We start from the raw sequence: 72,089 nt of genomic DNA on the forward strand, positions 1-72,089 counted from the left end.
ATCAAAGATTCAAGTTTCAAACTCATACGTGGCCCTTATAAGTGCTTTATCTAGTTCTGCTCTAAACATCAGGTTAGCTTGCTTAAACATGCATGAAACCAGTACAGATGGATAGATTGGATTTTTCTGATCATTTTTCATATATAAAACTTTGCATTTGGAGTTACAGATTAATTTCTATGATTTATTAAAGTTTGGGGTATTTTCTAGAATTTCCTGTGTAATAATAATTCCAGTAAATAAATTACTGCGTCAGCATTACGTCAGGATGACGTCAGCGGTCAACGGAGCAGTCCAGGTCAACCCTGACTAGTGGGTCCCGTGTGTCAGTGTAATTAGTTTAACTAAATATCAATTAAAACTAATCCTGATTAGTTAACAGGGCTGGGCCCCACCTGTCATTGACCCAGGGGGGTCAAACTGGGCCCACCCGTGGTCAAATGAGGGGTCAGCAGGGTCAACTCTCCGGCGTTTAGCCGCCGGCGAGGCCGAACGCGGCGGCGACAGTGCTTTTGTGTGTTCCGGTGACTAAATGAGCGGCGGAGGGCATCTACGGGTAGCTGGGAGCAAGCCGCAGCTCTTGGTGGTGGTGGTTGAGCTCGGGGTGGCCGGAAACGTCGCCGGCGACGACTTTGGCGATCGCCGGAGTTCGGGTGAGGTCGAACTCGATGCTAGGGGGCATGGCGAGGCGCGTGGAGCGATGCTACGGGTTCCTGCGGTTGCGGTGAGAGCAATGGACACGGTGGTGTGGCCGGTGGTTGGCCGGAGACACGTCAGCGACGAGCTCGGCGGTGGTGCGTGCGGTGAAGCTTCGTGCGCTCGCTGTGGTGCACGAGAACGAGAGAGGAAAGGGGGGAGAGTTAGCTGGGCTCACGGCGATCTCGAGGAACCAGTCGGCGCGGTCGGGGACGAGCTGGTGCGGCGGCGACGGCTAAGGGGATCTCCGGTGACGGCGGAGTCGGCGAGGTCGGTGCAGTGGCTTCGGGGCACGCGAGCGCTCGGGGCTCGACTAGCTCGAAGGAGAGGAGGGCGGCGGAGCTCCTGGACACGGTGGCGCGGCATGGGGACGACGGAGAGCGCGACTACGTCGACGGAGCGGCTACGGTGGCGTCGGCCATGGCGTGGGAGAGCGAGGGAGAGGAGCTGGGGGTGAATGGGTGTGTCCACGGGGTGCGGGGCTCGACGTGGAGCTCTTCCAGGCCAGCAGCGAGGCGAGGGGGTGAAGCAGGGCGGTGGGCAGCTGCGTGGCGCGCGCTGGCGTCGCCGTCGAGCACCTGCCTGCCTGCCTGGCAAAGGCAAGCAGCTCGCTGGAGCGGCTGCTGGGCTGGGCCGGTAGGTGGGCTTGCCAGGCGGGCTGCCAGGTTAGTTCACTCACTCTCTCTCTCTCCTATTTATCTTTTTTAATTATTCTGTAACTTTGTGGACTTACTAAAAATACCTAAACATCTCCAAAATTCCCCAAACTGTTCATGGCCACTAGCTGGAATATATACAGCATGGAACATTTTAGTTTGGGATTATTTGAGCATTTAAAATAATTTATATAATTTAAATGCCCAAACTCAAATACTTATGATTTAATTCAAGAACCTTAGGATGACCTAGAAAATTGAGCTCCACTTTTGGCAGAGGTTCTGAACCAAGACAAAAATGATGGACATTTAGAAGGGCATTTCAGGTTCATTGAAAATATTTTTAGTAAACCCTAGTTGGTTTCAGAGGGGGCTCGGGGTTCTGTCATCCCCATTTCAAGTTTCTGTTGAGAAAAATAGACATGATGCAACACTCTAATGCATGAACTAGCTAGGGTGTGACAACTCACCCCCACTCAAAAGAATCTCGTCCCGAGATTTAGGTTCTTCCGGAAAGAAGGCGGGGTACTCAAGTCGAAGACGATCCTCCCTTTCGCAAGTTGCTTCCTTCTCAGAATGGTGCGACCATTGAACCTTGAGAAACTTGATATTATGACGTCGAGTGGTACGCTCGGCTTGATCGAGGATACGAACGGGGTACTCTCGATACGTGAGGTTATCTTGAAGATCAAGCGTTTCGTGGTCCACTCCACGGATAGGATCTGAGAAGCAACGCCTGAGTTGAGAAACGTGGAAGACGTCGTGGACTCTGGAGAGATGTGGAGGTAGTTCCAATTGGTAGGCAACTTCTCCCGGTTTAGCGAGAATGCGAAAAGGTCCAATGTAGCGAGGAGCCAATTTGCCTTTGATACCGAAACGATGGGTTCCCTTCAGAGGAGTAACCCAAAGGTAAGCCTTCTCGTCAACCTCAAAAGTCATAGCCTTATGTTTTCGGTCGTATTGACTCTTTTGACGAGATTGGGCTGTTTTCAACTTTTCACGAACAATGCAAACTTGCTCTTCTGCTTCCTGGATCATGTCCGGGCCAAAGAATTGTCTTTCCCCAGTTTCTGACCAGTTAAGAGGCGTTCGACACCTTCGTCCATAGAGAACTTCAAAAGGGGCTTTACCCAAGCTAGATTGATAGCTGTTGTTATAAGCAAATTCAGCAAATGGAAGGCATTTCTCCCAATCCATTCCGAATGAGATAACAGAAGCTCGAAGCATGTCTTCTAGAATCTGGTTAACACGTTCTACTTGACCACTTGATTGAGGGTGAAAAGCAGTGCTAAAGGAAAGGTGGGTTCCCATAGCATTTTGGAAACTTTCCCAAAATCGAGAGGTGAAGAGACTTCCTCGATCCGAGTTAATTTCCAGTGGAACACCATGGAGGGATACTATTCGGGAGATGTACAAGTATGCTAGTTGACTAGCGGTTATACTCTCGTGAACAAGCAAGAAATGGGCTACTTTGGAAAGACGATCGACAACGACGAAGATAGCGTTATTCCCTCTCCTGGTCCTGGGAAAACCGGTGATGAAATCCATACCAATTTTATCCCATTTCCATTCAGGAATAGCTAAAGGTTGTAGGGTGCCAGCAGGCCGTTGATGCTCTGCTTTTACATGACGACAGACGTCGCAACTAGCAACAAACTGAGCAATGTCTCTCTTCATCCTAGTCCACCAGAACCTCTGGCGTAAGTCCTGATACATCTTGGTACTACCGGGATGAATGGTGAGAGGAGATTCATGAGCCTCCTTAAGGATCAACTGCCGTAGATGCTAGTTCTTGGGAACCACTAAACGGTTCTCAAAATACACAACACCATGATCATTTGTGGAGAAACATCTAGCACCTCCGCTAGCAATGTTCTCCTTGATCCTAGATATCCCTTTATCTCGCTTTTGGGCAGCGATAATTTGATCCGTAAGAGTAGGTTTCGCCACCAAGGTGGAAAGAAATCCTTGAGGAACAATGTGAAGGTTAAGCTTCCAAAATTCCTCATGGAGAAGCAGTTGACTTTGTTGTAACATCAGATTATTACAATAAGATTTACGACTTAGTGCATCAGCCATGACGTTGGCCTTTCCTGGGGTGTAAGTTATCCCTAAGTCGAAATCTGTGATCAACTCAACCCAACGTCTTTGCCTGAGATTCAAATCCGGTTGGGTGAAGATGTACTTCAGACTTTGGTGATCAGTGAAGATTTCGCAATGATTACCTAGGAGGTAATGTCGCCAGGTTTTAAGTGCATAGACTACAGCTGCAAGCTCTAGATCATGAGTAGGATAATTCTCCTCATGTGGGTGCAATTGCCGTGAAGCATAAGCAATTACGTGACGATCTTGCATAAGAATGCAACCTAGTCCTTGTCGCGAGGCGTCGTAATAGATAACAAAGTCCTTAGAGAAATCTGGTGGTACCAGTACGGGAGCAGATGTCAAGCGTCTTTTCAGTTCCTGAAAGCTGTGCTCACATTGTGGAGTCCACTCGAACTTGTTATCTTTCTTGAGGAGTTCAGTTAGAGGTTTGGCAACTTTGGAGAAGTTCTCGACAAAGCGGCGACAATAGCTCGCTAAGCCAAGGAAACTCTGAACTTGCTTGACCGATTCAGGTGGATTCCAGTTAAGGACGGCTTGAACTCTCTCGGGGTTGACAGCAATACCCCTACCAGAAATTACATGTCCTAGATAGGTCACTTCTGGTAACCAAAATTCGCATTTAGAGAACTTGGCATAAAGGCGATGCTCTCGAAGTTTCATCAACACTAGCCTTAAATGCTCGGCATGTTCTTCCTCGTTCTTGGAGTAGATGAGTATATCATCGAGGTAAACCACGACGAATTTATCCAAATACTCCATGAAGATTGAGTTCATTAAGCGAGAGAAAGTGGCTGGAGCGTTGGTTAAACCGAAGGACATGACGGTGTACTCGTATTGGCCGTAACGAGTAACAAAAGCCGTTTTAGGAATGTCCCCGTTCCTGATTTTGATTTGATGGTAGCCCAACCTCAAACCCATTTTGGAGAAGACTGAGGATCCAACGAGCTGATCATACAGATCGTTGATCCTGGGGAGCGGATACTTGTTCTTGATCATGACCAGGTTAACTGGTCGATAATCTACAACCATCCGGTCCGTACCATCCTTCTTCTTGACGAAGAGGACGGGACAAGCCCATGGAGACGAACTAGGACGGATGAAACCCTTTTTCAAGGACTCATCGAGTTGTTTCTTAAGCTCAGCTAGTTCTAGTGGTGCCATTTTATAGGGTCTTCTAGAAATTGGGACAGTTCCTGGAATGAGATCTATTACGAACTCGACATCTCCTTCAGGTGGAACACCTGGCAATTCCTCTGGAAAGACATCCGGAAAGTCACGGACTACCGGAACATCTTCGAGGTCTGGCAACGGACTGGCGTTAAGAGAATATAGCTGTCGCTTGGCTACTCGGGTCAAGACATTGACTATCTTTCCCGAAGGATGTGTGAGTTGGACAGTCCTAGAGAAGCAATAAATCTTGGCATGATGGGTTGACATCCAGTCCATACCCAAGATGATATTAATATCCGAAGATTTGAGAGCTATCAAAGATGCGAGAAAAACAAGTCTGTCGACTTGAATTTCATTTCCATGGCTTACTCTAGAGGTTTTCCATCTAGAACCAGGAGTAGAAATTTCCATAGTGGACGGCATGTCACAGAATGCGGTGTTATGCAAACGAGCATAATTTTCGGATATGAAAGAATGAGATGCTCCAGTATCGAAAAGAACAGATGCCGGGTGGCAATTAACAAGGAGCGTACCGAGAACAATGTTGGGATCCTCTTGAGCTTCTTCATCAGAGATACAGTTGACATGGCCACGTGCAGCGGTGGCCGGCTTGGCGTAGAACGCTTTCCCTGTCGGCTTGCCACGGCCAACAGCTTTTCCAGATTGGTTGGGGTTGATTTGGGGACACTCGCGCAGGTAGTGGCCCGATTCCCCACACTTGAAGTATGTCACGGAGCTGGTGCGTGGAGGAGCATTGTTGGTTGGACCACCATAGGGCTTGGCTGGTGCAAACTGTTGAGCGGGGCGAGGCGCCTGAAAGGATGGCCTTGGTGTGAACCTGGGTGGCAGGGCAGTGTTAGGCACCCACACGCGGCGCTTCTGAGGACCAGCACCGGATGAGGAACCCATGTCACGGCCATGCCTGCGTGTTGCTTCATAATCAGTCTGACCAGACTCAGCACTAATGGCTTTGTTAACAAGCTTCTGAAAAGATGTGCACTCATGCAGACGGAGGTCACGGCGAAGCTCAGGGCTAAGTCCCTTGCGAACCTTGCTTGCTTCTTGGCATCAGTGGAAACTTCCTTAGTTGCATACCGTGCTAGGTTACCGAACTCCCTGCTGTATGCATCCACAGAGAGTCGACCTTGAGTGAAACTGCAGAACTCCTCACGTTTACGGTCCATGAGACCCTCCGGAATGTGATGTTCATGGAAAGCCTCGCTGAATTCAGCCCAAGTAGTGACATGGCCCGCTGGGCGCATAGCTCCATAGTTCTCCCACCATAGACTAGCAGGGCCTTCGAGATGATATGTAGCAAAGGTGACCTTATCAGCCTCAGCTACTAGCGCAGAACGCAGTTTGTGAGTAATACTGCGAAGCCAGTCATCGGCGTCGAGAGGCTCGACGGAGTGGTGGAAGGTGGGTGGATGTAACTTGATGAAATCACTGAGTGACACCAAGTTATTCCTCTGATGGTGTGCTATGTTTTGCTCGATGCGCTCCAACAAACGGTTGGTCTCCCGCTTGTTTCTCTCGGCTTCCAGCATAACTTCGGCCAGAGAGGGAGGGTGAGGCAGGTTTGTTCCCCCAACTCTACTGCCTTCGGCCTGCTCTGGGGGAGCAGGGTTGGTGCGGGTGTTAACCATCCTAGGAAAACAAAACAATGGTTTAGTCCAGGATGATAGAATTCTGACATAGAAATGTAGAATGTAATGGATAACTTGGAATGTAAGATGATCATCCGTATGACATGGTAGATACAGAAACTGCTTCTTTTATTCCATCGTCATACACACCATACAAGGTTTAGTACAGAACCAAACAAAGTACTACTACGGTGAAAAGAGGATTTCATCTCATCGGAGGCATTCCGAGCTCCTATACATTATTTTTCTACACCTCCGGAAGGCGGTACAAGCTAAGTCATATCCCACGAGTCACGCAGGACGATGGATGATACAACTAGTACGATACTAGTGATACTACTACTAACTCAGACAGCTCCGTAGTAGTCTTCATAGAAGTCACCTCCATAGCCTGGAAGCTCAACGTGATCATCCGGAAACAGTCGGTCCCGTGGAGCTTGTGGACCATAGGGGCTAGGATGAGGTCTTGTACCAATAAACGGTGGCCTGCGGGGACCACGAGGTGGGGTGATGCCTCCTACATCACGCCAATCCATCACGTCTGGCAGAGCAGATCTCACAGGATAGAGATCTCGCATATCCATATATCCAGCTTGCACAGCCGGTGCAAACCGAGTCAAAGTGGCCCAATGATCAGCACGGGTATTGAAAAGCTCTAGTCTCAAGGCCCGATTTTCACGGTCCTTGTCTTCAAGCAACTGTGCAGTGGTGCGGGTCAGTGAGTCCTCCTGAGTGGAGTCAGCATAGATAGCCTGGAGATACCCTTGTGCTCCCGGGAGTGAAGCTGGCATATACCGGAAATCGGAGTCCCGAAATAGGCCAGTCCTGACTCGCATGATGGTCATCATAGAGTAGGCAGCATCCTGCACAGCCATCTCAATAGTAACCTCGAGTCCATAGGAGCAGTGGAGGGGCTCGGTAGATCCAGGATAAGATGGAAATATCCTGACAGTGCAAAAATATTGACTTTGATTAAAGTCTCGGAATTGCTCTTCAACCGTGTACTCAGGATACCAACGGTACCCTGCCTCAGTCATTACCCTGACCAACATGGCAGTATGGCCGGGTACATCTAGACATCGAGTCAAACGAACCACTTGATTCTGAGGACGAGAAGCCATCTGGAGCATGATAAACACAAAACATTAAGATTCCTGGCAGAAATCGGACAGCATAACGGCTGTAAATGCTCAAAAGGATTTTGAGGCATTTTGCAAAGAATAGCATAGACACTCAACAACATCATATCAAGGTTCTGGGTCCATCTTAGCGACATAATGGGGTAGTAGAACTGAACTAGGCTTGTATCCATCAACCTATAAGGTACTACTGATTAGTAACACGTGAACCTGATAGAGAGGAGAGATCTTAATTCCTTAACCCCCGGTGGAAGAATAGACTGACTCAGATCAGAATGTCATGAGATAAAGGAGTAAAAATAGCCTTACGTTCCATCCCACAATCAATTCCCCTACATATAACTAAAGAATTTCTAGACTCAACATCGACCAGTTTGGCTTGGAGAACCTACAGGCAGTCCGGCTCTGATGCCAACGCTATCAGGACCCCGACTCGATGCCACATCGATCTAGCATGTAACACCTCATATCACTTTGCTGCCTCACGCACGGTATTCCCACGGGTGTCGTCTTACCTTTGCCCGGGACCGTTTGCGCCTTTTGGCACACGTATATGATAGTGTCGCTAGCATCCATATGGTAAGGAGCCCGAGCTGACATGGCTAGTCGTAAACCCAAAGTGGCACAGACTTACAGGGACATGCATCCATGACCCAGCATCGAACGTGTCGGTCATCAGCAAATGAATCCGGGCTGTAGCACTGGGCTAGCAAGACTCCGGTAAACCGGGCTGTAGCAGGCTAACAGGACTCCGGTATCCATCGCGTGACATTTCCCCGAAGGGACAGACACAGGAACGAAGAAGGACACATGCCGGCCAGCCTAAGTGTTCCGGAGCAGTAGCAAGCTACCAAGGCTCAGTGGAGACACTAGGAGACATTTCCCGGTAAGAGAGGCTACTAAGAATAAACAACTAGGTAGTCAGACCCCACACATACCAAGCATTTCAATCATACACACAATATGCTCGATATGTGCAAATACAACAAGGCATCACACCACGACTCTACAACACAAGTACTTTATTTAAGGGCTCAGAGAGCCATACATATCATACACACAAGTACGGGTCACGCGACCCAGCATTCAAGTCATACAGACATACAAGCCAACAGCGGAAGTAACTTGTCTGAGTACAGACAACTAGTAAAATAAAAGAGGCTTGGGAAAGCCTGGCTATACTACGTGGTCCTTCACAAGCTCAGGGTCACCACCTGGGCCTCAGTCTACTCATCGATGTCAACGTCTATGAAGAACCCATCAGAAGGGGTTGCAGCATCTTCTGAAAAATGTAAATTAAAGCAACATGAGTACAAAGGTACTCAACAAGACTTACATCAGATCCTACATACATGCACATTATCAAGAAGGGTTGGTGGGGTTATTGCAGCAAGCCAGCTTTGACTCTTGGCTAAGCTATCCTACGAGACACCAACTTGAAATGGTTTTGCGCACACGAGTCCACTACACACCAGTTCAATACACCATCGAGGATCCACCTCCGTCATCCTACGGAAGAGCCATCCTCGGCACTCACGCTTATCTTGGGATTTTTAGTGGTGTCCATTTACTTGTCTATGAACTGTATAGGCAACCAAGTAGTCCTTTACCGCGGACGCGGCTATTCGAATAGATCATGTTAATCCTGCAGGGGTGTACTTCTTCATACATGTTTCCACCACTTAGCGTCTGCACACGACATGTGCTCGGCAGACTTCAAGCGAAAGCCGACGTGGGTGTAGACCACGACCTACCTAAACACCTAAGTCTCTAGTCCAGGTTTATTGCCTATTTAGGTTCCATCCGCAGGGAGTCCGGCCGGGGTTCCACATACGGCCCCGAACGATGTGTACAGGGTTTCGTGACACCTAACGGGTGCCTGGTATTCCCGGCCACGTACCTACCGCATCACAGCCCACCCCGCGGGTTAGCGCTGCCCACGGCCTCCAGTAAACTACAAACACCAGAAACTACTTGCAACTCCTGGACAGAGGACTAGGGTGAATAAGAAGTCGAGCGGGGTCATATTTCAGGGCCCAATGCATGGTAGTAGCTGTATCTTAAATCACACATACAGATCTCAGTGCTTAAGGTCGGCTTCAATGAAACAACCCACCATGTCCTCCTACATGGCCTTTCATCGATACCTTTACCAAATCGTGTTCACCACATCACTCTCATTACCGGCATGATCATTTCACTCTAGCCCTTCACCCAAATGAACCAGACCTAACACGACTCTAAGCATAGCAGGCATAGCAAGGTAGGAACAACACATACATATGGCTCAATCAACTCCTACACATGCTATTGGGTTTCATCTAGTTACTGTGGCAATGACAGGTCATGCAGAGGAAATAGGTTCAACTACCGTAGCACACAGCAGTTTGAAACGCGTTGTCTTAATGCAGTAAAAGAGAGTAGAAGCGAGAACATGGGATTGTATCGATATGATCAATGGTTGGTTGCTTGCCTGATGGGTCAATGCTCTGATATTGCTCTTCGCTAGGGTAATCGTGGTACTCCTCGGAGGCAGAACCTGCCGCAAAGAGCACCGATACACAACATCACCAAACAATATGCAACAATATGATGCATGCCTGAGACATGGCAAACATGAGTGCATTGGGCTAATGCAACTAAAACCAGATGGGTTTGAACCATTTTGAATCAAAGAGTCAAGTTTTAAACTCATACATGGCCCTTATAAGTGCTTTATCTAGTTCTGCTCTAAACATCAGGTTAGCTTGCTTAAACATGCACGAAACCAGTACAGATGGATAGATTGGATTTTTCTGATCATTTTTCATATATAAAACTTTGCATTTGGAGTTACAGATTAATTTCTATGATTTATTAAAGTTTGGGGTATTTTCTGGAATTTCCTGTGTAATAATAATTCTAGTAAATAAATTACTGCGTCAGCATTACGTCAGGATGACGTCAGTGGTCAACGGAGCAGTCCAGGTCAACCCTGACTAGTGGGTCCCGTGTGTCAGTGTAATTAGTTTAACTAAATATCAATTAAAACTAATCCTGATTAGTTAACAGGGCTGGGCCCCACCTGTCATTGACCCAGGGGGGTCAAACTGGGCCCACCCATGGTCAAACGAGGGGTCAGCGGGGTCAACTCACCGGCGTTTAGCTGCCGGCGAGGCCGAACGCGGCGGCGAGAGTGCTTTTATGTGTTCCGGCGACTAAATGAGCGGCGGAGGGCATCTACGGGTAGCTGGGAGCAAGCCGCAGCTCTTGGTGATGGTGGTTGAGCTTGGGGTGGCCAGAAACATCGCTGGCGACGACTTTGGCGGTCACCGGAGTTCGTGTGAGGTCGAACTCGACGCTAGGGGGCACGGCGAGGCGCGTGGAGCGATGCTACGGGTTCCTGCGGTTGCGGTGAGAGCAATGGACACGGTGGTGTGGCCGGTGGTTGGCCGGAGACACGTCGGCGATGAGCTCGGTGGCGGTGCGTGCGGTGAAGCTTCGTGCGCTCGCTGTGGTGCACGAGAACGAGAGAGGAAAGGGGGGAGAGGTAGCTGGGCTCACGGCGATCTCGAGGAACCAGACGGCGCGGTCAGGGACGAGCTGGTGCGGCGGCGACGGCGAAGGGGATCTCCGGTGACGGGGGAGTCAGCGAGGTCGGTGCAGTGGCTTCGGGGCACGCGAGCACTCGGGGCTCGACTAGCTCGAAGGAGAGGAGGGCGGCGGAGCTCCTGGACACGGTGGTGCGGCGCGGGGACGACGGAGAGCGCGACTACATTGACGGTGCGGCTGCGGTGGCGTCGGCCATGGCGTGGGAGAGCGAGGGAGAGGAGCTGGGGGTGAATGGGTGTGTCCACGGGGTGCGGGGCTCGACGTGGAGCTCATCCAGGCCCGCAGTGAGGCGAGGGGGTGAAGCAAGGCGGCGGGCAGCTGCGTGGCGCGCGCTGGCGTCGCCGTCGAGCACCTGCATGCCTGCCTGGCGAAGGCAAGCAGCTCGCTGGAGCGGCTGCTGGGCTGGGCCGGCAGGTGGGCTTGCCAGGCGGGCTGCCAGGTTAGTTCACTCACTCTCTCTCTCTCCTATTTATCTTTTTTAATTATTCTGTAACTTTGTGGACTTACTAAAAATACCTAAACATCTCCAAAATTCCCCAAACTGTTCATGGCCACTAGCTGTAATATATACAACATGGAACATTTTAGTTTGGGATTATTTGAGCATTTAAAATAATTTATATAATTTAAATGCCCAAACTCAAATACTTATGATTTAATTCAAGAACCTTACGATGACCTAGAAAATTGAGCTCCACTTTTGGCAGAGGTTCTGAACCAAGACAAAAATGATGGACATTTAGAAGGGCATTTCAGGATCATTGAAAATATTTTTAGTAAACCCTAGTTGGTTTCAGAGGGGGCTGGGGGTTCTGTCATCCCCATTTCAAGTTTTTGTTGAGAAAAATAGACATGATGCAACACTCTAATGCATGAACTAGCTAGGGTGTGACAGCATCGCAACTCCAAACTTTAAGAAACGACAGCTTAGGTTTACTGCTAAACCATAGTTCATACGGTGTCGTCTCAACGGATTTGGATGATGCCTTATTAAATGTGAATGCAGCTGTCTCTAATGCATAACCCCAAAATGATAGTGATAAATCGATAAGAGACATCATAGATCGCACTATATCCAATAAAGTACTGTTATGACGTTCGGACACACCATTAAGTTGTGGTGTTCCAGGTGGCATGAGTTTGTGAAACTATTCCACATTGTTTTAATTGAAGACCAAACTCGTAACTCAAATATTTGTCTCCGCGATCAAATTGCAGAAACTTTATTTTCTTGTTACGATCATTCTCCACTTCACTCTGAAATTCTTTGAACTTTTCAAATGTTTCAGACTTGTGCTTCATTAAGTAGATATACTCATATCTGCTCAATTCATCTTGTGAAGATCAGAAAATAACGATACCCGCCACGAGCATCAACACTCATTGGACCGTATACATCGGTATGTATTATTTCCATCAAGTCAGTAGCTCGTTCCATTGTTCCGGAGAACGGAGTTTTAGTCATCTTTCCCAAAAGGCACGGTTCACAAGCATCAAATGATTCATAACCAAATAATTCCGAAAATCCATCTTTATGGAGTTTCTTCATGCGCTTCACACCAATATGACCCAAACGGCAGTGCCACAAATAAGTTGCACTATCATTATTAACTTTGCATCTTTTGGCATCAATATTATGAATATGTGTATCACTATGATCGAGATCCAATAAACTATTTTCATTGGGTGTATGACCATTGAAGGTTTTATTCATGTAAACAGAACAACAATTATTCTCTGACTTTAAATGAATAACCGTATTGCAATAAACATGATCAAATCATATTTATGCTCAACGCAAACGCCAAATAACATTTATTTAGGTTTAACACTAATCACGAAAGTATAGGGAGTGTGCGATGATGATCATATCAATCTTGGAACCACTTCCAACACACATCGTCACTTCACCCTCAACTAGTTTCTGTTTATTCTGTAACTCCTGTTTCGAGTTACTAATCTTAGCAACCGAGCAAGTATCAAATACTCAGGAGCTACTATAAACACTAGTAAGGTACACATCAATAACCTGTATATCAAATATACCCTTGTTCACTTTGCCATCCTTCTTATCCACCAAATATTCAGGGCATTTCCGCTTCCAATGACCATTTCCTTTGCAGTAGAAGCACTTAGTTTCAGGCTTTGGTTCAGCTTTGGGCTTCTTCGTGGGAGTGACAACTTGCTTGTCATTCTACTTGAAGTTCCCCTTTCTTTCCCTTCGCCCTTTTATTGAAACTAGTGATCTCGTCAATCATTAACACTTGATGCTCTTTTATTGATTTCTACCTTCGTCGATTTCAGCATCACGAAGAGCTCGGGAATCATTTTCGTCATCCCTTGCATTATAGTTCATCACGAAGTTCCAGTAACTTGGTGATGGTGACTAGAGAACTCTGCCAATCACTATCTTATCTGGAAGATTAACTCCCACTTGATTCAAGCGATTGTTAGTACTCAGACAATCTAAGCACTTGCTCACTAGTTGAGCAATTCTCCTCCATCTTTTTAGCCATAGAACTTGTTGGAGACTTCATATCTCTCAACTCGGGTATTTGCTTGAAATATTAACTTCAACTCCTGGAACATCTCATATGGTCCATGACGTTCAAAACGTCTTTGAAGTCCCGATTCTAAGCCGTTAAGCATGGTGCACTAAACTATCAAGTAGTCATCATATTGAGCTAGCCAAACGTTCATAACGTCTGCATCTGCTCCTGCAATAGGTCTGTCACCTAGCGGTGCATTAAGGACATAATTCTTCTGTGCAGCAATGAGGATAAACCTCAGATCACGGATCCAATCCGCATCATTGCTACTAACATCTTTCAACACAATTTTCTCTAGGAACATATCAAAATAAACATATGAAAGCAACAACGCAAGCTATTGATCTACAACATAATTTGCAAAATACTACCAGGACTAAGTTCATGATAAATTTAAGTTCAATTAATCATATTACTTAAGAACTCCCACTTAGATAGATATCCCTCTAATCCTCTAAGTGATTACATGATCCATATCAACTACACCATGTCCGATCATCACGTGAGATGGAGTAGTTTCAACGGTGAACATCAATATGTTGATCATATCTACTATATGATTCACGCTCGACCTTTCGGTCTCCGTGTTCCGAGGCCATATCTGTTATATGCTAGGCTCGTCAAGTTTAACCTGAGTATTCCGTGTGTGCAACTGTTTTGCACCCGTTGTATTTGAACGTAGAGCCTATCACACCCGATCATCACGTGGTGTCTCAGCACGAAGAACTTTCGCAACGGTGCATACTCAAGGAGAACACTTCTTGATAATTAGTGAGAGATCATCTTAAAATGCTACCGACAAACAAAGCAAGAATAAGATGTATAAAAGATAAACATCACATGTAATCAAAATATGTGACATGATATGGCCATCATCATCTTGTGCCTTTGATCTCCATATCCAAAGCATCATCATGATCTCAATCGTCACCGGCATGACACCATGATCTTCATCATCTTGATCTATATCAATGTGTCGTCACATGGTCATCTCGCCAACTATTGCTCTTGCAACTATTGCTATCGCATAGCGATAAAGTAAAGCAATTATTTGGTACTTGCATCTTATGCAACAAAAAGACAACCATAGGGTTTCTGCCAGTTGCCAATAACTTCAACAAAACATGATCATCTCATACAACAACTTATATCTCATCACGTCTTGACCATATCACATCACAACATGCCCTGCAAAAACAAGTTAGACGTCCTCTACTTTGTTGTTGCAAATTTTACGTGGCTGCTACGGGCTGAGCAAGAACCGTTCTTACCCACGCATCAAAACCAAAACGATAGTTCGTCAAGTTAGTGATGTTTTAACCTTCGCAAGGACCGGGCGTAGCCACACTCGGTTCAACTAAAGTTGGAGAAACAGACACCCGCTAGTCACCTGTGTGCAAAGCACGGCGGTAAAACCAGTCTCGCGTAAGCGTACGCGTAATGTCAGTCCGGGCCGCTTCATCCAACAATACCGCCGAACCAAAGTATGACATGCTGGTAAGCAGTATGACTTGTATCGCCCACAACTCACTTGTGTTCTACTCGTGCATATAACATCAACGCATAAACCTAGGCTCGGATGCCACTGTTAGGGAACGTAGTAATTTCAAAAAAATTCCTACGCACACGCAAGATCATGGTGATGCATAGCAACGAGATGGGGAGAGTAATGTCCACGTACCCTCGTAGACCATAAGCGGAAGCGTTATGACAACGCGGTTGATGTAGTCGTACGTCTTCACGATCCGACCGATCCAAGTACCGAACGTACGGCACCTCCGAGTTCAGCACACGTTCAGCTCAATGACGATCCCCGGACTTCGATCCAGCAAAGTGTCGGGGATGAGTTCCGTCAGCACGACGGCGTGGTGACAATGATGATGTTCTACCGACGCAGGGCTTCGCCTAACCACCACAACAATATGACCGAGGTGGAATATGGTGGAGGGGGGCACTGCACACGGCTAAGGAACGATCACGAAGATCAACTTGTGTGCCCTAGGGTGCCCCCCTGCCCCCATATATAAAGGAGGGAGGGGGAGGTGCGGCCGGCCCCCTAGGGGTGCGCCTGGAGGAGTCCTACTCCCATCGGGAGTAGGACTCCTCCTTCTTGCCTTGGTGGAGAAGGAAAGGGGGGAGGGAAAAGAGGAAAGGGGGGCGCCCCCCCCCTTCCTTGTCCTATTCGGACTAGGGGGGAGGGGGTGTGCGGCCTGCCCTGGCCGGCCCTCCTCTTCTCCCTCATGGCCCACTAAGGCCCATTAACCCCCGGGAGGGTTCCGGCAATCCCCCGGTGTTCCGGTAAAATCCCGATTTCACCCGGAACCATTCCGATATCCAAATATAGGCTTCCAATATATCAATATTTATGTCTCGATCATTTCGAGACTCCTCGTCATGTCCGTGATCACATTCGGGACTCTGAACAACCTTCGGTACATCAAAACTTATGAACTCATAATAAAACTGTCATCGTAACGTTAAGCGTGTGGACCCTACGGGTTCGAGAACTATGTAGACATGACCTAGAACTATTCTCGGTCAATAACCAATAGCGGAACCTGGATGCTCATATTGGCTCCTACATATTCTGTGAAGATCTTTATCGGTCAAACCGCATAACAACATACGTTGTTCCCTTTGTCATCAGTATGTTACTTGCCCGAGATTCGATCGTCGGTATCCAATACCTAGTTCAATCTCGTTACTGGCAAGTCTCTTTACTCGTTACGTAATGCATCATTCCATAACTAACTCATTAGCTACATTGCTTGCAAGGCTTATAGTGATGTGCATTACCGAGAGGGCCCAGAGATACCTCTTCAACAATCGGAGTGACAAAACCTAATCTCGAAATACGCCAACCCAACATGTACCTTTGGATACACCTTAGTACTCCTTTATAATCACCCAGTTACGTTGTGACGTTTGGTAGCACCCAAAGTGTTCCTCTGGTAAACGGGAGTTGCATAATCTCATAGTTACAGGAACATGTATAAGTCATGAAGAAAGCAATAGCAATATACTAAACGATCAAGTGTTAGGCTAATGGAATGGATCATGTCAATCACATCATTCTCCTAATGATGTGATCCCATTAATCAAATGACAACTCATGTCTATGGTTAGGAAACTTAACCATCTTTGATTAATGAGCTAGTCAAGTAGAGGCATACTAGTGACACTATGTTTGTCTATGTATTCACACATGTATTATGTTTCCGGTTAATACAATTCTAGCATGAATAATAAACATTTATCATGAAATAAGGAAATAAATAATAACTTTATTATTGCCTCTAGGTCATATTTCCTTCAGTTTTTCTGTGTGAAACTAGACAGAAGGAGGAGGAGATGAAGAGGATCTGAGCCAAATTGGGTCTTAAGGGTTTTTGTGGTGTGGACAGTAATGGTATGAGTGGAGGGTTGGTGTTATACTGGAGGGAAGACTGTGTGGTTGATATTTTGGACAAAGAAGACAGGTTTATTGATGTAGTTGTTAGAGTTTGAGAAGGAGCTGCCCAATGGAGAGCCACTTTTGTGTACGGAGAGCCAAGGCTGGAGAACAGACACCTAATATGGACCAAGATATAGAATCTGAAATCTATCAATAACTTGCCATGGCTGGTGATAGGTGATTTTAACGAGGCTATGTGGGACTTTGAGCACCTCTCGATAACGCCTCGGGCAGAGCAGTAGATGTTAGCTTTTCGGGACACCTTGGAGTTGTGTGAGCTAGTTGATCTTGGGTTCACCAGCCTACCTTTCACTTATGATAACAGACGAAGTGGGTCGACAAATGTTAAAGTCAGACTTGATCGGGCAGTGGCTACGAATGAATGGTGCAACTTGTTTGTGTTTGCTACAGTGGAACATATACCCTCTCCATGCTCCGGTCATGTTGCAGTTTTCCTCAAGGGAGAGCCGGATTCGGGCCCCGTGGGGGGAAGGAGCAGGAGGTACGAGGTTTTCTGGGAGAGGGATTCTATGTTGCCTAAAGTGGTGGAAGAAGCATGGGCTGCAGTAGGCAAGATTCAAAATCTTGCACAGCTAAGAGATGCCTTGTCCAAAACTATGACTGCTTTGGGGTCATGGAGTAAGAAGTTTGGAAATGTGACACGGGAACTTGCGAAATCACGTACCCAACTGGAATATCTCATGCATATGAATGTGGACAGGGAAGAAATAAGGAAAGTAACGGATAAAATGAATGAGCTTTTATATCAAGAGGAGATGTTGTGGATGCAGAGATCGAGGATCTCTTGGCTTAAGGAAGGAGATCGGAACACAAAAAAAATTCACAGCAAGGCTGTTTGGAGGGCGAGGAAGAATAAGATTCGGGAGCTGACGGACAGTATTGGGACTGTTCACTCAGATTTCGCTGTTATGAGCAAGATTGCGAATGACTATTTTCATAAAATCTTTGCTGCCGATACTTCTCTGGATGCGTCTACCGTTGCTGGACTTTTTGAACATGTGGTGTCACTGGCTAATAATGCAAGGCTATGTGCGCCTTTCATGGATGAGGAGATATCGGATGCAATGTTTCAGATCGGGCCTTTGAAGGCTCCAGGCCCGGATGGATTTCCCACGCGCTTTTTTCAGCATAACTAGAGCGTGGTGAAGGAGAGTGTGATTGCTGCTGTCAGGGATTTTTTTTATCACTGGGTGTATGCCAAAAGGAGTGAATGCAACGTCAATTGTGCTTATTCCAAAAATATCCAACCCAACAAGAATGTCGGACTACAGACCCATTAGTCTCTGTAATGTGACCTACAAGGTAATTTCCAAGTGCTTAGTAAATCGGTTACGTCCTTTATTGGATGACATAATCTCTATGGAGCAGAGTGCCTTTATACCGGGAAGGATGATTACGGATAATGCTTTGGTTGCGTTCGAGTGTTTACACTATATTAAACAAGAGAAAGACCCTACAAGGAGTTTTTGTGCTTATAAGTTGGATTTGTCAAAAGCTTATGATCGGGTGGATTGGGGTTTCTTGAAGCAAGTGATGCAAAGGTTAGGGTTCTCTCAGCGATGGATTGACTGGATAATGGCGTGTGTCACATCGGTGAGATATTCAGTTAAATTAAATGGAACTCTCCTGGATTCATTCGCACCGTCTCGAGGGCTACGGCAAGGAGACCCACTCTCTCCGTTCTTGTTTGTGTTTGTGGCAGATGGACTCTCAGCTATTTTGAAATCTAGGGTGCAGGATGGCGATATTGTACCAGTCAAAATCTGTAGGAGAGCACCGGGTATATCACATTTGTTGTTTGCAGACGACACTTTGTTGTTTTTTAAGGCTTCGAGGGATCAAGCTGAGCAGGTTAAAGCCTCACTGGATCTATACAGTTCGGCTACGGGTAAAGTCTGAATTATGACAAGTGCTCTATGTTTTTTGGTGAAGCTTGCCCGGTCCTGGTTCAAGAGCAAGTAAGGGATGCTCTACAAGTTACAAGCTTGGTCTTTGAAGAGAAGTATTTGGGCTTACCGACACCCAAGGGTCGCATGTCTAAAGGGAAGTTTCAAAACCTCCAAACAAGTCTTACTAAAAGGCTAGTTCAGTGGGGGGATGGTTACCTAGCTCAGCCGGGGAGGGAGGTGCTCATTTAGTCAGTCGCCCAAGCTTTGCCCACATACATAATGGGAGTTTTTAAATTGCCTTTTTTAGTATGTGATGATCTCACTAGGATGGTGAGGAATTTCTATTGGGGTTCGGAGAAGGGTAAGAGGAAGGTTCATTGGAAGAGCTGGGATCATCTTATGCAACCAAAAAATAAGGGAGGTGTTGGCTTTTAGGATTTTCGCATCTTCAACCAAGTCCTCCTAGCTCGTCAAGCATGGAGGCTTATTACTAGGCCTGATAGCCTTTGTGCCCGGTTGCTCAAATCTAAATACTACCCGGATGGAAAGATCGAAGATACAGTGTTCACTGGGAACGCTTCTTCCTCATGGCAGGCTATTAGCCACGGCCTGGATCTGTTGAAGAAAGGACTAATTTGGAGAGTGGGCAATGGGAGAAGCATCAGGGTGTGGAGAGATAGTTGGATACCATGACCTTTTTCCTATAAACCTATCTCTAGACAGGGAGTATGCCGCATTCGGTATGTTTCGGACCTTCTAAATGATAACGGGTCTTGGAAGATACAGACACTTAATCAGTATTTTGTCCAAGCAGATGTGGTGGAGATCTTAAAGATCAGAGCCTCCCCGAGGCGCGGAGAGGATGTAATTGTGTGGGGTCCGGACAAGTCGGGTGTATTCTCTGTGAAGAGTGCCTACCACTTGGCATTTGATGAAGCACACAGGGCAATTGTCGTATCCTCTAGCTCGTCGCCGACGGGAGAGAGGAGTTGTTGGAAGTTCATTTGGAATTGTGGAGCGCCTCCGACTGTTTTAAACTTTGCATGGAGAGTTGCAACGGATGGTTTGCCAACGTGGAAGAATAAACACAAGATAGGGCTGGAAACTACTGGTATATGCCCAGTTTGTGGCCTTGAGACTGAGGACAATTTTCATCCGTTTTTAAGATGTCAATTCGGTCGGGATCTATTTGTGGAAATGGCAAAAGTCTGGAAGCTCCCTAGTCTACAATCGATAGCCAACTGTGGGAAGGAGTGGTTATTGCAAGTTTTAGCTCCAATGAGTGAGTTGGAGAGATGCATGTTGCTAATGATTTTCTGGAGAAGCTGGTTCGTATGTAATGAAATGGTGCACCACAAGCCGGCCCCGCCGATGGAAGTCTCTGTCAGATTCTTGCGGAGCTACCTGGAGTCCCTTATGGCGATCAAACATGACAATGGAGCTGATCCTGTTAAAGGTAAATCATATATCAACATGGACGATGGGGTGCAGCCGGTTATACAAGTGACACGGTCACTTGGTTGGATCAAACCGAGCCAGGGCTGGACTAAACTAAACATTGATGGTGCTTTTGGCTCGAACGAAGATGCAGGTGCGGGGATGATTTTGAGGGATTCATCAGGGAAGATTATCTTCTCAGCTTGCAGAGCTTTGTATTCATGCAGGGATGCGTTGGAGGCTGAGCTATGTGCGTGTATGGAGGGTTTATCTTCCTCGATTCAACGTACATCACTACCAATCGAAATTGAGATGGATTCTTCGGTTGCAGTGTCCATGATCACATGTGGGAGCATGGATCGCTCGATATATTCTTCCCTAGTGAATGAGATTAGGTTTTTATTAAACCTTCATCAAACTTGTATTAGTCATGTCGCTCGGTCGTAAAATAAAGCAAGTGACAAGTTAGCTGCTTTTGGTCGGATTAATAATAGGACTATGACTTGGTTAGGGTCTGGTCCTCCAGAAGTTTTGGAGATAGTTGCTGAAGACTGTAATGATACTTTGATTGAGTAATACAAGCGTTGAGTCCGCAAAAAAACACTTTTATATTAGTTTAGGGAAGAAGTATAGTGTTATCAAAGAAAATAGCTCGGTTTGTCTACATGCGGGAACATGCATGTGATGTGGCGATAAGCTCATGCGTGTTAGAGCATCTACCACCAAATCCGATCCCTCGGGCACATCTGTGAATAGTGACCGGTCACTTCTTAAATTAGTCTCTCTGCATCTAAGTCTTTCATATTTCGACCCCTAAATCTATACAAAGTATGTAAGGTTTTCCGGCTGAATTATTTCCTAGCTGGAAAGGCAACACATGCCAATTACGTACGCGCGTTGCCCCCCGTGTCTGCCCCCCGCTCGGGCGACTCGGGGGCTCCCCAACTCTAGCCGCCGTCGGGCCTAGCCTATCTTCCTCCCCTCCTTCCGCCGTCGCCGGCTTGTGCCCGGAGGACGATGGCGGTGGCGGGGGCTCTTCCTCCCTCCCGCGTCTCAGGGGTGACGGGGCCCCAACATGCATGGAGGTACGGCCGATCTAGATGCGACGGTGTTGGCTTCGACGACGACGGCAGTCGGCCCTGCCTCGGGCCACGAGCGGTGGCTGCAGCAGCTGGCCTGGATCGGGCGGCGGCGCGATGCGGTCTTCGGCGACATGTCATCTGGCTTTAGATCAGCGGCGGCGTCGAGGGCCTGGTGGACTGCTTGGCGGCACCCATGGAAGATCTGTTCTGGCCGGTGTAGCCAGTGGTGGTGGTCATCTTCTTCGTCGGTGGTGGCCGGCCAAAAGCTTGGTGATCGGATCTCGAGATCCATCATCTAGTCCCGGCTGCGAGTTGGGGAGACATGGTTGCCGGTGAAAACCGAGCCGATGGCAGGCGAAGGCGACGTTCTACGTCGTTACCTTGATGAAGGCATCGTCGTGTAACTACTGTCAACCCACTCGTGCTGCTCCGGGGGAAACCCTAGGATCTGGTGTTCCAGATCGAACGATGGCGGCACTGCGGTGTCGTTTCTCTCTTGGGAGCATCGTTTGTGGAGCAGCGCTGGAAGTCAAAGGCAGGAGGTGGAGCGGCTTCGTCTTGCACGGAGCTTCGGTGGAGATTTCAAGTCATGCCTGACCGACAGGTGCTACGCTTGGTCATGCCTGGTCGGCAGGTGCTACGCACGACAGATCTTCCAAGAACTTCAAGTTGTGTCGGCTGGTGGTACTTGGCAGCATGGCGCTGAGGTATATCAGTGGCGACCGCGACGTGCTCAGTTGTTTGCGCGCAGGGAGGAGGTGTCGTTGGGCGCCGTGGTGGCGTCGACGATAGCTAGACCGAGCAAGGTTGATGCATCAGTACAGTTCTGAAGATGGAGCGGTGGCAGTTGGCGGCGGCGGCCTCTGAGAGCACGCGGACCAGTGTGTGCCCCAGACCCGGCAAGTGGCTAGGTTGGGGTCTCAGGTCTTAGATGTTAGGCTTGGCTGCGATGTCTGTTTGGTACTAGGCCCAGGCTATCTGCGCCCCTTCATCAACTGGATAGGTGTAGCGACATTTGTTGCTTAGACGGCGGCTTTAGTCTTACTGTTGTATGACTTTGTAAGGTCTTGTGAAAATAATTAATAAAGTGGTCGTATGCATCGTCCAGATGCAGAGGCCGGGGGTCATCCTCCTATTCTAAAAAAATACAAAGTATGTAAAAGACGTCCTATGTACTACATACTACGTACTATAGTAGCTAATCTTCGTCGTTGGAGATGTACACGACTTTGATGTCGGGCGCCGGGTGGACGGGCGCGTAGGAGGGCTCCGGCTCAAACTCCTCCTGGTCGACCTTATCCATGTAGGCGAGCATCTCCTCCTCCCCTACGGCCTGCTGCGCCTTCATTTTTTGCCGGCGACGGCGTCTGGCCTCCGCAGCCGACTCCGAGCAAAGAAAATCGAGGATGGCATGCTGCTCCGCCTGCAGATCCGGGTAGCCAGCGTCCTCCACATCCTTCTTCTCCTCCTCCTCCTCCTTCTCCAGATCCACTGCATCCGGAGGTAGCCCCGCGATGATCCGGGGTTTTGCGCCTTGCCCGGATCTGCTCAAGAAGCTGCAGTCGGCACTCCGGTGTTAGAAATGGGTAGCTCCTCACCCTGCGGTGTGGGGGCATGGCTACTAGTGGTGGCGGACGGGGAGTGGAAAGTGGCGGTGGCGGACAGGCGGAGGAAACTGTGGAGGGGTAGGGTTTCGTGATGGCGGTCGTCTTAAATAGCCAGACTAGGCACTACGCGGCCCGCCAGAGCGGCGCCACGCGGCGACGTCGGTCCGATGGAGGAGACGAGTTTTGGGCCGTCGTGTTTTCAGGCGATTCAGCATGGGACCCCGTCGTCAGTTCGACGTGGCGGACGCGTCCGGGCACGCCCGGACATCCCCATATCCACCTTATATTTGGACTGGATATGAGGGGTGACGGTCCGCCAGGGAGTCTAAGGCCCGTTTGAGGCGCCCATCTGAGTCGAAATTTTGGTCAGTGACCGAGCCGGCTGCCCGGGCATTTGAGGCCAATTTAGGATGCTCGGCTGTAGATGCTCGTACTGTTCAAGCATCAGAGTTAGAATCCGCAAGGCACTCATTTTTCTTTCTCAAATTTCTCCCGTCCCAGCACATGCTTACAAGTGAGACCTGACCCGAGCTTTTATGTAAAATAAAAAGTGAGAGGGTTTTCTGTCAAAACATAACATGTGCCATCACTCCGGCCTGTTCTAGTCACTGTCAATGGGCCATACCCACGCTGGCATTGCCACAGAAGCATACCCACGCTGGCATTGCCACAGAAGCATGAGATACGTTTGGATATGGAATTTATGACCGTATTTGCACGTCTGCTAAAGTTAAATGACTTAAAACATGAATTTTATAAGTTTGTGAATCAAACCCACCGTCCGATGCAAGTTTTATGACCGCCGGTGTACTTACCTCTTTCTAAAGTGCCTCCTTTTTCTCTCTTCGTTTCTGAATCATGAGTAACTCCAAATGGCTAACTTTCTTGCATTTGAATCTTCTTGCGGTTTTGTTATAATAGCAGAATTATCATGTCGTTCGGAATCAAAACCAACTGCAGTTTATTTTCACTCTGTGTGTCTCAGCTTTGGTATCACTCCAGGGTTAGAAGCAGTCTACAGTTAGCCAGGGCACAGCCGGACGTGGTGTTCAGGAGCACGCAGAACATCAGGAACATGTGGCTGCGGAAGAAGGCGCGGAGGCAGGCACGGTCGTCGGCCGTCATGGAGACTGCCGCCGCCGTGAGCAGCAGCAGCAGCATGGCCAGCACGGGCACCGCCATCTTGACGATCTTGGCATTGTTCTGGTTCGCTCTCGCAGCTCCTGCGGCACCCAGCAGATGGCGGCCTTCAGACAATTAACAAGAAGATCAAATCTTTGGTAGCATCACAGTAAAATAGCAGAACAAGAAGATCATAAGATGAAACTTCGCGAGTTGGCACTGCTCCTCCAACAAGCAACGAAAAGAAACCCCAAATTAAGCCTTTGTCATGGGAAATCGGAGGGAATGCGACTCGTTTCAACCTGACGAGAACGCAAAAGACCTCCAAAAGGAAACCGCATTGCTCTACCGTGAAGAAGACGGAGAAAAGGAAACAAAGCAAGAACATTCATCCGGAGATCTTAAGCCCGAATTTCCACCCGAATAGCTAGCAGAACAAACTAGCGGCAGGAAAAACCAACAATGATCAACCAAGAGGGATAGATTCAAGCATACCATCCATCTCTCTTGGTACTACGCTTTTCCCTGGCCACGGGGAGTTGTGGAGGTGTTGGCGGAGCTCTATAGGAAATGGCGATGGAACAGAAATCGCCATGGGCGTCCAGTTAGGGCATGTACAATGGTGGCATATGGATACAAATGCCCCATGACAAAAAGTAATTTGAGGCATCTACATTTATTTTTTCTCCCCAATGCAAGCTACCACTAGTGTGCCTCATTAAGAAATAGAAAATAAAGACTTTAGTACACATGCATCTCTATTTTTCACTTCAACCTTTTCAGCTTTTGTCACCGGACCACACTTTTTCTGTTCAAGCACCCGCCTCCTGGAGAGGATCCCGCTTCCCTATCCGAACCTACTTTACGTCATATCCGAACCTACGTGGCATGCAAGGCATCACCTTGAGGCTATGCATTGTACATGCCTTTGTATGGGGCATACGGGGCCGGGGGAGGGAGGTACATTGGTCAAGATGATACAATGGACAGATGACAAAATTTCCAGTCTGGAGGCAACAGCAGACGCAGCTTTTTCAGATTTCAGTTTCTTCTTTTCAGAGCTCGATCGCCACCCTTTTCTTTTCTGGTTTCTTGCATTGAGTAACTCCCTACTCACGCCCAATTCTCTTACTGGAATACTTTCTTTCCGGGACAGTAAAAATCGACTGCTTTTGCTTTTTCAAAACGCACATGACGATCCGCAGTTCCTCACAAGCGACGAATGGTGGTAGTCCAACTGAACTGAAGCAACATGACGCCATCGGTCCACTTTAACGCACCATGAAACCTTTTTTTTTCTTTTGCGGGATAACGCACCATGAAACTGACACACTGATTTGAAATAGTTTGAACAGAATGATATGAAGGGCAGACCAGAAGACACAGTTTACACGTCAACTTGGCAAGGAATCAGCCATGGGTCTAGTTTGGAGGGTCGGCAATGGGCAAGACGTTCACATTTGTCGTGACCGATGATCGCTCGCGAGCCTACAGGAGGTTTGGTTTCGAGCAAATGAAGGTGCAGATTCAAATGGGTCTCGGCCGGTTGGCAAATGGGTCATGGAGGGACTATCGTTGGATTTACAGCAAAGTAACCTTCCAGTAAGTCAAGATATGCGTTTTTTTTTATCAGAGAAGATAGTTTGGAGGAATGTGGTTCTTGTGTTATTCATATCCGTCCTAGTAAAAATTGTGCTAGCACAATTTCATGGCGAATTTTGTTAGAAAGCCGAATCGCTGTCTGGCTTGGATCTGGTCTAGAGGATGTCTTGGGGCGTTGTCAAACGTGATTGTAATCCCTACGTTCTGAGTAGCACAAAAATTATTTCGTAACAAAGAAAACACCATGGATTCGAAAGTATGATATCAACATTTACTCAAATTAGTAGAAATTGCAAATGATCATCATAGATAATAGGGCCATGATTAAGAATAGTTCACTTAGAAGACCCATGCTAATTGACCATGAAACCATGATAGCTTACATTCCAAATTGAAACAACAAATGGAAAAAAGCAATAGCTCTGAACAATGTAGAAAAACTGTAGAATCGGGCTATTTCTTTTCTGGATATGTTTAACTACGATCCTTCCAAAATAGATGCGCCAATCTACATCGTCTGCGAATTGGGTGTAGAAGGTACTGCACTGTACGACACGATTATCAATACTTGATTCTTCAGAGTAAGGTTCAGGAAAAAAAAACTACATTGCTCAGACTTCAGATACGATAAGCAATATCTCAAGATTGCTTCCCTTAGATAATTCCTATTACAACTTGGATGTCTCCCTAAGACACGCTGTAATCAATGTTGTGAATAAGACATTCTGATTTAACATGACATCCTGACAAGCTAACAACATAAAACAAACAAATACAAAAACACCAATCAAAACGGTGTTCTTCAAATGCGGACTCCATTGTAATATCTACTGAAGAACTGAAGGGCATTAGCAGGATATGTACAATCAGGAACTGAAAAGGGGTCCTTGCTGTCCGTATATATGTATAGCGCTGCAACATCCAAAATTCAGGCAATGTAGGCACAAAAGTTTCCTTCAGGCCACAAAAACCATCCTATTGCCTAGCCAGCAGTAGATATCTCGCTCGGTGTTGAACAGATGCACGAGCAATCAGTTTCATTAGTGCCTCTTTCAACTAGGCGTTTGTTCCGGTTAATCAACAGCTTGATAAGTGGTGCTTTCATGGAAACTTGGCGCCATATTTGATTCACTGGTCCATTCAGATCTTCATACTCAAAGTAATGTTTTACCTGCAACAAATATCCAAGGTTCAGCAAATAAACTACTAGCTAACGGACAAATGTGTATGGACATGCATTTACACTCCTCTGAAACTGAATCGTCATACAATTCCTTGAGTTTCTTGCAAATAAGATTGACATTTCACATGTCATTGCATACCAAACCAGATTGAACTCTCCCGACAACAGCAGTTGATCTTACGTAACATAACAGTTCGGTGGTTTTGTCGCCAAAACTATATACTCCCATCACTGAAGAGCATAAAATATTCCATACACGATGACCCATGACCCAAAAATACCTTCTAAACAAAGCGACTTAGTTTGCCAAGTAATTCCAAATAGCTGCTCATCCATGGAGTAGTTTCTACTAAATGACAGAAAGAAATAAATGGTGATCTTTCCTTGCAAAAATGCAACAAGCAGCCAAGTGTCCCGTGCTAGTAAATGTAAACAGTATAACCAGTTTCTCGACAATAAAATATTTAAATCAAACACCTCTGCAGTTACATTATTCAGCTTCTAATACATTTAATATGGTAATTATAGTACTTCACACTTGTTTTTGGTTAAGTTGGCTTGTCCAGATGAAGTGACTATACTGACAGACCCATTATCAAGTCCTCAAAGGTCTATCGATATGGAGGGTTCCTTGCATCTCATCTTGGTCATCTGAAACTAACTGATCTTGCATGTCAGCATGCTGCTATCCATAGTTTTTATGGTGTTAAAATCTCGTCGTTATGGTGACTATATAATGGTGTGGCGGCCTCCTCCGAGCCCAGGGTGCCGGCCCTTGCAACAGAAGTTGCATGTGGCATCCGCCAGAGGCATGGCATCCTGTTGGCGCCCAAATGGTGAGGTTGGTGTCCCCATGTTCGATATCGGATGCCACAGGCAGGGGGGGGGGCGTGGGAAGGAAATGCAGTGGCGGGAGGGAAATATCAGCAGGCATGGGAGATGGCCAGGGGATGGAGGGGAATCAAGCTTGATACTGGAGAGAGACAGACAGACAGAGAGTCGACCATCGGACTTCTCTCTGACCTTGGTGCGGCAACCAGCGAGCCTCTTCCAGTCATCCCCCATCCTGCACCAACCAACTCCAGATCAGATACGCGCAGCTCCAGGTAGATGGTGAGCTTCAGCGCCACATCCCGCCGCTCCTATCCACAGATCGACGAAGGTGTGGCACGCCTCCTCTCCGGCCAGCTTCAGCACCACCTTCGGGCGAGGCAAGTTACCCTCCCTGCTCCCTCTCTCTTCTCCCTGCCTCTCCCTCCCCGTTTGCCCTATGCTGCGATGTGCTCTGTTTCTTTGTCTGCAAAGCTCTTCTGTTCTGTTCTGTACATGTTATACACTAGTGCAGTGCATACTCCCTCCGTCCGGTGAAGAGTGTACGTTTGGGTTTAAAATTTGTCCACAAAAGAGTGTACTTCTATCTTCACAATGCACTTTAAAGTATTTTCTCTCATCACACGGTAATCAAGACCAATAGTATTCTAGACATAGTCTTCTTAATTTCTACATGCGCTTAGCTCATTGGGGGTTGGGTAATTAAAGATGAGAGAGATGGTGGCTTGCATCTTCCCAATGCATTTTTTATTCCACTTCATAATTTGTCCTAAAATTTCTAGATATACACTTTTCACCGGACGGAGGGAGTATCTCAAACTTGCAGTCCACATGCAGGCTAGTGTATTTGTTGGCAGTGGCTAGTCAAGTACATCCCCTCTATTTAGTGACTTAATTTGTTGTCAACATGTCATACAAAGTTACATTTTTTCTATTAAGTGGTGATCTAATTTTCTATCACACAAAGTTAGGTTGTCTATGAAGTCGCCTCACCATACGCCATAAGTGCTATAAAGTAATGAAGGGGGCGGTCGCCACAAAATTCATTACACCAAAAACTATGTTGCTATCTCACTATGCTATTCTGGGTGTATATACACAATGTACTCTGTATAAAAGATCACTGCATAGGGGATACTGCAACTGTAAGAAAATCTATATAATTCCTGGATTAAACACATTTTGTTTCAGATATATGTACAAAATTGATTCCTATTAACTGAAAGTACGTACAGCATAAGATGTACTAAGATGCATATGACAGCATGAACTAAGAAAGATTGGAGTACTGACCCTTTGTATTTCTCTCTGATACTCCAGAATCCGCTCTGAACTGACTCTCCGAAGCATCGAAGTTAAGAATCCAGGCTGTACAGCCTTGCTTGTGTCAACAAAAATTGAGATATTACTGTAGTCTATAACATCTTCGAATGGTAACTCGATGTGATCACTAACTATAACAGGAACACATAAACTGACAAGTGCATCAAACAATCTGCAGGCCGAGGGAGTATCTCCAGCAGGATGCAGGCAAAATTTGGATGAGTGCATTCCTTGTGTGGCCATACGCCGGCTCACCCTTGATTGGGCTCCATGTTTTATGATTACATCTCCCTCATTTTCAAGAACTTGAAAAAGTGTATCACGGACCTTCCCGCCCTACATTATTAAGAATGATCAACTGTAACATAAGTAATGCTATTGCATAAACCAAGATAATTAGCGGAAGAAAGATAGCATTGACTATAATATCCATGGCTAAAAAGCAACAAAGGAGGATGCACTGATAGTAACAAAACCTGACAAAAGGAACAAGGATGAGTGCACACAATCCCATATCTTAAGTAGGATCTGGGAAGTATATAACTTAAAAAGAAGATAAATGTGAAAAAATATAAAACTTAATCAAGACTTGAAGAGCAACATTTTGAGATTACAATAAGGACCCGCAAAAGTGTAAAAAGAATCAACAGAGGGATGCTTAAAAAATTATGCTGGTAATTGCATGATTTTTTTCGAGAAAACGCAAGAAGAGCTTGCATTTCATTGCTTTGGAAAGAGGGTTTCGGTTACAATCCTCCTAGGAGGTAATTGCATGATTTTGGAAAATGTACTTTCTCGAGATCTTCTGAAAGCCAGAAGATTATATTATGGTCGCTTATGGTATAGCGTGGAATCTCAAGAATGGTTTCTGCTGCCTATCTCCACTTACTATTGTTTCCTATGCTCAGATGGTGTATTTGTTACTTTCAGTCTTGTCCTAACCGTTGCAACTGGAAACAAGTAAAACTGAATGCAGCTTAAAATCTCGATGGATGTGGACAGTAGATGAACAGTAGATGAATGAAAGATTAGGGGTAGATAAGGTAGACGAAGGGTTTGCAAAAATTGTGGAAGCATTTGTCTCTGCGATAAATTATTAAGTAGGTAGATTAAGAAGTATACAAGTTTGTGATTTGAAAAGATTGTGCTTTGCAGAATAGTACAAGACTACTACTGAATAATACATCAATTCTCGGCAACTTCTGTAGACAACAAGCCCTTAAATGCGTAACAAATTGGCCAGTATCAATATTCACTTCAGGAGATTGTAGTGTTGCCCTTCAATACAAAATGGTGTCCTGGACTCCTGCTTAAATCACCCTATGATATCGGTTCCTTATTTACGCAAAGTAATCTCAGTGGTCTAAACAAACAAAATCTAAGGTAATCATATATATCCTAACTTTCTTTTCACCTAAATCCATCTTTATATGATAATTCTTAGACAAGAATTTAACATCGAGTGCTCTGAAAGAGATCTAAAACAGTGTATCATTATGACACATCAATCTCTACAAAAAAAGTGTAATATTTGTTTCGGATTCAAGAGCTCACCTCCTTTCGGTATCTGTTGCCCATGAAAAACAGCAATGCAGGCCTGCTGTCAACATTGACATCGCCCTTGAAGGGGTTGATGCGGTGGGAGTAAGGCAGGATGACATCCTTGACGAGAGAGACCTGATCACCACGCAAGCGGCCGAAGTCAGAGACTAGGAGCACGGCATTGCTGATCCGATCCACAACCCGGTAGAGGGCGTTGGGATCCTGGCAGATGAACACGTGGTCCCTTCCCCGGTGCCGCCGCCAGTACGACTGCCGCTCCAGCCACTCCACCAGCTCGTCCTGCATGGCCTCGTCGCTATACGAAGGTCCCGCCGTGGCCGCCGCCTCCGAGGCATTGGCGGCGGCTGGGGGCCGGATGGGGTTGACGACGAGGCTGAGGGACGAGAAGAAGGGCACGTAGAAGAGGTCGGCCTCGGCCGGGTCATCCACGCGAGCCACGGGGCGATCACGTGGTCCGCGGCGACGGAGGTCCTTGAAGAGCCACCACTCCGCCGAGTGCTGGTGCCCCGGATAGCGCAGCTCCTCGTCTGCCAGCACCGCGGCCGCATCCGACGAACCCGAGGGGCCCCGCGCGGACATATAGCTGCGGACGACGCCGTAGGTGAACTTCGACGGCAGGTCGTACAGGTAGATCTTGACGGGGGAGGGAGGGGAGGAGGCGGAAGAGGAAGGAGAGGTGGAGATGAAGGAGTGGGAAAGGCGGGAGGCGGAGGGGCCAGAGGGGGACAGGAGCAGGAAGAGTAGCGCGAGCGCGAGCGCGAGGAGGAGGAGGATGACAGGGGAGGGGCGGCGCGACGGCATGGCGCGGGAGGCGAGTGCGAAGAGGGATCTGGGGAAGACGAACCGAGGGGGCGGGGGCGACACCAGCGCCGACGCCGGCAAGATCAGAGGCGCCGGTCGCTGCTTACGGGGTGGCCTGCCGCGCTCCCACATGTGGCCTGCCGAAGACGACGGTCGCGCGTCGCGGGCGGCGGAGGATCGGAGAGAGCGGGACGACGGCGATTGGAAGCAGTGTGGGCTAGTGGCTCACACTTGTTTCTGCTAGCGCGACTGGACTTTAGGTCCTACAGGTCAGTGCCTCTTTTTATTATTATTATTTACTGGAAAGTATGCTGGTATTCAAATCACGAAATAATACAAAATCCTTGATCCATACAAGCAAACCCTAACACATTCACAAGTAATCGAAATAACAAAGAGCATCATAAAACAACCAGTAAAACACGAAAATCTTCAGAGCATTGTGCCATCATCCCAAAACCTTGCGAGAAAACCCCTGCAACACAAGCATCTGCGATCAGACCTAAGCAGGCCATCATCTTCAACCACGATATAGTCGTCGCCATGCTCCTCCCCCTTTCTTTCATTCCCGGCGCTGAAAAGATAAGGACACACATATGCATCCAACACACCTGCACCAACCTTCGCCATCTATGGCTTTGAGTGCCGATGTATGTGCCCCTTCTAGATGGAAGAGAACTAGGATCCGGTTCCAACGCCGCGATAGGGCCAACTACCCGGGCAAACCAGGAGATCCCTCTAGCAGCAGCACAAAGAAGGAGGAAGAAACACAATAGGAAATCATACCGACGATGAGGAAGAAGAATCTTCGTCTCCACACAATCACCACCCATCTGAGGACCAACCAAGCTAGTGTCGGTCGACCTCCGGACACCATAGCCCGCGACCACGACGAGATTCGGGGATCCCTTACCCCGATGGCTCCTAGACGAAGGCAAGAGCCCCGCCTGACCATGAACGGAGCCCGAGGAAACTTATTCGGGCGCGACGCCGCTGCAACGGCCTTGGCAGCGACTGTCGGTGTCAAAATCGGCGGATCTCGGGTAGGGGGTCCTGAACTGTGCGTCTAAGGCTAATGGTAACAGGAGGCGGGGGACATAATGTTTACCCAGGTTCGGGCCCTCTCGAGGGAGGTAATACCCTACTTCCTGCTTAATTGATCTTGATGATATGAGTATTACAAGAGTTGATCTACCACGAGATCGTAGAGGCTAAACCCTAGAAGCTAGCCTACGATTCTGATTGTTGTTGTCCTACGGACTAAACCCTCAGGTTTATATAGACACCGGAGGGGGCTAGGGTTACACAGAGTCGGTTACAGAGAAGGAGATCTACATATCCGAATTCCCAAGCTTGCCTTCCACGCAAAGGAGAGTCCCACCCGGACACGGGACGAAGTCTTCAATCTTGTATCTTCATAGTCCAAAAATCCGGCCAAAGTATATAGTCCGGCTATCCGAGGACCCCCCAATCCAGGACTCCCTCAGTAGCCCCTAAACCAGGCTTCAATGACGATGAGTCCCGCACGCAGATTGTCTTCGACATTGCAAGGCGGGTTCCTTTTCCGAATACTCCATAGAAGATTTTGAACACAAGGATCATGTCCGGCTCTGCAAAACAAATTCCACATACCACTGTAGAGAGCACAATATTCCACAAATCTAATCTGCTAACAACTTTTCATAGAGTGACATCATGCCACGGCCCGGTCATTATTCGAACCATTTTTCTCAACCAGCTACTGCACATATTGCGAGGTGGTTTCCTTGGCACGTCTTGTCGAAGCGGAGTTCGTGTCCCCTTATCACGGGATTCTCATCAATACGGGTGTGGGTAACCCAAGCGCGCCATCAATCGCGGCGCTTGGGGAATACGCGATTTTACGGGGCAAGTGGGGAGGCACACAGTTTCTACCGCCTTTATAAAGGGATAAGGATTCCTCTTTTCCACCCACGCCTTCTTCTTCCCCTGCCCATCCATTCTCGCACAATCGAGCTCTAGTGCCCAAATTCTCACCTTCTCCGTAAATCCATTCCAAACATGTCTGGAGCGGGAGGCAAGTGGATGGTCTCCTACGTTACGGAGGAGGACATTACGAAGCTTCGGGAAGCCGGATACCTAGCCGCAAACATCGCGCATAGGCTCCCAGACGCAGGGCAAATCGTCCCTACTCCAGAACCCCACGAGAGGGTTGTATTCCTGGCTCACTTCGTCCGCGGACTGGGATTCCCCCTCCACCCATTTGCCCGCTGGCTCATGTTCTACTACGGGCTAGACTTCCATGATCTGGCCCCCAATTTCATCCTCAACATCTCAGCGTTTATCGTCGTGTGCGAGACCTTCCTCCGCATCAAGCCCCACTTTGGCCTGTGGATGAAAACCTTCAACGTGAAGCCGAAGGTGGTGGTCAGCCAGCAAGCGGAGTGCGGAGGCGCCATGGTGGGCAAGATGCCCAACGTCACCTAGCTCGAAGGCTCCTATGTGGAGACCGTGAAGGGGTGGCAGTCGGGGTGGTTCTATATCACCGAGCCGCGCGACGCCAACTGGGCGGCGGCCCTCGAATTTCGATCTGGCATCCCCATGCGGCTCACCTCCTGGAAAGAGAAGGGCTTAGCCTGGGGGTCATCGGTAGAGCTGACCGGACTTCAAACCTGTATAAAAAATATGATAAGCAAGAAAATCAAGCTTGTCAACATGGTCTAGATCATTCTCTTCCGCCGGATCCTTCCGTGTCAAAGACGAGCTTTCAATATGTGGGAGTTCGACCCGGCCGAACACCAGACGCTGCAAGAGCTCTTCGACACGACGCACAAAGATGTCTGGAAGGTGTTGTTCAAGGGCGCCGAGGTACCTCCTCCCATTACCGAGGATCACGGACTCAGCACAAAGGGCCCCGCCAATTCGGTAAGCTCTTTATATTTCACAAGATTTTCCTGTCCCCAGTATATTCGTGGGAGGAATCTAAGCCTCCACGCCAATTTAACAGGACTGGGCAGCGACAGCGGAGCGGATCGACTGTCCGGCTCCACTACCTGAAGATCCAGCAACGACTCTCTTAACAGAGATGTTGTTTCCGGCACCCTATGAGGTGCCAGAGAAGAACGCCACGGGGACCAGGAAAGGTCTCCGGCACAAGGTTGTATCGAACTCATCTTCCGAAGACACCGAGGCGCGCTCCTCCAACGAAAACGAGGAGGAGGAAGAGGAAAGTCCCCCCCCCAACCGGGGGGGGGGGGGAAGGAAGGCCGCCCCGTTTGGGGAGGCTGAAGGGTCCAAGAAGGGAGAGACCCTCCCTCTGGGCCACTCCAGAACAGTCGCCTACACCGACGAGGAGTGGTTGCCCAGGGACAAGCCCCTGGCGAAGTCGTAAGTATCCGGACACTATAATACTTCCAGCATGTTTTGCTTTATTGCTTCCTATCATGTTAAATATGATCGTGCGGTCTGTCCAAAGCCCACATTGACGTATCCTCCTCGGATGGGTCTTTGAGCCAGTCGGCGATGAACAGCGATTCGCTCCCGACGGTCACCACCCCCCTCCCGGGGACGACACCGAGGTGTTGTCTCAGAGGATACCGGACCAGGGGGAGACAGTTCTGGAGATGCCCCAAGGCGAAATCCCAGACGCCGGGCACATGGGGGGGGGGGGGAAGACCCCCATGTATTCTGATGACGGGGGCCGTAGCAAGTCTGGCCCCCAGCCGGATACTGCGCTGGAACCTCTAGTGGTTCCGGATTCAGGTAGGCAGCCCCTTACTAAGGGGGGCGAGCCGCCTGTGCCGATGACCTCTGTCCATCCAGAGGCATCGGACAACTTGCTGAAAGCGTTTCGCGGCGCTTCCATTGACGAAGAGCACCGCACCATCATGAGTGTGGTGATCGAGAAGGTTCGGTCCGCCAAAAGCGGACTGACCGAAGCCTGCGCCAGCCTCCTAACAGGCTTTGAGGTAAGTAATCAAATTTTGAGAAAATGTCACAGCATAGACAGTAGCCCCTAATGCTCTATTTGGTGTTCGGAGAGAAAAGGCCGAACAGAGGATCAAATAACATCACAGGAGTCTAATCAGAATATGTCTATGTGAATAAGCAGGCGTCGCTGCTGGTCGCTGCCGCTCGTACAGCGGAGGTCTCCGGACTGAAGCAGGACCTGGAGCGGAATGAGGAAGAGCTCGGCATCGTGAAGAGGCAGCTCGAGGAAAACAAAGGTACACATGCCCCCTCTGTATGTCATAGAAAGGAAAAGTTGTTGATGCTAATAGAAGCGTCATGAATTTTAATAGGGGCCACGACCGAAGTGGCGGCCCTTAAGAAGGCGCTGTCCGAGGCCGAAGAAAAAGCGACCAAGGAGCGCACTGAGCACGAGAAACAAGAGGCCCGGGTTGACAAGGTCCAGCAAGAGCTCCAAGACTTCGTCAAAAAATACGAGTCCTTGGAGCGTGACTCTAAGACGCAAGAGTCCAAGCTTATGAAGGCCCGCCAGAGCGCATAGGATGCCAAAGCTAAAGCCCAAAAGGCCCTCCAAGAGGTTCAAGCAGCCAAGAGGATTGCGGCGGGTAAGGCATTCAATATGCAAAGCAAGCATGTGAAGGAGACTTTCTTTTTACTTACCCGAATTTGGAGCTCTCCAGGAGCATTCGCAGATCTGCCGCGCAGCATCTCTGATGCCACAGAGTTCTACCGAGCTGAGGAAGGGAGCTCGACGGAGGCGTTGTTCTGGTCCCAGTATATTGGGGCCAAACACCCGATGCCCTTGAGCGACCAGCTGAAGCAACTGGTCGAACTTCACAAGGCAGCCGAATTGGCCATGAAGGGTCTCATAGTCCGGATGTGGCCTGGCGAGCCCCTGCCCAACAGCTACTTCGGCCTGGTAAAGTGGCTTGTGAATGCCCGCCCGCGGCTTGAAGTCATAAAGCGGTCAGTCTGTATTGAAAGGTGCGCGCGGGGCCTTTGCCCGTGCGAAAGTGCACTGGGCGAAGATGGATGCCGAGAAGCTGGTGACGGAGGGGCCGCCGGAGGGCAAGGAGCATCGCCACCCCGAAAAGTATTATGGCAGTGTCTTGAAGGGTGCCCGCCTTGTGGTGGAGGAATGTGCTAAGGATATAATATTTGAATGAATGTACTCATGTGATCATGTAATATGAAAACGAGTTCATGTGCGTTATATAACGCTTGTTGATTTAAAATATTACCTTCTGTGCAGTCGTTTATAAAATCTGAGAGTTGGCCAGTCGTCGGCTTCTGCCCCCATGTAACTAATACTGGGGTGTTCGGGATAAATCTTCTTTTTGAACAGTGAAAACAGCAGGAGAGCCTCCTACTGTTGCTTTTTCTTTTATTTATTCATAATGTTAACCAAAGGTTAACATTAAAGAGAAGTGTCGGTTACATAGCTTTAATGAACCCAGAAGGTGCTAGACTAGCCTATGTAAAACAAAAGATTACAAAGATAAAGAGTTGCTAAAGCCTTCTAAAAGGGATAATTTTTGGGGGTTGATCCTGTAACCCAAGATCACAAAATCTTCCTTTAGCTTCCTCAGCCACTCACCATGCGTGGCCTCCTCACCATCAAAAAATTCTCTGTTGCGTTGCTTCCAAATGTTCCAGGAGGTCAGTATGGTTATCTCTTTGAACAAAGGTCCCTGCCACCTTGCTCTAGCTCTCTCATACTTGAGTTCTATATCTGGAAGATTACCCCAATCTATGCCCACGACCTCCCAACACTTTGCAGCAAAAGGACACTCATAAAATAGATGGGTATTTGTTTCTAGAGCCTCCATATGGCACAAAGGGCAATTGTGATTTTCTCCAATATTAAAGTGTCGTCTCAGTAACAAATCCCTTGTGTTGACCCTGTCATTCAACATCAACCAAGCAAACACTTTGTGCCTCATGATACCTTTTGTTTTCCAGATGGAAGTGATGCATTGGGTAGCCAAAAATATTCTGAACATGAACTTGTAGAACTTTTTGGGCTTAAAAACAGCGTCACCCCAGCAAAGGATCCATTCATCTATTCCCATAGTATCCAAATTGATTGCTTCCATGATCTCATGCAAATTATCCAGTTCTATTTTGGCTTCCATTGACAAAGGAAGCATGAAGTTGTCCACATGATCATTGTTGTTGTAGTATTGTGCCAATGATATGTCTTCGTTAGTAGCAAAAGAGAAAAGATGCTCATGGGATTCCATCAGAGGCCTTCCATTGGTCCAAACATCCTTCCAAAGCAACACCATGTCCCCTGCAGCAGGCATACAGGAGGTGATCCCACGATAAATATCCATCAGAGAGAATACATCACACCACCAAAAAGAACCACAAGGTGGTTTTGCATGGGGAGGTGTATCATCATAATGTGCATTCCAAACTAGCATAACCCAGGGGACATCCTGTTTATGTATAAATTTATGTAGATACTTGAGCAGTAGAGCATTGTTTTGGATTTGTAAGTTTAATATTCCAAGACCTCCTTTTTTCTTTGGGTGACAAACCATCTCCCATGCAACCAATGAGTGGGTTTTAGCATCTTTGTCCACCTCTTTTCTCCATAAACAATGTCTTCGAGCTCTATCAAAGATGTCAATCAATTTTAGTGGTAGTTTTAGAACACACATAGCAAAAGATAACAATGAGGATAGCGTGGAATTGATTAGCTGCACTCGTTCACCATAATATAACCAGATTGTTGTTCCTGTCAACCTTCTCTCAATTCTGTCGACCAAAGGCATTAACTCTCTGACAGTGGGTCTAGTTGTACCAAGAGGCAAACCTAGATAGGTAAACGGCATTTCCCCAACTTTAATCCAAGAGCATTGGCCAGATCCAGAGTTTTTTGAGCATTTACATTAATAGGTATTAGCTGAGATTTGGCGTAGTTAATTTTTAAACCAGTCGCCCGTGCATAAGAGTCAAGAATCTCCTTGATTGTCTACAACTCATGTTGCGTTGCAGGAAGTATGATTAAGGTATCGTCCGCATATCGAATCACTAGGTAGTCTTCAGAAGCAGGTTGGTTAATTGGGAGTGAGATCAAACCATCCAGCCATGCTTTATTGACTAAAGACTGCAGTAAATCTGCTGCAAGCACAAATAGCAAGGGGGAAATTGGGTCACCCTACCTCACGCCTCGTTTACATTTGAATTCTGTGCCGGTATACCGTTTAGAAGAATTGATGAAGATCCTGACTGCAGCAACATCTTAATCCACATACACCACCTGTCATCAAAGCCCTTGCACTCAAGCATTTTCAAAATGAAAGAATGTTCCATCGTGTCGAAGGCTTTCTCAAAATCTAATTTTAGAATGACAATTTCCTTGCCTGATTGTTTGCATTGATGTAAATACTCGAATGCCCAACCGAGACAATCTTGAATTGTCCTAGTTTTAATGAAACCATACTGGTTTCGGTGAACTGTCTTTAGAATCCAACGCTGAAGCCTTTCAGAAAGAATTTTTTTATGACTTTGAGCACACAGTTTAGCAAAGATATTGGTCTATAATCATTGACTGACTCATGTGTTAGCTTTTTTGGTATGGGTGTGATTAAAGACGTGTTCAAACATTGCAAATTGATTGTCCCCTTCCAGAAGTCCTCACAAAGAGTGTAAAAATCTTCTTTAATTATATCCCAACATACTTTAAGAAAGAGGCCATTGAAACCGTCAGGCCCTGGTGCACGATCAACCGGAATGATTTTGATCACATTGTCAATTTCATCTTTCGTAAAAGGTATTGAAAGTTCTTACAGATCCTAACACTTTTGAATTAAGTTGGTAAGCCCAAAATCATAGACAGGCTGAGATGACACCCCCATTCTCTGCTTAAAGCAATCATAAAACGTTGCCGTGTTTTCATCATGATTTTCTATCAAGCGGTCGTCAGGTAAAACTAGATTTGTGATTGCATTTCTCCATAGTCTTTCAGTTGCACGTGCTTGAAAATATTTAGTATTTTCCTCACCTTGGACAGCCCACCGAAACGTGCAATGTTTTTTCCAATACTCACTTTGATATTTAAGTAATCGTAAAAGATGTGCTTTTAGGATAATTCTAAATTGGCTTCAGGAACGGACAACTGCCTCAAATCCTCAAGGTTGTCTAATTGAAGCAGAATTCTATTATAGTTTTCAATTAACAGTTTCAACTTAGAGATTGATTTACTCCATTTTTTTAAAGCATACCTCAGCCTATTTAACTTAGCAGTGATTCTTATGGCACTGGAGGAAGCCTTAATGGGAGCATTCCAAGAAGATTTCACCACCTCCAAAAATCCAGGGTGAGAGGGCCAAAAAAATTCAAATCTGAAAAGCTTAGACCTTGGGATTGAAGTTTCCACAGAAAGAATACAAGGCACATGATCCGAGATTGGACGGGCAAGAGGTTTTGCAATTGTATTGGGGAATTTCAAAATCCATTCGGGGGATGAAAAAATTAGTCAAGTTGCTCTAGTAAAGGAGTTTCTTGCATGTTACTCCATGTGTATCTCCTTCCTTTGATTGGGATTTCCAACAAACCAAGATGATTGATAATCTCATTAAACTTGATCACATCGTCCACATTTCCCCCAGGTAAGTTTCTGTTGTCCAAAGATCGCATGAAGTTGAAGTCACCCATGAAAAGCCAAAGATCTTCAGGTTCAATGTTTAAGCTGTCCATCCAATCAGTGAACATTACTCTTTCAGGTCCATCACAAGGACCATAAATGTTTGAAAGGAACCAACTTTCATTTGTTTGAATGGAGGTCATTTTGATAGTTATAGCAAATGAAAATTGATGAATTATTTGGCCCAAAAATTGACTGCTACACCAAATAATAACTAGACCACCTGAAGCACCATCAGAAGGGATAAATTCAAATTTATTAAAACATCTTTGGCAGCATTTCCTAATAAAAGAGTGATCAAACTCAAGCTTCTTAGTTCCCTGTAAGCATACAATCGAGCAGTTGGACTCATTAATCTTATTACGAAGTGCATCACATTTAGAACTAGCATTCAGACCACGAACATTCCAGCACAAAATATTCCACATCATAGACGCCATTAAAGTTTGCAACAAGCTAGATAAAGCAAATGAACAAGTTCAGGAGACTCCTATGAAATTCCACAAGTTAACAGAAGTAAACAGTGAAATAACAGGCCTAGGCCTCGTCCTTCTCCTTTCCCTTGAGAGGTGCCAGAAGCTTCTCATTGGTGATCTCTTCCTGTGGAATGGCACACTAAGTAGTTCCCAAATATTGCAGAGTTTGAATTGAAGTGGGCGGAGGGACTTGACTAGAGGCCAAAGTTTCCTCCATGTTCTTGCCATGCTGTAGATCGAGGATTTCCAGAGTCCTCCTAGGTTTGACATGTGAGGGTTTACGTTTAGTGTCAGCCAACGAGGGTGGTTTAAAACCCTCATACCTAGTTGCTCGCACACTGCGCCTGACTTCAGAAATGTCAAGTGGAGTAGCCAATCTGCACTTTCTCTTATTAGAAGCCTCCATCTCCATCATCTCGGGCTGTGAATCAAAGGGTGGTAAAATAGTCTCATGACAGTTTTCATCCACAACCATGAAGTCTGTACTGGCCTGCTGACAAGTTCTATCCATTTGAGCAGCAACAAAAGTGCAACAGATCAACCAAGCCTCTGGAGGAAAGCAAATGACATCAATGCCCGGAGCAAAGGGCGAAAAAGGGAAATAAGAAAAGCAGGCCCCTCCCACTAGATCCACCAAAGTACTCTGTAAACCCGTAGCAAATGCAAACCAAGTCCTTGCATCATTGTCTTCCTCAGAAACCCAGCAGAGACTTCGGGATAAATCTAAACACTCTTTATCCAAATTTTTGGTCCTTTAAGGAGATGTTTAGCGCAGCGAACAAGGCAATCGGACTATACGGCTTTATCACTCTCACTTAGCCATAGAAGTCTACAATTTTAAATTTTGGCGAAGCCCCTAGTATTCGGAAGGCCGAACTTGGGGCGCTATACACGCCTAAATCGGACAAGGCCGATTCCTGGCCCGAAGCGGAAAAAATCTTTAAGGATTTGAGACCTCTCGAACAGCGACCAGCTCTCGCCGCATCATGACAGTCAGTTTTCGGCTTTCTCCACTGAGGTGCTCGTTTGGAAGAACCGGGACACAATCACAGTAGTTCTCCCTGTGCTACCTTAGCCGATATAGTGGAACGTAAGGCACCAAAACATGGGAGCCGGGAAAACCCAACTATTGACCCAAGACATGATTCAGAGCTGATGCATATAATGCTATAAGATCGGGGTGCCACACTGTCGAAAGTGTTCAGACTTTTCTTGCCATGTTATGGGGTACACTGAAGCCCCTGGCGAGCTGGACGTACCAAAATGTACGGGTGCAATTTGTAATAAATAAGTAGTAAAGGAAAAGGATAAAGAAATGTAATAGTAAGCTGACGCTTTATATTATTTTCCATTGTTATTTGAATAATACGTCAAGGCGCATGTGTACAGGTGGTGTGATAAGCCAAGTAGGACTATTTGACATGTCCTTAACCAAGAGCGAGCTGCGTGTGGGTATGTTAAATAGGTATAGCGATCGATATCAGAGACCACCTGGGGATTCCCTTGTACGCCAAATCTTCTTGCCTCCTTGGTGTTTCCATCCTGTTATGGGTCCGATAGTCAGACTATCGAAAGAGCCTCCCGAAAATAGGGACCTAAAAAGAAAAGGTGTGAAGATATACGGATCCTGCGGCGTTGAGCCGCATTGTGGACTGTGTCGTAGTTGTGCCTCCTCCTATGCCCATGGTATTTTAAGTGCGTAATTATGTACGCGTGGCACAAATTTCGCCGCTTGACTGGGACTAGGATGGAGGCCAAATTTCTAGGCGAGCTATGGACGTGCCGGACGATCCTGTTACAGGGTGCTCCGGACTTGCTTGACGGTGTCCGGGGGTTTTATCGCCGAATTGGCGGTCTGCCTAAGAAGGCTACTTTGTACTTCTGCTACGAGGGCCGCAGTGTGCTCCTCCATACGGAGCGAGTGCTCTATGTTTCCATTAACTGTTGTAACCTCGTGAGGTCCTGGCATTTTGAGCTTGAGGTATGCATAATGCGGTACCACATTGAATCTGGCAAATGCGGTCCATCCAAGCAGTGCGTGATAGCCACTGTGGAAGGGGACGATATCGAAGATTAACTCCTCGCTTCGGAAGTTGTACGGAGATCCGAAGACCACTTCCAGTGTGATTGAGCCCATGAAATAGGCCTCTACACCTGGTATGACACCTTTAAATGTGGTTTTTGTGGGTTTGATCCTTGAGGGGTCGTTGCCCATTTTACGCATTGTATCCTGATAGAGCAGGTTCAGGATGCTGCCACCATCCATAAGGACTCGTTTGAGATGGAATCCGTCAATGATAGGGTCAAGGACCAATGCGGCCGAACCGCCATGACGGATACTGGTAGGATGGTCCTTGTGATCGAAAGTGATCGGACAAGAAGACCATGGGTTGAACTTTGGGCGACTGGCTCCATCGCATAGACGTCCCTTAGTGCACGCTTCCGTTCCCGCTTGGGAATATGGGTTGCGTATATCATGTTCACCGTTTTTACCTGGGGAGGAAATTTCTTCTGTCCTCCTGTGTTCGGCGGGCGGGGCTCCTCGTCGTCATCGCTATGCAGCCCCTTTTCCTTGTTTTCAGCGTTCAACTTGCCGGCTTGTTTGAACACCCAACATTCTCTGTTGTTGTGGTTGGCTGGTTTATCGGGGGTGCCGTGAATTTGACACGAGCGATCGAGTATGCGGTCCAGACTGGACGGGCCCGGATTGTTTCTTTTGGATGGATTTTTCCGCTGGCCAGACTTAGAGCCACTGAATCCGGCATTGACTGTCGTGTCTTCGGCGTTGTCGCCATTGTTGTGACGCTTGTGTCTGTTGCGTCGCGGCTTGCCGTTGCTATCTCTGGCGTCTGAAGTGCCGGGATTTCTTGATGTGTTGTTGCTACGAGCCAGCCAGCTGTCCTTGCCCGCACATAAGCGGGTCATGAGTGTCGTGAGGGCTGCCATGGACTTCGGCTTCTCTTGGCCGAGGTGTCGGGCGAGACACTCATCGCGGATGTTATGCTTAAAGGCCGCTAAGGCTTTGGCATCCGGACAGTCGACAATTTGGTTATTTTTAGTTAGGAACCGAGTCCAGAATTTCCTGGTTGACTCTCCGGGCTGTTGGGTTATGTGACTTAAGTCATCAGCATCCGGTGGTCGCACATAAGTGCCCTGGAAGTTGTCAAGGAATGCGTCTTCCAAGTTCTCCCAACTGCTAATGGAGTTTGCCGGCAGGCTATTCAGCCAATGCCAAGTCGATCCTTTGAGTTTTAGTGGGAGGTACTTGATGGCATGTAGATCATCACCACGGGCCATGTGAATGTGGAGGAGGAAATCTTCAATCCATACCTTGGGGTCTGTTGTACCATCATATGATTCAATGTTCACGGGTTTAAACCCTTCTGGGGATTCATGATCCATTACTTCATTAGTGCAGCATAGGGGGTGCGCGGCGCCTCTATGCCTCGCTACATCACGATGCAGTTCAAATGAGTCTGGTCTGTTGTATTCAGCCCGGCCAGATTTGCTTTTAGTATATCTGGTGTGACGGTCATCGTCACGCGTTGGGGCGCGCCCCCGTGATCCATAGATCGATCTTGTCTGTCCTACTTTGTTTTCCAATACGTCTCGCAGGTCCTGCGTGTAGCCCCGAGCCTTGGTATTTTTATTTGATTGGCGACGGGGTGCGGGCTGGTGTTCGGGCTGATACACCGCTTTGTCTTGGCCACGAGGTGGCCGGTCAGCCGCATCCTGCGCTGGTAGTGTGGGCTTTAGTGCCTCCTCCTCGAGTTGAGGTAGCAACCTGTGCTTTGGGTAACTTTTGGTTGGGCGCTCGAGTCTGTATTTCTCGGCTACCAGGACCTCAGTCCATCTATCAGTTAGCAGAACTTGATCAGCTTGAAGTTGCTGCTGCTTATTCTTCAGTCTTTTTGTAGTGGCTATAAGCCGGCGCTTGAAGCGCTCCTGCTCGACGGGATCCTCAGGCACGATGAATTCTTCGTCGCCAAGGCTCACTTCATCTTCGGAGAGGGGCATGTAATTGTCATCCTCTGATTCTCCATCTGTTGCCTGTTTTTAGGGCTAGCTTGCCCATCCTCCCGCTCGGCCTGCTCGAAGCCTGGTTGGGCGGGATTGTTTTCGTCCTCGGCATTATCCGGAGCATTATTGTCTCTTGTGCCGGTATCGTTGTTTTTGCTATGGCGAGGCTTAGAGCGGCGCTGTCACGCCCAATATGCGACCCTATCCAAAAGGAACTCGAAGGTCCCACCAAGGATAGACCCACATATTGAAACGCTTTTGCAAGGTGGATATCATTACATCAACATTACATAATAGATGGGGATACATACAAGAGGCATACCATGCCACACGAATACAACATCACAATACATAAGAGCATCATCCGACTACGGATGAATCACAAACAGAAACTCAAACGACATCCACCCTGCTAGCCCAGGCTGCCGACCTGGAACCTATCCCCTGACCGAAGAAGCAGAAGAAGAACTCAACGCAAACAAGCATCGCTCTCGCGTCATGATCATCGCACAACCTGTACCTGCAACTGTTGTTGTAGTAATCTGTGAGCCACGAGGACTCAGCAATCCCATTACCATGGGTATCAAGACTAGCAAAGCTTAATAGGAAAGGAAGGGGTAAAGTGGTGAGGCTGCAGCAGCGACTAAGCATATATGGTGGCTAACATACACAAACAAGAGCGAGAAGAGAGCAAGCGGAACGGTCGTCAACTAGTAATGATCAAGAAGTGATCCTGAACTCCTACTTACGTCAAACATAACACAGAAACCGTGTTCACTTCCCGAACTCCGCCGAGAAGAGACCATCACGGCTACACACGCGGTTGATGCGTTTTAATTCGGATCTGGTGTCAAGTTATCTACAACCGGACATTAACAAATTCCCATCTGCCTATAACCGCATGCACGACTTTCGAAAGATTATACCCTGCAGGGGTGTCCCAACTTAGCCCATGACAAGCTCTCGCGATCAATGAAGGAATAGACCTTCTCCCAGGAAGACCCGATCAGACTCGGAATCCCGGTTTACAAGACATTTCGATAATGGTAAAACAAGACCAGCAAAGCCTCCCGCTGTGCCGACAAATCCCGATAGGAGCTGCACATATCTCGTTCTCAGGGCACACCGGATGAGCCAGACGTCGGGTTGGCATAGACCTTGGTTGCCCAGGGGGCGCCGGACATCGCTCGGTTCGGACCAACACTTAGACAAGCACTGGCCCGGGGGGGCTAAAAATAAAGATGACCCTCGGGTTGGCCGACCCAAGGGAAAGGGTAGGTGGTGGTGAGGCAAATGGTAAAACCAAGGTTGGGCCTTGCTAGAGGAGTTCTATTCAAAGCAAACTGTCAAGGGGGTCCCATAAATCACCCGACCGCGTAAGGAACGCAAAATCCGGGAACATAACACCGGTATGACGCAAACTAGGGCGGCAAGAGTGGAACAAAACACTAGGCAAAAGGCCGAGCCTTCCACCCTTTACCAAGTATATAGATGCATTAATAATATAAGAGATATTGTAATATCCCAAACCAAAATCCTGTCCACCATGGAGAAATCTTCAACTTCACCTGCAACTAGCAATGCTATAAGAGGGGCTGAGCAAAAGCGGTAACATAGCCAAACAACGGTTTGCATAGGAAAGGTGTCAAAGGTTAGAGGTTCATGGCAATATGGGATGGCTCGATAAACAGGTGATAGGTAGCGCAGCATAGCGATAGAACGAAACAACTAGCATAGCAATGATAGTAGTGAGATCCAGGGTAGCGGTCATCTTGCCTGAAATCCCGCAAGGAAGAAGAACAAGTCCATGAAGAAGATGAAGCCACGAAGACGAACCAAGCGTAGACGAACGAATCCTCACGATCGCAAAGAAACGGGAACTATCGAGAAGAAGCACACAACATGGTAAACACACCACACATGAACAAGGCATGATGCACGAACAAGCATGATGCAAGACAAGACTACATGAAGCTACTCATGGCAAGAGATGATGCAAACAAGAGCAACACATCAAAGCAAGTTTAAATGAGGCCGGGAACTACATATAACAATTCCGGTAAATCCTCATATGCATATTTCGAAATTGGTCCAGATCTGAATAAACCTTATGTTTAAGTAGTTAAACAACAATTTAAGATGCACCAAGATGATCTACATGAGATTCTAGTCAAGTTACATATAAAGATCATTTAGTTCGGAGCTAGGGCCTAGAAGATATGAGCAGAACAAGTTAAACATGGCATTGATGCAAAATGCACCCAAACATCAAGCAAACACACCAAAACAAGGATGCAACATGATAATATGAAGCTACATGCAAAACTAAGCAAGTTTCATATAGAGCACACTCAAGACGGAGCAACGGTTCAACACACACACATGAAACAAGTTTAAAGGACAAGCTGTCCAAAACAACAACTAGGCATATTGCAAGCATCAAAACAACATGCTACAACACCACAATATGAAAAACAAAAGACATGGACATGATGTACAGGTAAAGCACAACAAAACATGAACACTGAGCTATCTCTAGAAATCACTAGAACATGCTCAAACACACAAGGTAAGATTGCAAGTTATAACAATTTCAGACTTTGCAGAAAATAACATTACGATGCAATGTTTAGAGCTATCAAACAACATGTTACAGGAACTTATCATGGCAAACAAAGGCATGGCATGAATCTACTAATTGCATAGATCAAAAGACCCTTACTGACCATAAGCCAAAAAGGATCAGAAAATATGATGGCACCCACGTAAACATGACAAGTTATTATACAGATTCAAACATGGCAGGAACATAATTATGAAGGCATGTAGATGAGCTTGTACCACTCACCACAGAGCAAAGCATGGCATGTAAAGGCACCCAACAGTAATAAGGCATGTTTGTGAAGCTAAGCATGGCAAAAGCAAGTTCATAGGGTGCATGGAACACTAGCAAAACACATGGATACAACTGCACTTAATGTTAACAGGCTGACAGCAACATTATGAAGCAACTTTAGAGCAAGATATGAACAAGCTACATCAAGCTATAAATGCAACCGTGGGCATGGATGGATAGAGGATGACATGTAGATCAAAACATGTTTATAGAACATCTCCAGATTATGCATAGAATGATTAGTAGCAACATGTCTATATAGCATCACAAAATAACAGATTCAGCCTAGCAAAACAACAACATCATGAACACTACTTAACAAGCTCGATACACTCACCACAAGTCATTGCATGAAAATATAAGCATAGCATTATCAAGAAGACATGTTTGTGAAACAAACCAAGTCAAGAACAAGTCCATAGCATGCAAGGATCAACTAGAGCAACCTTGGCGAAATTGATTAACACGTAAACAATCTGCCAGGAAACATTTTGAAGCAAAAGTAGAGCACTCAAATGACATGCTAGACTACTCCATAATTGCAACAAAGGGCAGGGATGGATAGACAATAACCACATGTTCAAAACACCCTTACTGAAGTATCTCAAAATATGCATGGATCTCTCTGTAGCATCAAGTTTACATGGCATCAAAATAACAGCAGAACAGGGACTAAAATCAGCAAGATCACGATGCCTAGTTTGCATGCTTGTGCTAGTCACCACATTGATCACAAAAATACATGGTAAGCACCTCTGTAAAGAAGACATAGCATAGTTCAAAACACATGTAGACATCAACCTCATAGGATGCACACATCAATCATGGCAGAAATGACAAAAGAGCTCGTTCTGATAACAGACAGCAGAAAACATTATGAAGCACCCTTACAATGATGATTCAGGCATCAAGATGACCTCAAATGAATATGATGCAATGGAATGAAATGATGTACTCGTCGAGGCGAACAATTTGACATATTACACGCACGAAACGGAGCTACGGATGCAGAGATACGATACAATGAACATGGCATGAAAATACTGGAAATCTGGGGACAGTGAAAAATGGACCTCGCAGAAAACTAGACGGTGAGATTCCGGGACGGAGGGATCCGCATCGGGACGGGCATCGCTGCACTGGTGGATCTGGTCCACCTCCAGATCCAGATCGAGGACGAACCCGGGTCCGGCGACGGCGGCTCACCGGAGACACGGCGGCGGCTGGGCAACCGGCGGCGGCGGTTGCCGGCGAAGGGCGGCCGGGGCGGAGCGAGGCGCCGGCGGCGAAGGACGCCGGGGCGAGGCGGCGGCTCGTGCCGCGGCGGAGGCGACGGCCGGCGACCGGGCTCGGGCGACAGGAGGAGGCGGTGGAAACTGCGGGCGCGGGGAGGCGCGCCGGGGCGGCGACCGACGACGGCGGGCGGCCGCGGGGCGCCGGGGAAGGCGAAGGCGGGTGACGGGCGCGGCGGCAGCCGGCGGGGCAGCACCGGGGAGCGGCACACCGGCGGGGCGCGGCGGCGGCCGCGGCGGGCGGAGGCGGCGGCCGCGGCAGGCGGCGCGGGGGCGCGCACGGGCCCGGGCGGGCCTGCCCTGGGCCCCGCGGGCTGGACGGCGGCGCGGCCGGCGGGTTCCACTGGCAGATTCTGGTTGGGCGCGGGGGCGGTTGGACATGTCCGGCGACTGGATGGACATGTCCGGCTGCGGGAGGAGGACGAAAGCTAGGGTTTGGACTGCGGAAATTTCGGGGGAGGCCACGTATTTATAGGTAGAGGGAGCTAGGAGTGTCCAAATGAGGAGCGATTTTCGCCCGCACGATCATGATCGAACGACCGAGAGCATGGAGGAGAGTTAGATGGGTTTTGGGCCACTTTGGAAGGGGTGTTGGGCTGCAAAGAGAGAGGGGATTTACGGTTACCCGGTTAACCATTGGAGTATCAAATGACCTCCAAATGGCACGAAACTTGACAGGCGGTCTACCGGTGCTATACCAAGGCCGCTTGGCAAGGCTCGGGTCATTCCGAGAAAGTTTAATACCCACTCACAACAGGAGAGAAAAGGGGAATGCCAGAGGGCATAGGAGCGCCGAATTGCAAAACGGACAACGGGGAAAATGCTCGGATGCATGAGACGAACACGTATGCAAAATGAAATGCACATGATGACATGACAAAATGCAACACGCAGGCAAATGACATGGCAACGACGAAGAACTGCTGGCGGACACCTGGCGCATCTTAACTGGGGTGTTACAACACTCCTCCACTAACAAGAGATCTCGTCCCGAGATCTTAGGACCGAGACGGAAGGGAAAAGGGATGAGGTGAAGCAAGAACTAAAGAGAAGAAGCAAAGAATCGAGAGCACCCGAGAAGAAGAAAGGAACGCCAAGAATGACGAGAATCGAAAGCTCACGGAATCAGATAGACTATGAAACCACTCCGGTTAGAATGAGATAAGAAACGAATAAGACTGAAAGAATTTAGGCAGCACTCCGACTGAAAATGGAAAGAATAGAACAAGAACTAGAGAGAATGGAATGATACTTGATGAAGATATGACACAAAACCTCCGAAAAGAATTGAAAGAGAATTGAATGAAAAGAACTTAGAAGGAAGGGTTGAATGGAGTTGTTGAGAAAATCAACAACGAAAGAATAAGCTTGTCGTGGACTTATGGATAACATCTCAAAATTATGAGGTGATAACCCAGCCGCAAACGGAAATGATTGAATAGCTGAGAAGAACGAAGAAATGCAAAACTCCAATTCAAAAGAATACGGAGAATTAATTACACTTCGAGACGCAAGAGGAAAAGATACTTGAATTCCTCCAACAAAAACTTGATGAAAACTTGAAGAATGAATTAAATCATGAAGAACCACCATGAAGAACTCCGGTGACAAAAGGACGATGAGATAGAATGAAGAATGAAAGAATAAGATTAAAGCCTTGCGATGATTTAGATGGAGGTTCCGACGAAATGGCCGAGGAAATTGAACTCCGGAAAAGAAAAGATGAAAACACCTGGAACTAGAATTTATTCATCAAGAACAAACTCCGAAAGAAGGGATTACTCACTTGGATGAAATAAGAATAAGATTTATTGTATGCTTATCCTTCATCAAATTAAATTGATGACAAGCAATGGATTTCGCCTACTACTTATTCTTCTAGAAAAGGATTGAGAAGTGACAGCACAAGACTTGAGAAGGTCTTCATGAACCACCGGTAGAATTGAAAGAATGAATGGATTAAAATGATGATCAAGGAAAAAGAATCTGAAGAAACCACCGTAAGAATTCGAAAATTGAATGACGAAAGAGACTGAATCACCGGGAAGAATTAGAAGAACCAATAAGCTAGAGGGGATTTAGATGCAAGAGGACAAGGAGATCATGAGCTGATTAAAGAACACTTGAACGAAGCACCGGGATCAAGAGCTGAAATGATGGCCTCCGGTGAAAAGAAACAGAAATCCACTCCTGAAATACTCCGGATGGTTAAGGAAGAATATCTGGCAAACTGAAATAATTCGATAGGATAACAAGAAGCTAGAACCACGAAACTTCAAGAGAATGGGCAAGATATAGAAAAAAACTCTTCTTCAATCTTCAAATGACGACGAGAAACACCACCAGAATTACTGAGATACTCCGGTAGAATGATAAGCGAAGAGGTTGAGCCAACAATGAAATGATTTGAAATCGATCTTGGAAAAGCATCTGACTGATGAAATTCATACTTGCGCCACACTTGAAAAGAATTTGAGAATAACTCCGGGGTAATTAGAAGAGTCAGGTAAGATCCTAGGAAAAGACCTGTGGGTTAGGGCCCACTAAAGAGAATACACCATTGAAAAGGAATATTGAACAGATAGATGATGCACCGGAACAATTGAAATATTTGAATGAGTTGACAACCTCGAATTAATTGGAACACAGACGAATCTGCCGAGATGTCTTGAACACTCCAGAAGGATAAACTGGCGAGAGGCGAACGAGCAAGGAGAACACTTGAGCCGAGGAGAAGAATGTGATCAAACCAAAAAACCATGAATTGAATCCACCGGAAAAAGAAAGGGATGAAGAATGTCAAACGAGACGAGAATCACCGATTGAAATGATTGAGAGAAGACTGAAGAACCTCCGTATGAATGAAAATTGATGCTCAAAAGAGACTGAGGCTCCGGGAAGAAGAGGGTGGGAGGGCGGGAAAACAAAGGCAACTTGGAAGGGGGAACCGACGAATATCTTGAAGAGGAAGCACCGGTTGAAATCATTGAGGAGAGAAAGCAAAGACTTCGCACGAGTAGGATGGATACTCGATTACAGACTCCGGTTCCGAGATGAAAAAGGGAGGGCGGGTGGGAAAAGAAAACAACTGAGGACAGAGAAACAACTTCATTGAGAGCAAACTGAGGATTGAACTTGCAAAAACGGAGAGGGTCGAATCACCTTGACGAGAAATGCACCGAATCAAAAGAGCTGAGAACCAACGACCGGAAAACCAACTGCGTGATCCTAAAGAAAATTTGAAGGGGAAGAGAAGTAATTCAAAACACCTACGTCAAGATTCCTTACCAGAGCGACGAAGGGGCAGAGAAGTAAAAAGAATTTCTACTCTCCGATATAACTAGACTCTGAAAATAGTTTTCTTCTAGACTCAACAACGGCCAAACTACACGATCAATCAAGGGGGCTCCTAGGGTCGGTCGAGGCTCTGATACCAACTTGTCATGCCCAATATGCGACCCTATCCAAAAGGAACTCGAAGGTCCTACCAAGGATAGACCCGCATATTGAAACGCTTTTGCAAGGTGGATATCATTACATCAATATTACATAATAGATGGGGATACATACAAGAGGCATACCATGACACACGAATACAACATCACAATACATAAGAGCATCATACGACTACGGATGAATCACAAACAGAAACTCAAACGACATCCACCCTGCTAGCCCAGGCTGCCGACCTGGAACCTATCCCCTGATCGAAGAAGCAGAAGAAGAACTCAACGCAAACAAGCATCGCTCTCGCGTCATGATCATCGCACAACCTGTACCTGCAACTGTTGTTGTAGTAATCTGTGAGCCACGAGGACTCATCAATCCCATTACCATGGGTATCAAGACTAGCAAAGCTTAATAGGAAAGGAAGGGGTAAAGTGGTGAGGCTGCAGCAGCGACTAAGCATATATGGTGGCTAACATACACAAACAAGAGCGAGAAGAGAGCAAGCGGAACGGTCGTCAACTAGTAATGATCAAGAAGTGATCCTGAACTCCTACTTACGTCAAACATAACACAGAAACCGTGTTCACTTCCCGGACTCCGCCGAGAAGAGACCATCACGGCTACACACGCGGTTGATGCGTTTTAATTCGGATCTGGTGTCAAGTTATCTACAACCGGACATTAACAAATTCCCATCTGCCTATAACCGCAGGCACGACTTTCGAAAGATTATACCCTGCAGGGGTGTCCCAACTTAGCCTATGACAAGCTCTCGCGATCAATGAAGGAATAGACCTTCTCCCAGGAAGACCCGATCAGACTCGGAATCCCGGTTTACAAGACATTTCGATAATGGTAAAACAAGACCAGCAAAGCCTCCCGCTGTGCCGACAAATCCCGATAGGAGCTGCACATATCTCGTTCTCAGGGCACACCGGATGAGCCAGGCGTCGGGTTGGCATAGACCTTGGTTGCCCAGGGGGCGCCGGACATCGCTCGGTTCGAACCAACACTTAGACAAGCACTAGCCCGGGGGGGCTAAAAATAAAGATGACCCTCGGGTTGGCCGACCCAAGGGAAAGGGTAGGTGGTGGTGAGGCAAATGGTAAAACCAAGGTTGGGCCTTGCTAGAGGAGTTCTATTCAAAGCGAACTGTCAAGGGGGTCCCATAAATCACCCGACCGCGTAAGGAACGCAAAATCCGGGAACATAACACCGGTATGACGGAAACTAGGGCGGCAAGAGTGGAACAAAACACTAGGCAAAAGGCCGAGTCTTCCACCCTTTACCAAGTATATAGATGCATTAATAATATAAGAGATATTGTAATATCCCAAACCAAAATCCTGTCCACCATGGAGAAATCTTCAACTTCACCTGCAACTAGCAACGCTATAAGAGGGGCTGAGCAAAAGCGGTAACATAGCCAAACAACAGTTTGCATAGGAAAGGTGTCAAAGGTTAGAGGTTCATGGCAATATGGGATGGCTCGATAAACAGGTGATAGGTAGCGCAGCATAGCGATAGAACGAAACAACTAGCATAGCAATGATAGTAGTGAGATCCAGGGTAGCGGTCATCTTGCCTGAAATCCCGCAAGGAAGAAAAACAAGTCCATGAAGAAGATGAAGCCACGAAGACGAACCAAGCGTAGACGAACGAATCCTCACGATCGCAAAGAAACGGGAACTATCGAGAAGAAGCACACAACATGGTAAACACACCACACATGAACAAGGCATGATGCACGAACAAGCATGATGCAAGACAAGACTACATGAAGCTACTCATGGCAAGAGATGATGCAAACAAGAGCAACACATCAAAGCAAGTTTAAATGAGGCCGGGAACTACATATAACAATTCTGGTAAATCCTCATATGCATATTTCGAAATTGGTCCAGATCTGAATAAACCTTATGTTTAAGTAGTTAAACAACAAGTAAAGATGCACCAAGATGATCTACACGAGATCCTAGTCAAGTTACATATAAAGATCATTTAGTTCGGAGCTACGGCCTAGAAGATATGAGCAAAACAAGTTAAACATGGCATTGATGCAAAATGCACCCAAACATCAAGCAAACACACCAAAACAAGGATGCAATATGATAATATGAAGTTACATGCAAAACTAAGCAAGTTTCATATAGAGCACACTCAAGACGGAGCAACGGTTCAACACACACACATGAAACAAGTTTAAAGGACAAGCTGTCCAAAACAGCAACTAGGCATATTGCAAGCATCAAAACAACATGCTACAGCACCACAATATGAAAAACAAAAGACATGGACATGATGTACAGGTAAAGCACAACAAAACATGAATACTGAGCTATCTCTAGAAATCAATAGAACATGCTCAAACACACAAGGTAAGATTGCAAGTTATAACAATTTCAGACTTTGCAGAAAATAACATTACGATGCAATGTTTAGAGCTATCAAACAACATGTTACAGGAACTTATCATGGCAAACAAAGGCATGGCATGAATCTACTAATTGCATAGATCAAAAGACCCTTACTGACCATAAGTCAAAAAGGATCAGAAAATATGATGGCACCCACGTAAACATGACAAGTTATTATACAGATTCAAACATGGCAGGAACATAATTATGAAGGCATGTAGATGAGCTTGTACCACTCACCACAGAGCAAAGCATGGCATGGAAAGGCACCCAACAGTAATAAGGCATGTTTGTGAAGCTAAGCATGGCAAGAGCAAGTTCATAGGGTGCATGGAACACTAGCAAAACACATGGATACAACTGCACTTAATGTTAACAGGCTGACAGCAACATTATGAAGCAACTTTAGAGCAAGATATGAACAAGCTACAGCAAGCTATAAATGCAACCATGGGCATGGATGGATAGAGGATGCCATGTAGATCAAAACATGTTTATAGAACATCTCCGGATTATGCATAGAATGATTAATAGCAACATGTCTATATAGCATCACAAAATAACAGATTCAGCCTAGCAAAACAGCAACATCATGAACACTACTTAACAAGATCGATACACTCACCACAAGTCATTGCATGAAAATATAAGCATAGCATTTTCAAGAAGACATGTTTGTGAAACAAACCAAGTCAAGAACAAGTCCATAGCATGCAAGGATCAACTAGAGCAACCTTGGCGAAATTGATTAACACGTAAACAATCTACCAGAAAACATTTTGAAGCAAAAGTAGAGCACTCAAATGACATGCTAGACTACTCCATAATTGCAACAAAGGGCAGGGATGGATAGACAATAACCACATGTTCAAAACACCCTTACTGAAGTATCTCAAAATATGCATGGATCTCTCTGTAGCATCAAGTTTACATGGCATCAAAATAACAGCAGAACAGGGACTAAAATCAGCAACATCACGATGCCTAGTTTGCATGCTTGTGCTAGTCACCACATTGATCACAAAAATACATGGTAAGCACCTCTGTAAAGAAGACATAGTATAGTTCAAAACACATGTAGACATCAACCTCATAGGATGCACACATCAATCATGGCAAAAATGACAAAAGAGCTCGTTCTGATAACAGACAGCAGAAAACATTATGAAGCACCCTTACAACGATGATTCAGGCATCAAGATGACCTCAAATGAATATGCTGCAATGGAACGAAATGATGTACTCGTCGATACGAACAATTTGACATATTACACGCACAAAACGGAGCTACGGATGCAGAGATACGATACGATGAACATGGCATGAAAATACTGGAAATCTGGGGACTTGGTGAAAAATGGACCTCGCAGAAAACTGGACGGGGGGATTCCGAGACGGAGGGATCCGCATCGGGACGGGCGTTTGGATCGCTGCGCTGGTGGATCTGGTCCACCTCCAGATCCAGATCAAGGACGAACCCGGGTCCGGCGACGGCGGCTCACCAGAGACACGGCGGCGGCTGGGCAACCGGCGGCGGCGGTTGCCGGCGAAGGGCGGCCGGGGCGGAGCGAGGCGCCGGCGGCGAAGGACGCCGGGGCGAGGCAGGCGAGGCGGCGGCGCGTGCCGCGGCGGAGGCGACGGCCGGCGACCGGGCTCGGGCGACAGGAGGAGGCGGCGGCGACTGCGGGCTCGGGGAGGCGCGCCGGGGCGGCGGCCGACGACGGCGGGCGGCCGCGGGGCGCCGGGGAAGGCGGAGGCGGGCAACGGGCGCGGCGGCAGCCGGCGGGGCAGCACCGGGGAGCGGCACGCCGGCGGGGCGCGACGGCGGCCGCGGCGAGCGGCGCGGGGGCGCGCGCGGGCCCGGGCGGGCCTGCCCTGGGCCCCGCGGGCTGGACGGCGGCGCGGCCGGTGGGTGCCACGTGGCAGATTCTGGTTGGGCGCGGGGCGGTTGGACATGTCCGGCGGCTGGACGGACATGTCCGGCTGCGGGAGGAGGACGAAAGCTAGGGTTTCGACTGCGGGAATTTCGGGGGAGGCCACATATTTATAGGTAGAGGGAGCTAGGAGTGTCCAAATGAGGAGCGGTTTTCGCCCACACGATCGTGATCGAACGACCGAGAGCATGGAGGAGAGTTAGATGGGTTTTGGGCCACTTTGGAAGGGGTGTTGGGCTGCAAAGAGAGAGGGGCTTTACGGTTACCCGGTTAATCGTTGGAGTATCAAACGACCTCCAAATGGCACGAAACTTGACAGGCGGTCTACCGGTGCTATACCAAGGCTGCTTGGCAAGGCTCGGGTCATTCAGAGAAAGTTTAACACCCACTCACAACAGGAGAGAAAAGGGGAACGCCGGAGGGCATAGGAGCACCAGATTGCAAAACTAACAACGGGGAAAATGCTCGGATGCATGAGATGAACACGTATGCAAAATGAAATGCACATGATGACATGACAAAATGCAACACGCAGGCAAATGACATGGCAACGACGATGAACAACTGGAGGACACCTGGCGCATCTTAACCGGGGCGTTACAGGCGCCGATGACGCTGGTGCTTAGATTGCTTCTCAAAGGGATTATCCTCCGTTGTCTCATCGCCATCGCTTTCTTTGGGGGTGTCCACCATGTATATATCATATGATGAGGTGGCTGTCCAGCACCCTGTGGGCGGTGGTTCCTGTTCTTCTCCTGCATCGTCGTCCATACCGTCGCTGTCTTCAAAGTCAAAGTCAAGCATGTCGATTAAGTCATCAACAACGGCTATTAAGTGGTTGGTGGGTGGGGAATGAATTTCTTCGTCGTCCGCTTCCCACTCAAGCCAGACATAGTTCGGCCAAGAGTCCCCTGACAAAGAGAGAGACCTCAATGAATTTAGCACGTCGCTCCAGGGCAAGTGTTGAAAGATATCCGCGGAGGTAAACTCCATGATCGGTGCCCAATCAGATTCGATAGGCACGGACGCACGCGGTTCGGAACCTATGACCGGAGACGAGTCCGAGGGTCCGATGACACAAATCTCTTTGGAGGTGAAGACTGTGTTCGCTCTAGCGCCGATGAGTGTGCGGCCTCCGTGGCGGGGTCTATCCACCCGTCCTCGGATGACACGATCTGCTCCGGATTAAGAGCCGGGGCAACCGCAGGTGTGATCTCCTGAACATCGTCCGATGGTCGATCTAAGTCATGCTCATCGTGACTGTTCGGCGCACCTGCCATGGGCTCGAATCCATCGAAGATCAAATCTCCGCAGATGTCGGCAGTATAGTTCAAGCTTCCAAACCTGACCTGATGGCCAGGGGCGTAGCTATCGATCTGCTCCAGATGGCCAAGCGAGTTGGCCCGCAGTACAAAGTCGCCAAATACGAAGATCTGTCCGGGGAGGAAAACCTCACCCTGGATCGCATTGTTATAGATGGTTGAAGGAGCCATTAAGCCTTATCGTGACAGCACAGTGGAATTCTCAATGAAAGCACCAATGTCGGTGTCAAAACCGGCGGATCTCGGGTAGGGGGTCCCGAACTGTGCGTCTAAGGCTAATGGTAACAGGAGGTAGGGGACACAATGTTTACCCAGGTTCGGGCCCTCTCGATGGAGGTAATACCCTACTTCCTGCTTGATTGATCTTGATGATATGAGTATTACAACATTTGATCTACCACAAGATCGTAGAGGCTAAACCCTAGAAGCTAGCCTATGATTCTGATTGTTGTTGTCCTATGGACTAAACCCTCCAGTTTATATAGACACCAAAGGGGGCTAGGGTTACACAGAGTCGGTTACAGAGAAGGAGATCTACATATCCGAATTTCCAAGCTTTCCTTCCACGCAAAGGAGAGTCTCATCTGGACAGGGGACGAAGTCTTCAATCTTGTATCTTCATAGTCCAACAGTCTGGCCAAAGTATATAGTTCGGTTGTCTGAGGACCCCCCAATCCAGGACTCCCTCAGCGACTCCCTCAACCCTAACCCTACTGAAAACCCACCCGGCACATAGATTTGAGGTTTCCTCTCCCTTCCGTCGCCGGAGCAGCCGGCGGAGCGAGAGGAAACCAGCAGCGGCATCGGTGGCTCACAGAGGGAACCCGTTGTCGCTTTCTTACCACCTCGCTACGATCCTGTTTCTCCAGAGGTAGTTCACGCTATGGGTTATACTATACCAATAGCTTCATGTCGAGTTCTTTTTATGGGGCACGTCTGTTGGGGAACGTAGTAATTTCAAAAAAAATCTACGCACATGCAAGATCATGGTGATGCATTACAACGAGAGGGGAGAGTGTTGTCCACGTACCCTCGTAGACCGATAGCGGAAGTGATATAACAACGCGGTTGATGTAGTCGTACGTCTTCACGGCCCGACCAATCAAGAACCGAAACTACGACAGCTCCGAGTTCTAGCACACATTCAGCTCGATGACGATCCCCGGACTCTGATCCAGCAAAGTGTCGGGGAAGAGTTCTGTCAGCACGACGGCGTGGTGACGATCTTGATGTTCTACCATCGCAGGGCTTCGCCTAAGCACCGCTACAGTATTATCGAGGTGGACTATGGTGGAGGGGGGCACCGCACACGGCTAAGAGATCCAAGGGATCAATTTTTGTCCTGTCTAGAGGTGCCCCCTGCCCCCGTATATAAAGGAGCAAGGGGGAAGGGCGCAGCCGGCCTAGGAGGGGGCGCGCCAAGGGGAGTCCTACTCCCACCGGGAGTAGGACTCCCTCCTTCCTTGTTGGAGTAGGAGAAGGGGAAAGAGGGGGAGAGAAAGAAGGAAAAGGGGGCTGCGCCCCTTGTCCAATTCGGACCAGAGGGGGGGCGCAGGCCTCCTTCCTTTTGGCCTCTCTCCTCTATTCCCGTATGGCCCAATAAGGCCCATATACTCCCCGGCGAATTCCCGTAACTCTTCGGTACTCCGAAAAATACCCGAATCACTCGGAACCTTTCCAAAGTCTGAATATAGTCGTCCAATATATCGATCTTTACATCTCGACCATTTTGAGACTCCTCGTCATGTCCCCGATCTCATCCGGAACTCCGAACTCCTTTGGTACATCAAAACTCATAAACTCATAATAAAACTCAAACCTTAAGCGTGCGGACCCTACGGGTTCGAGAACAATGTAGACACGACCGAGACATGTCTCCGGTCAATAACCAACAGCGGAACGATGCTCATATTGGCTCACACATATTCTACGAAGATCTTTATCGGTCAAACCGCATAACAACATTCGTTGTTCCCTTTGTCATCGGTATGTTACTTGCCCGAGATTTGATCGTCGATATCTTAATACCTAGTTCAATCTCATTACCGGTAAGTCTCTTTACTCGTTACGTAATACATCATCCCGCAACTAACTCATTAGTTGCAATGCTTGCAAGGCTTATAGTGATGTGCATTACCGAGAGGGCCCAGAGATACCTCTCTGACAATCAAAGTGACAAATCCTAATCTCGAAATACGCCAACCCAACAAGTACCTTCGGAGACACCTGTAGAGCCCCTTTATAATCACCCAGTTACATTGTGACATTTGGTAGCACATAAAGTGTTCCTCCGGTAAACAGGAGTTGCATAATCTCATAGTCATAGGAACATGTATAAGTGATGAAGAAAGCAATATCAACATACTAAATGATCAAGTGCTAAGCTAACGGAATGGTTCAAGTCAATCACATCATTCTCCTAATGATGTGACCCCGTTAATCAAATGACAACTCTTTTGTCCATGGCTAGGAAACATAACCATCTTTGATAAACGAGCTAGTCAAGTAGAGGCATACTAGTGACACTATGTTTGTCTATGTATTCACACATGTATTATGTTTCCGGTTAATACAATTCTAGCATGAATAATAAATATTTATCATGATATAAGGAAATAAATAATAACTTTATTATTGCCTCTAGGGCATATTTCCTTCAACGTCCGCCAACGCATCTTTTTTTTTGAGAAACTTCCTATCTATTCATCTTCAATCATGGCAGTACAAAGAAGAACAGAGGTAATAAAAATTACAACCATGTCCGCGGACCACCTAGCAATGACTACAAGCACTAAAGCGAGCCGAAGGCGCGCCGCCGTCATCACCCTCCCTCATCGGAGCCAGGCAAACCTTGTTGTAGTAGACAGTCAGAAATTCGTCGTGCTAAGGCCCTATAGGACCAGTGCACCAGAGTAGCAACCATCGCCGATGAAGAATGTCGTAGATCAGAAGGATCAAACATGTAAATTTTTCCTAGGGTGTTAGTGTGGCGTCTAACTTTGGGTCCGTTCCACGGCGATGTTCGCATTGCGGTGGACTTCTTGTAAATATACTCTACCTTCTATAAAAATATGGTACGTCATTGGCGTACTCTTGAAAAAAATCCACCGGGTTGCAAGCCATCAGATGTGGCGCATCGGCCGACCGGCAACACCTCTATCATTACAACATAGATTGTGTTGTAGTCTTTTTGCAATAGAGGTCTTTTTGCAATAGAGGTCTTGTTGCAGAAAATTTAGCAACAAAGTTCTAGTTGCAGATTTTTTTTCAACAAAAGGTGATGTTGTAGTAAAGATTAGAAGAAAGATGAAGTTTTGGAAACATCATCGTCGTTCGTGTTATCCGCCGTCGCTGGTGCAGACTACAGAGAGGCCACGAACTGGACGGGCTAGTCTTTTGCGCGGGTATCGTGAGGCGCAAGTGCCGTCTCTTATGACGGCTTATGTGAGCCGAGGCCCTGCAACTGTACTAGGTGGCCTCCTGCAGGACACAGTGGACGACGGTGCATTTGCAAGGTCGGTCGTGGAGAGCAGGGATAGAGGATTGAGGGCGATAAGATGCGAGATTGGAGAAGACTAGTGATGTTTCTAGGAAAGGAAAGGTGGAGAACCATGTGGGGCCACATGAACACGTGGTACATGATGGAGGCGGTTGATGTTTGGGAGCAATGTGCCGGTGGATGCTAATCATTTCCCTTTTTATTGAGTTTATCAGTTTTGCCATTAAAGCATCTGCAGCCGAGCTCCTCAAAATCCCCCTATACGCCTGGACAGACGGTCCACTCACTAACGGATAAAAAGTCATCTCATACCAGCCCCATAAGTCTGGACTAACTAACACCCCTCATATCCAGCCAAATCTGAGATGAATATGGGAAGGCTCAGGTGTCGGGCACCTCCACCGCATCGGACTGACCACAAGGACCACGCGGAAACACTAGGAAACCCATCGGCTCGACGGGTGTCTCCTTTGATTTTTCGATGGCCCCGCATGTCGCTGCTTCGGCGCATCGCGCCCTAATCCGGCTATTTAAGGCGGACGCCGGCACCGAAACCCTATCCCTCTAGTCCCCATTTCCCTCCCCTCTACGTCACCACATTCCAATCTACTCGTCATCTACCGCTAGCCATGTCCCGGTTCCCGATCATGATGTATGCCTGCTCACGCTGGAGCAACAACTGAAGCTCCTTGAGCAGATCTGGGCTAGGTGAGAAGCACGGATCATAGATGGCCTGCCTCTGGACTCTCCGGAGCTGGTGTAGGAGGAGCGGGAGGAGGAGCAGGACGCAACCTTGGAGGAGAAGGAAGAGGACACATGCGAGGTGGATTTGGTGCATGCGGTTGCAGGCTTCACCATGCTCAATGCACTAGCGGAGTTTGAGACCACCCAAGCGGAGGAGGCGGTGGAGCAGCATGCCATCCTCGATTGCATTCAATCGGAGAAGCAGGTAGAGGCCAACCGCCACTTCCTCCCAGAGGGATGCGGAGCTCGACGAATCATCGTCGAGCTAGAGTTCGACGAGGAGACGATGGTGCGGCAGGCAGCCATGCACTGGGAGTCAGATCCGTTCGACACTGCTAGCACAGAGGTCATTGACATCTCCCATGACAACTAGTGCAGTCTATAGTTTTAGGTTATCTACGTAGTACATAGATTTTGTGATGCATGCTATTGTATGGATTTTAGGTATGAAATATGAGGTACTCGGTTGGAGCAGAGGAAAGATGAGGGGTGACCGGTCACTGCACGTGGATGCATCCAAAGCGCATTCGCGGATGTATAGGGGATCGGATTTGTTGTATGCGGTTGTAGATGCTCTTAGTGTTGGGGAACATAGTAATTTCAAAATATTTCCTATGCACACACAAGATCATGGTAATGCATAGCAACGAGAGGGAAGAGTGTGTCCACGTACCCTCGTAGACCGTAAGTGGAAGCGTTAGCACAACGCGGTTGATGTAGTCGTATGTCTTCATGGCCCGACCGATCAAGCACCAAAAGCACGACATCTCCGAGTTCTTGCACACGTTCAGCTCGATGACGTCACTCGAACTCCGATCCAGCCGAGTGTCGAGGGAGAGTTCCGTCAGCACGACCACATGGTGACGATGATGATGTTCTACCGACGTAGGGCTTTGCCTAAGCACCGCTACGATATTATCGAGGTGGATTATGGTGGAGGGGGGCACCGCACACGGCTAATAGATCAATGCTCAATTGTTGTGTCTCCATGGGGTGCCCCTCCCCCGTATATAAAGGAGTAGAGGAGGGGAGGGCCGGCCCTCTCTTGGGCGCGCCATAGGGGAGTCCTACTCCCACCGGGAGTAGGATTCCCCCTTTCCAAGTTGGAGTAGGAGAAATGGAAGGGAGAAGGAGAAGGAAGGAAGGGGGTGCCCCCCCTCCCTAGTCCAATTCGGACCAGTCCATGGGGAGGGGTGCGGCCACCCTTTTAGGCCTTTCTCTCCGTTCCCATATGGCCCATTAAGGCCCACTACGAATTCCCGTAACTTTCCGGTACTTCGAAAAATACCCAAATCACTCGGAACCTTTCCGAAGTCCGAATATAGTCGTCCAATATATCAATGTTTACGTCTCGACCATTTCGGGACTCCTCGTCATGTCCCTATCATCCGGGACTCCGAACTCCTTCGGTACATCAAAACACATAAACTCATAATATAACCATCATCAAACTTTAAGCATGCGGACCCTACGGGTTCGAGAACTATGTAGACATGACCGAGACACGTCTCCGGTCAATAACCAATAGCGGAACCCGGATGCTCATATTGGCTCCCACATATTCTACGAAGATCTTTATCGGTCAAACCGCATAACAACATACGTTGTTCCCTTTGCCATCGGTATGTTACTTGCCCGAGATTCGATCATAGGTATCTCAATACCTAGTTCAATCTCGTTACTGGAAAGACTCTTTACTCGTTACGTAATGCATCATTCCATAACTAACTCATTAGCTACATTGCTTGCAAGGCTTTAGTGATGTGCATTACCGAGAGGGCCCAGAGATACCTCTCCGACAATCGGAGTGACAAATCCTAATCTCGAAATACGTCAACTCAACAAGTACCTTCGGAGACACCTGTAGAGCACCTTTATAATCACCCAGTTACGTTGTGACGTTTGGTAGCACACAAAGTGTTCCTCCGGTAAACGGGAGTTACATAATCTCATAGTCATAGGAACATGTATAAGTCATGAAGAAAGCAATATACTAAACGATCAAGTGCTAAGCTAACGGAATGGGTCAAGTCAATCACATCATTCTCCTAATGATGTGATCCCGTTAATCAAATGACAACTCATGTCTATGGTTAGGAAACTTAACCATCTTTGATTCACGAGCTAGTCAAGTAGAGGCATACTAGTGACACTCTGTTTGTCTATGTATTCACACATGTATTATGTTTCCGGTTAATACAATTATAGCATGAATAATAAACATTTATCATGATATAAGGAAATAAATTATAACTTTATTATTGCCTCTAGGGCATATTTCCTTTAGTCTCCCACTTGCACTAGAGTCAATAATCTAGTTTACATCGCCATGCGATTTAACAGCAATATTCACATTTGTATGTGATTAATACCCATAGTTCACATCGTCATGTGATCAATACCGAAAGGGTTTACTAGAGTCAATAATCTAGTTCACATTGCTATGTGATTAACACCCAAAGAGTACTAACATATGATCATGTTTTGCTGGTGAGAGAAGTTTAGTCAACGGGTCTGTCACATTCAGAGCCGTATGTATTTTGTAAATATTCTATGTCTACAATGCTCTGCACGGAGCTACTCTAGTTAATTGCTCCCACTTTCAATATGTATCCATATTAAGACTTAGAGTCATTTGGATCAGTGCCAAAACTTGTATCAATGTAACCCTTTACGACGAACCTGTTGTCACCTCCATAATCGAGAAACATATCCTTATTCCACTAAGGATAATTTTGACCAATGTCCAGTGATCTACTCCTAGATCACTATTGTACTCCCTTGCCAAACCAGGGCAGAGTATACAATAGGTCTGGTCCATAGCATGGCATACTTTTATAGAACCTATGACTGATGCATAGTGAATGACTTTCATTCTCTTTCTATTTTCTGCCGTTGTCGGGATTTGAGTCTTACTCAATTTCATACCTTTGCAACACAGGCAATAACTCTTTCTTTGACTGTTCCATTTTGAACTACTTCAAAATCTTGTCAAGGTATGTACTCATTGAAAATCTTATCAAGCGTCTTGATCTATCTCAATAGATCTTGATGCTCAATATGTAAGTAGGTTTACTGAGGTCTTTCTTTTAAAGAACTCCTTTCAAACACTTCTTTATGCTTTCTAGGAAAATTCTACATCATTTTTGATCAACAATATGTCACTCACATATACTTATCAGAAAGGCTGTAGTGCTCCCACTCACTTTATTGTAAATACAGGCTTCACTGCAAGTTCGTATAAAACTATATGCTTTGATCAACTTATCAAAGCGTATATTCCAACTCCGAGATGCTTGCACCAGTCCATAGATGGATCGCTAGAGCTTGCACAATTTGTTAGCACCTTTAGGATTGACAAAACCTTCTGGTTGCATCATATACAACTCTTCTTTAATAAATCCATTACGGAATGTAGTTTGACATCCATTTGCCAGATTTCATAAAATGTGGCAATTTCTAACATGATTCGGACATACTTTAAGCATCGATACGAGTGAGAAAATCTCATTGTATTCAACACCTTGAACTTGTCGAAAAACTTTTTGTGAAAAGTAGAGCTTTGTGGAAAGTAACACTACTATCAGCGTCTGTCTTCCTCTTGAAAATCCATTTATTTTCTATGGCTTGCCGATCATCGGGCAAGTCCACCAAAGTCCACACTTTGTTCTCATGCATGGATCCCATCTCAGATTTCATGGCCTCAAACCATTTCGCGGAATCTGGGCTCATCATCGCTTCCTCATAGTTCGTAGGTTTATCATGGTCTAGTAACATGACTTCCAGAACAGGATTACCATACCACTCTCGTGCGGACCGTACTCTGGAAGACCGACAAGGTTCTGTAGTAACTTGATCTGAAGTTTCATGATCATCATCATTAGCTTCCTCACTAATTGGTGTAGGAATCACTGGAACTGATTTCAGTGATGAACTATTTTCCAATTCAGGAGAAGGTACTATTACCTTATCAAGTTCTACTTTTCTCCCACTCACTTCTTTCGAGAGAAACTCCTTCTCTAGAAAGGATCCATCTTAGCAACGAATATCTTGCCTTCGGATCTGTGATAGAAGGTGTACCCAATAGTTTCCTTTGGGTATTCTATGAAGACGCACTTCTCCAATTTAGGTTAGAGCTTATCAGGTTGAAACTTTTTCACATAAGCATTGCAACCCCAAACTTTAAGAAACGACAACTTTGGTTTCTTGCCAAACCACAGTTCATAAGCCGTCGCCTCAACGGATTTCAATGGTGCCCTATTTAAAGTGAATGCAACTATCTCTAATGCATAACCCCAAAACAGTAGTGGTAAACCAATAAGAGACATCATAGGTCGCACAATATCCAATAAAGTGTGGTTACGATGTTCGGACACACCATAACGTTGTGGTGTTCCAGGTGGTGTGAACTATGAAACTATTCCACATTGTTTTATATGAAGGCCAAACTTGTAACTCAAATATTCTCCTCCATGATCAGATCATAGAAACTTTATTTTCTTGTTATGATGATTCTCCACTTCACTCTGAAATTCTTTGAACTTTTCAAATGTTTCAGACTTGTTTTTCATTAAGTAGATATACTCATATCTGCTCAAATCATCTTGTGAAGGTCAGAAAATAACGATACCCGCCAGGAGCATCAATACTCATTGGACCGCATACATCAGTATGTATTATTTCCAATAAGTCACTAGCTCGTTCCATTGTTCCGGAGAACGGAGTTTTAATCATCTTGCCCATAAGGCACGGTTCGCTAGCATCAAATGATTCATAATCAAATGATTCAAAAAATCCATCTTTATGGAGTTTCTTCATGCGCTTTACACTGATATGACCCAAACGGTAGTGCCACAAATATGTTGCACTATCATTATAAACTTTGCATCTTTTGGCATCAATATTATGAATATGTGTATCACCATGATCAAGATTCAATAAACCATCAACATTGGGTGTATGACCATAGAATGTTTTATTCATGTAAACATAATAACAATTTATTCTCTGTCTTAGATGAATAATCGTATCGCAATAAAAATGATCTAATCATATTTATGCTCAACGCAAACACCAAATAACATTTATTTAGGTTCAACACTAATCTCGAAAATATAGGGAGTGTACGATGATGATCATATCAATCTTGGAACCACTTCCAACACACATCATTACTTCACCCTCAACTAGCCTCTGCTTATTCTGTAACTCCTGTTTCGAGTTACTAATCTTAGCAACCGAACAAGTATCAAATACTTAGGGGCTACTATAAACACTAGTAAGGTACACATCAATAACCTGTATATCAAATATACCCTTGTTCACTTTGCCATCCTTCTTATCCACCAAATATTCAGGGCATTTCTGCTTCTAGTGACCATTTCCTTTGCAGTAGAAGCACTTAGTTTCAGGATTTGGTCCAGCTTTGGGCTTCTTCACGGGAGTGACAACTTGCTTGCCATTCTACTTGAAGTTCCCTTTCTTTTCATTTGCCCTTTTCTTGAAACTAGTGGTCTTATCAATCATCAAGACTTGATGCTCTTTTCTTGATTTCTACCTTCGTCGATTTCAGCATCATGAAGAGCTCGGGAATCATTTTTGTCATCCCTTGCATTATAGTTCATCACGAAGTTCCAATAACTTGGTGATGGTGACTAGAGAACTCTTCCAATCACTATCTTATCTGGAAGATTAACTCCCACTTGACTCAAGCGATTGTAGTACTTAGACAATCTAAGCACTTGCTCACTAGTTGAGCAATTCTCCTCCATCTTTTAGCTATAGAACTTGTTGGAGACTTCATATCTCTCAAAACGGGTATTTGCTTGAAATATTAACTTCAACTCCTGGAACATCTCATATGGTCCATGACGTTCAAAACGTCTTTGAAGTCCCGATTCTAAGCCGTTAAGCATGGTGCACTAAACTATCAAGTAGTCATCATATTGAGCTAGCCAAATGTTCATAACGTCTGCATCTGCTCCTGCAATAGGTCTGTCACCTAGCGGTGCATCAAGGACATAATTCTTCTGTGCAGCAATGAGGACAATCCTCAGATCACGGATCCAATCCGCATCATTGCTACTATCATCTTTCAACATAGTTTTCTCTAGGAACATATATAAAAACATAGGGAAGCAACAACTCATCTACAACAACATAGACATGCAAAATACTATCAGGACTAAGTTCATGATAAATTAAAGTTCAATTAATCATATTAATTTAAGAACTCCCACTTAGATAGACATCCCTCTAATCATCTAATTGATCACGTGATCCAAATCAACTAAACCATAACCGATCATCACGTGAAATGGAGTAGTTTTCAATGGTGAACATCATTATGTTGATCATATCTACTATATGATTCACGCTCGACCTTTCGGTCTCAGTGTTCCGAGGCCATATCTGCATATGCTAGGCTCGTCAAGTTTAACCTGAGTATTCTGCGTGTGCAAAACTGGCTTGCACCCATTGTAGATGGGTGTAGAGCTTATCACACCTGATCATCACGTGGTGTCTGGGCACGACGTACTTTGACAATGGTGCATACTCAGGGAGAACACTTTTATCTTGAAATTTAGTGCGAGATCATCTTATAATGCTACCTTCAATCAAAACAAAATAAGATGTATAAAAGATAAACATCATATGCAATAAAAAATATGTGACATGATATGGCCATCATCATCTTGTGCCTTTGATCTCCATCTCCAAAGCATCGTCATGATCTCCATCGTCACCGGCATGACACCATGATCTCCATCATCTTGATCTATATCAATGTGTCGTCACATGATCGTCTCGCCAACTATTGCTCTTGCAACTATTGCTACCGCATAGCGATAAAGTTAAGCAATTATTTAGCGCTTGCATCTTTATGGAGACAACCATAAGGCTTCTGCCAGTTGCCGATAACTTCAACAAAACATGATCATCTCATACAACAACTTATATCTAATCACGTCTTGACCATATCACATCACAACATGCCCTGCAAAAACAAGTTAGACGTCCTCTACTTTGTTGTTGCTCGTTTTACGTGGCTGCTACGGGCTGAGCAGGAACCGTTCTTACCTACGCATCAAAACCACAACAATAGTTTGTCAAATTAGTGTTGTTTTAACCTTCTCAAGGACCAGGCGTAGCCACACTCGGTTCAACTAAAGTTGGAGAAACTGACACCCGCCAGCCACCTGTGTGCAAAGCACGTCGGTAGAACCAGTCTCGCGTAAGCGTACATGTAATGTCGGTCCGGGCCGCTTCATCCAACAATACCACCGAACCAAAGTATGACATGCTGGTAAGCAGTATGACTTGTATCGCCCACAACTCACTTGTGTTCTACTCGTGCATATAACATCTACTCATAAAACCTAGGATCTGATACCACTGTTGGGGAACGTAGTAATTTCAAAATATTTCCTACGCACACGCAAGATCATGGTGATGCATAGCAACGAGAGGGAAGAGTGTGTCCACGTACCCTTGTAGACCGTAAGCGGAAACGTTAGCACAACGTGGTTGATGTAGTCGTACGTCTTCACGGCCCGACCGATCTAGCACCGAAAGCACGACACCTCCGAGTTCTTGCACACGTTCAGCTCGATGACGTCCCTCGAACTCCGATCCAGCCGAGTGTCGAGGGAGAGTTCGGTCAGCACGACGGCGTGGTGACGATGATGATGTTCTACCAACGCAGGGCTTCGCCTAAGCACCGCTACGATATTATCGAGGTGGATTATGGTGGAGGGGGGCACCGCACAGGGCTAATAGATCAATGATCAATTGTTGTGTCTACATGGGGTGCCCCCTCCCCCGTATATAAATGAGTAGAGGAGGGGAGGGCCGGCCCTCTCTTGGGCGCGCCATAGGGGAGTCCTACTCCCACCGGGAGTAGGATTCCCCCCTTCCAAGTTGGAGTAGGAGAAAGGGAAGGGAGAAGGAGAAGGAAGGTGAAAGGATCGATATGGTTGACTAGAGGGGGCGGGGTGAATAGGCAACTAACAAATTTTAGACTTTTCTTTAACAATTTAAACCTTGCAATGAAATAGGTTGTCTAGATGTGCAACTACGTGGACAACCTATATGATGCAAAGACAATAAGCACACAAGCAAGCAATAGATACAACTCAAGTAAGCTTGCAAAAGTAAAGGGACAAGATAACCAAGAGTGGAGCCGGTGGAGACGAGGATGTGTTACCGAAGTTCCTTCCTTTTAAGGGGAAGTACGTCTCCGTTAGAGTGGTGTGGAGGCACAATGCTCCCCAAGAAGCCACTAGGGCCACCGTAATCTCCTCACGCCCTCACACAATGCGAGATGCCGTGATTCCACTATTGGAGCCCTTGAAGGCGGCAACCGGACCTTTACAAAGAAGATTGGGGCTATCTCCACAACACTTGGAGGCTCCCAACAACACCACGAAGCTTCACCACAATGGAGTATGGCTTCGAGGTGACCTCAACCGTCTAGGGTGCTCAACACCCAAGAGTAACAAGATCCGCTAGGGATAAGTGGGGGGAATCAAATTTCTCTTGGTGGAAGTGTAGATCTGGGCCTTCTCAACCAATCCCGAGCAAATCAACAAGTTTGATTGGCTAGGGAGATAGATCGGGTGAAAATGGAGCTTGGAGCAACAATGGAGCTTTTGGGGAAAGAGGTAGGTCAACTTTGGGGAAGAAGACCCCTTTATATAGAGGGGGGCTCAATCCAACCGTTATTCCACTGAGCAGCCCCGCACAGGGCGGTACTACCGCTAGGGAAGGGCGGTACTACCGCTTAGGGCGGTACTACCGCTCATACCCAGCGGTGCTGCCGCACTGACAGGGCCCTAACCCCTAGGGCGGTACTACCGCCAGGGAAGGGCGGTACTACCGCTTAGGGCGATACTACCGCTCCTACCCAGCGATACTGCTGCGCTGACAGAGCCCTGACCCCAGGGCGGTACTACCGTGGGGGTAGGCGCGGTACTACCGCTTGGAGCGGTACTACCACCTGGAGTGGCACTACTGCCACTACTACCGCCCTTAGTACCGCAAAACCCGACACCAAAAACTTCGTTCTCGAATCGAGGCGGTAGTAGCCCGGAAGCACTGCGGTACTATGGCCGAAGACCACAAGCGGTACTACCGCTCGGAGAGCGGTACTACCGCTTGGGAGCGGTACTACCGCTGGGGTGCTTCGGCGGTACTGCCGCTATGGACCGCGGTACTACCGCTGGGGCAGGACAAGGCATACTCAAGGGAAGTAGGGCAGCTCCAACTAAGCGGAAGGAAAAACGATGGGTGATATGGATATGTACGTGTTGATTCCACCCTAGTCTTACCAAAGCGGATCCCCTCTGGATAGTACGGTGACTCCTACGAAACTAGACCACCAACAGCGAAACGAAGGAGCTACACCGTCTTGAGTAAAACACCGAGGGGAGGTAATCGTCTCGTGCCAATGGATGAATCTCTGAAAGAACTTAACGCACACGATTAGTCCGCACAAGCATTGTCATCAATCACCAAAACACCTTGGGGATAAATATGCCCTTACAATCTCCCCCTTTTTGGTGGATTGATGACAATACGGGATTTGCACAAAATGATAGATATAGGACAAGCGCAAAAACACAACCGTCCTAAAATGTAGAAGGGCTCCCCCTGGATGTGTGCTACCTAGATAAGTACTTTGGACTGCACAGCACAGATGCCAGGATCAATGCTCCCCCTACATTTTAGAGACCAACTACCTAAGCAAGATATATGAGAGCAACATAGATAACAGGATAAGCATGCAACTCATAAGCTAGATAGACATAGATAATGATACTGGAAAGGTAAGGTAGCATATGTCTCACACCATATGACTCGAGCTTAGGTCTCACTGACAGAAACCAGAACTTAGGTCTCACTGACACAAACCAAATAAAGCAACAGGCGAGGAGAACACAAACACAGAAGACGGAAGACACAAAGCAC

General features: G+C 47.0%; 1 protein-coding gene across 1 annotated transcript; it reads right to left on the bottom strand.

Annotated features, from left to right (window-relative positions):
- Positions 1-26,349: 26,349 nt before the first annotated feature.
- On the bottom strand, positions 26,350-31,714 carry LOC123044519 (probable arabinosyltransferase ARAD1). Its single transcript, XM_044467269.1, has 3 exons — positions 30,659-31,714; positions 29,075-29,440; positions 26,350-26,938 (listed from the first exon to the last, which is right to left on the bottom strand). The coding sequence occupies exons 1-3, from the start codon at positions 31,598-31,600 to the stop codon at positions 26,750-26,752; spliced, it is 1,497 nt and encodes a 498-aa protein (XP_044323204.1). The 5' UTR covers positions 31,601-31,714; the 3' UTR covers positions 26,350-26,749.
- Between the last annotated feature and the right edge of the window lie 40,375 nt (positions 31,715-72,089).

This window comes from Triticum aestivum, chromosome 2B (genome assembly GCF_018294505.1).
Source record: "Triticum aestivum cultivar Chinese Spring chromosome 2B, IWGSC CS RefSeq v2.1, whole genome shotgun sequence".
In the NCBI taxonomy this organism is placed as follows: domain Eukaryota; kingdom Viridiplantae; phylum Streptophyta; class Magnoliopsida; order Poales; family Poaceae; genus Triticum; species Triticum aestivum.

Excerpts from the sequence above, each read along its gene's own strand:
- LOC123044519 (XM_044467269.1), bottom strand. The coding sequence starts at position 31,600 with ATGTGGGAGCGCGGCAGGCCACCCCGTAAGCAGCGACCGGCGCCTCTG. Across the intron at positions 29,441-30,658 it reads GCAACAGATACCGAAAGGAG|GGCGGGAAGGTCCGTGATAC; the intron begins GTGAGCTCTTGA and ends TTAATAATGTAG. Across the intron at positions 26,939-29,074 it reads ATCAGAGAGAAATACAAAGG|GTAAAACATTACTTTGAGTA; the intron begins GTCAGTACTCCA and ends TATTTGTTGCAG.